Source organism: Hirundo rustica, chromosome 5, assembly GCF_015227805.2.
Source record: "Hirundo rustica isolate bHirRus1 chromosome 5, bHirRus1.pri.v3, whole genome shotgun sequence".
NCBI lineage: Eukaryota > Metazoa > Chordata > Aves > Passeriformes > Hirundinidae > Hirundo > Hirundo rustica.
Window position 1 is genome coordinate 42,220,470 of NC_053454.1, and position 72,089 is coordinate 42,292,558.

Consider the following 72,089-nt stretch of genomic DNA (forward strand, 5'->3'; position numbering starts at 1 on the left):
ATATGGGTACCCCTGGATATAAAAATGGGGGCGTATTTGACTGCTAACTGTCCAGTAGGCTTATGTTATTAAACCAGAAATGACTGAGGTCAGTATGAATCTATCCATCCTTGTTAAGAAATAAATAGACTTTTAAATAAAAAGAATTTCTTTCTCAGATCTACTGAATGGGAAGTATGTTTAGGAGGGAATTTCCTTTGAACCCTAGAAGACTATTGCTGGACTAGATGATGTCCATGCTCAAAGCCAAATTCCATATAAATCTGTCATTACACAGGATATTCATCATGGCAGTTCTTGATACCTTCCTTAGTGGGGACAACCTTCAAGGAAGAATTCTGATAAGGTGCTTTAGTGTACACAGAAAGCAACATGCTTGAGTCTCAGTGAAGTAAATAGGATTTAGGCACATATTTCAGATAATGATTCATGAAAGTGCTTTAAAATGTATTTGTGTTCAGACCTGTTCTACAAAACCCCCACAAGTCCATTTAGCTTTAAACATAATTTAAGAATTTAGGTCTCACTGAAGCTATTTCTCTGTTTAAATTCTTTTGCTAAATAAATATCTATTTAATAAGGGACAAATATTTTAATTGGTCTTTTCACTTAGATCTAAAATATTCCTTTCACCTTTTAACTCATCATTTAACTTAAACTGGAAAAAGAAGGAATCAGAAAGCTAATAAGCAAATTGTTGAGAAAAACAGAAGGCAATTTAACTAATACAATACTGGGACATTTTGGAATAAAATAATAGATCTGTTTTCAAGTTGATCTGTAGTATAGTGTATGACATTGTGGAAATTTTCAGAGACTATGCAATGCTCTTTATATGAATATAAAAAATATCTTAGTATTATGTCCAGAAACAGTTTTGTTATGTGTGAAATTTTATTAGTTCATGAAGATAATGTGTGGCTGATTCCTGTTCATGCTTACACTATATGATGGAAGATACATTTTTATCACTGCAGTTTCTTTGCCAAAGCAGTGTAAATGGCCCTTGAAATAAAAAGTAGGTCCTTTGAATCTTAACGCTGACATAGTTAAAGTGAAAGCTATACCAAAAGAATTCAATTAATTTTATTTCATTCAGGCCTGACCTGATAAGATTTCAGGGGGATGTTGGAAAAAAATTGCATTGCTGGTGTCAGAGGATGTGCAATTAGTGTGGAGCTTATCCTTTCTTTTTCTCTGAACTACTGTGCAAAACCACAGCAAAGGGAGTTGCAGAAACTGACAGAGCAGTGAAGCGCACAGATAATTGAGCCCCTGGGACAGATCTACTTCTTCCTGGGAAAACTTGTGAAGGCAGAATTCAGACCTTCCCCAAACCCGGTTTATTTCTCCCATCATTTTCTTTCGTAGTCTTTCCAGAAACACTTGCAATTAATAGCACTGGGGCAAAATCATTATTTCCAACTAAAGACCATCAGAATTAAAGGAATTGCTCTTGAATCTTGGCAAGGGGACCCTTTTTCAAACTCCACCCATCCTACAACCTAGCAGGCCACTCCAGCTGCTGACATTTTTGTTATGCCTGCCCATTGTTCTGCAAAAGCAGTGGGAGATTTGTTTCCTGCAACAGCAAGGACTTTTGTGGCTGTTTGCCATAGAGTGTACAAGGTACTGAGTTGCTTTCAAAGCTCTGTTCCAGTTTATCATAAGTTAGCTTGGCATGAACCAAATTTAACTTTCTGAAATGAGTCCTAGGACTTGCTTTCCTGCCTTCAAAGTCTGCAAGGTGTGTGCCACAACAGTCTTTTGGGACTTCTAAAGCCACCTCTGCTGGTGTGGCTGCTCACAACTGCATAGGAAGAAAATAATCAGATATAAGGTTTGTTTGGTTTTGTTTTTATTTTGAATTTTACAATCCCATTTGCATATGTTCACTGGCAGTCCTTTTCTGCAGAGCATGAAGGTAGAAAAGCCACTATCTTAGGTACTGAGCATTGTTCTGATACTGAAACACAAATAAAAGAAGAAAGATAATCAATGATTCTGAAACCTTTGCTACGTCCAGATGCAACAGTTTAAAGAGACAGACTCTCCAGAGCACAAGCAGTAGGATCTGAATGTTAAATATGCAGTTAGGGTGGAACATGAAGCTGGAAGGCCAGTCAAAGAAATAATAAACTGTGAAAGAATCTGAAACCAAGTAAACAACCTTATAAACTTGTGTTTCTCATCTCCTTCAGCAGACTTTTGATGCTGAAAGCAAAGTCAAGCCAGTAGTTTCCTAATATAAATGTAAATGAGAACATTGCTTTGCAGCCTCATTATAAGACGGCCTTTGAAGATCTGTGGTAAAATTGCTTCTCATTTTTTGAGCAGTACAATTTTTTGTGCCACCATGGCAAATGGATATCTTGCACACACAGCAGCACGTAGTGGGAAATAACCAAGAGAATACATGCAGTAGCATCCCAAGGATGTGAAAAGGGGTGGATTCAGACATAGAAACATTTTCACTCTCCTGCTTTTTCAGCACAAACAAAACCTGCCAAAGAAGTTTCAAGGGCAAAGGCATTCGCAGGGGCCTTTGGACTACAAGCATGTGAAAGTGAGCAGGAGTCTTTCCACTGATTGCAGATGATGTTGGGAAAAAAATTGTACACAATTAGTTTGTTCTGCATGGCTAAGATTCCATTCCTCTAAGAGGAGGATGCAATAGAGCTCTCAGTTTCTCAGATATACAATTTGCTGCATTACAGAACAGCATGGAAATACTGAGGGCTAGTTCATCATAGCCCATCAATACCAGGACTGAAAAATTAATGTAATGGTATAGGAGAACACTGTATAGTGGCATAGTAGAAATAATGAGTCTTGCTGAAGTGAACTTCAGAGTTTCTGCACCTGACAGATATTGTTATGACAATTCCAAATGTCAGGTCTCAGACCATAACTAGAAAATAGTTCAGTCCATGTAAGTAAAGCAACTCCATCTTCAGTAAGTGGAATCCAGCAATACCATACAAAGCAGTCTTTTTATTCAGGACTTCAGTAACAAAATAAACTGTAAAAGCAAAGTCCAAAGTAAAAAAAATGCAACTTATTAAAATACTTCCTTTGTTTTATAGTGCTTGTGCATTAACACAAACCATATTGAGCTGAATGCAGATGTTCTTGGCCAGCTAGCGGTTTTCCCTAAGTTACTGTCTCAGCAACTGCCCTTTCACACAACATAAAAGGATCCTATGCCACTTTTTCCTTTCATGAATCTCACCACGAATTGCCAGATGAAGTCAGCATCTCAAATCAGGAAGAAACATGTTAAAATAAAACATGTATAACATCTACCTAGTGCATGAGGGTCTCCAAATGGGAATATGATTGTGTGCTTTAGTGGAATCAGCTGCAGGCTTTATGGAAGTGCAGATACAGTACAGATGTTTGTGTGATGTGCATGCATAATGCATGTGGCCTGACAGTCCTGATATTGACATGGTTGGGCCTTGGAAACACACCTCAGTATTAACAGCTTAGTTTAACATTTATCTTACTGATTTTGAAGCTCTCCTTGAGATGAAAGAAAATCTTTTTGCCTAAGACTTCCAGACAGTCTTGATTGAGTAGGTATCTGGAATGAAGGCTTGTCCTTCTCAACAAATCACTCGGTTGAATTCTTTAATTCAGCATCTCCCAAACTTTTGAAAGGAGATGCTTTTTAAAAGACCCCTAAAAAACAAAATCAATCATTGCTTGCTTTAACTCTGACCATGCTGTTCTCACTTCACATTTTACAAATCTCACCTTGGCTAGAACTTTCATTTGTATTATAATGGGTGTAATCACAAGAACAGCCTGCAAATGCAACCTACCAAGCCTGAACCAAATCAGAAGAAAGGCAATTTCATACGTATCTAAGGCAATTTTGACCCTTGCAGATATCAGCACTTTCAAACAAGTGTCACTCAGGTACACAAAATCACCAGATAATCTACCTTCTGAAAACCATAACCAAAAATAATTTCATATAATCTCCCTAATACTTTATGAGCATGAGGGCTTCCTCCATATACAAAGTGGATTTCCCTGAAACCTGTGAAGAATGAGAATATATTTTTACATCTATGCTCAATACAGTCAACTTGTTTCCTGCCTGGGGCATGCTGCCACGAATTCCTTGACATTTGTATCCTCGAAACTGTTTAATAAGTGCTTGAAGGAAAAGACTAGCCACACTTGAGGGCAAAAGTCCCGGGTATTGTCTTTTCACTACCAGCAGTGATAGAGTGTGTTACTTCCGAACTGGCCTTGGCATATTGTCTCTGCTCAAAACCTCCTGTTGTAAGGGTCACACCTTACTTAGAGAACCCTCTAAGTATCCGTATTCAGTAGGTTAATGACACAACGCAGTGTTTATTCACACTGACGCTTGAGAAGGACTTAAAACCACACCAAAAAACCCCATTACTGAAAGCACTCATTATTATACTTTTAACTTCACGGGCCTTTGAGAAATGAATGCACAGGAGCAGAAATGTCTGCGATCACTTTGTCGCTCAGATTCTTCCCTTTTTTGGGGACATTTTTCTTCCTAAAAGCCTAAGCGGTTGCATTGGTACAAGAAACCGCTGAAGCATTCTTGCGAAGGCAAGCGCTGCACAGGGAACTGGCAGCAGGGCAAGCACGCGTTGCCCTACAGGTATCCCCCGAGCACTTCGAGCAGGACGGGCACGAGCAGGACCGTCCCGGACACCGGGACCAAGCCCGGCTCCTCGCCGGGCACCGGCAGCGGCCGCCCCTCAGCCCCGGGCGGCGCCGGCCCGCAGCCGTCGGCCGCCCGCAGCCCCGCCTCCGCCTCTGATTGGAGGAGAGTGCGGCGGCCGCGCCCGCCATTGGCCCCTCGGGCAGCGGTCGCGCTCGCCATTGGCTGCCGGCGGGTGCCACTCGGGGCGGCGGCGGCCGGGGGAGGTGGTGAGGCAGCCGGGCCCATCCTCTGCTGGCGGCGGCGGCGGCACCACCGGCACCATGGTGAGCTCCGCCGGGCCGCCCGCCCTGCCCGGGGCCGCGCCGCGTCCGCTCTGCCCGGCGCCGGGCCCGCGGTGGGAGGGAAGGGGCTGAATCCACTTGGGAAGCGGGAAGCCGGGCCCCGGCCCTTTGCTTCGGGGGGAGATGGACGATGTTTCGGTGGGGTCGCTTCCCGCCGGGGTGATGGGAAGGGTGGAGTGGGATGCTGCGGGGCGGGGGAAGGGGCTCCCTTGCCGCCCTGCTTGACCGTGCCACCGCCTCGTCCTGCCCTGCAGTACGGCTTCGTCAATCACGCCCTGGAGCTGCTCGTCATTCGCAACTACGGCCCCGCCGTCTGGGAGGACATCAAGTAAGTGTCTGCGCGTTTCGTGCGCGCCCGTCGGTGTGTCTGCGTGCGGATGTGTGTCTGTGTGCGCGCCTGTCCGCGGGGGCGCGCAGGGCCGGCGGCCGGGCCCGGCCGGGGTCCGGGGACCCGCGCCCCGTTTGCCGCCTGCCGGCTGCCCGGCGGGTCTGCGGGCCGGCAGGGGCCGGCGGCGGCACCGGCAGCGGCACCGGCAGCGGCACCCGCGGCTCTGCGGGCCGGCAGAGGCACCCAGGACGCGGCTCCCAGCCGTGACAAGACCGGCGCGGCTCCTGCCGCACCTCGTCCCACCCGCGGCCTCCCTTAACGCCTCCGAGACCCGCTTTGTTCCATCTTTCCCGGTGTCCAGGAGTCGCGGCGGGGATGGCGTTGTTCCCCGCTGTTCCCTCGGTTATATGGAGTATGTGGCAGAAATAATGTCCTTACATCAGGCCCCCGGGTGAACCGTGCAACAGTTGCATCCCTTTGCATCCCTGAGGGAACTAAGATACGGTGTTTATTTAATAAACACTGCCTTAAAAATACTGTTAGATTTTGGTAGTAACCTCAGCTTGAAAGCAAAAAAGTCACTGATTATTATAGAGAAATATATATAAGAATAGAAGTAGAAGAATGGTTTTTTGCTTCATTTCTTGAACCTGATTTCTTGTGCCCTTGCTTCTCTGGAGGTAAAGTATTCTTCTAAGGAGCTGACTGTCTTCCCTTTAAACCTTTGATCAATTGTGAGATTCCACTAAAAGTTTTAAATGAGTGTGCAAAGAAAATTCTGTTTACCTTAAAAAGAGTAGTGTGAATCACTGAGCAAAACGACAACAAAAGTTTCTAAAAGGATGTAAAAGCTTACAGAGTTGTAGGCTTACTTCATTGGGCTTTAGGCAACATGTGGTCAGAAGAAATGGCTTAATATGATCTCTTGATAAGGCAGAAGTAGATTATCCAGCTTGGAGAAAGTGGTCTTCTTTCAACAGGATGCCTTCTATATCCCTCTGTCACATTTGTTTTGGGCCAATTTTATATGTCAGCGTTGATGTTGATTTTATAATATATTGCTGTTGTCTTAATAAAATTTTTGGAGTCAAAGGCCAGTTTTGACTGTGAGATTTTTGTTACCATGACATATTTTTTTCATAAAGTCATTTGTTAAGAATGTTGTAACCTTGCTCAGTAACATGAAATCAGAGGATCATAGACATGTTCTCTGGAAGGGGCCTCTGGAGGTCATCTAGTCCAGTTTCTATTCCAGTCTGGATTGTTAGGGGCACTAGATCAGGGCTCAGCTATGACTTTTGTCTAGCTGAGTCTTTAAAATCACCAAAGGTGAGTCCACAGTTGTGGTTCAGCAGGCAGTCATTGTTCTGTTGATCCCTGACAGGTACTCTGTAAATTACTGTTTGCAAATACAGCTCTATGCGTACCACAGATGAACCTCTGGTGTATGCCACAGAGTTTTGTAAGTGGGGCATTTATTTTCCTTCCATACTAAACATTTCTAAACACAGTGATTTTTGATATTTTCAATATTTTCAGATATTTTGAATTCCTAGGCTTTGATTTTTTTTAATGAAATATGTAAATTAAGAGGTGATAAAACAGTGATGCATGTATCAATTTCCATGAAAATTAAAAAAATAAAAATATGTATAAAATATGATGTTCATTCCTTCTTGGCAAGGCATCCCTTTCCAAGATGCCCTAAAGTATCATGGACTACTTTTTTGTCCAGTTTATCCACTGAATATATATTTTTATTTAAGCTCAATCCATCAGAGAAGATACAGAGTGATCTTCTAGTGTAAGAGATCTTCTAGTGTAAGGCCATGCTGCAGACTGTCCATTATGGACACAGCCATAATTCCTGATGCATCCTATCTCTTTAGATTTTGGAAACAACTGATAGAATACTGAAGATTACTAAAGCCCATGAGGAATATTACTCATATAACATTTTTTAGAAATTTAATAGAAACATACAAAATACGTTTCTAAGGTCAGCTGTGAAAATTCAGGAAGCTGGTATGTTCTGTTTCTGCTTTTTGAATAAGAGACATTTATGTCTTGTGGCAGCCCAGCAGGTAGGCTCTGCTGTTAGCTCAAAAGGAAGATGGCTCTCTGGAAGGAAAGTAGCATGACACCACCCAGAAGATGATTGGAATGTGATCTCCAAGAAGTAGCCAATGCATTTGCAACAGCTGCCATAGTTCCTTACGTGAAATTGGTCACCATGGGGTATTTATTCAGCAGGATTTCTCAATTGTGTGTCCTAGAGTTTAGAAACCAGTAAACAAACCCTCACTGGAACATGTTATAGTGGTGCTGATTTAGGGAATGGTAGTGCCAACTGGTAGCCAAGTGATGTTGGGGAAAAGCTTGGATATTTTATATTTTATAAGCAAATACAAACTTCTGGCAAAGGCTTTTTTGTTAGAACTGTTCATTTAGGAAACAGCAAGAAAGTCTAGAAGAGTGTTGTGGCATGCTGGGTTGAATCAGTTGAATCACTGATGACTGGAGAAATAATTATTGAAGTCAACTGTCTTTGGCTGTTTCACAAAAACAAGAGGAACTTTGCCCTGTTAGAGAGGTTGAATTTGCAATAAAACTTCAGCATTTTTGTGAAGTGGAGAGGCCTCTGGGTAGTTCAGTACAAAATTTCTTATCTAAGCTTTTTTGGTTTTGTTTCTTTTCCGTGTTGAGCTGATCACATACTCCTATTTTGTTCTGTCTGAAGTCACCCAAAAGATGTGAATCAACATTGCAGAGTGGTGGATTATGATTGTTGAGTGATTCTCAAATGCCAGCTGGTGAATTTGCACTTAATATTGATAGAAGGGAAAAGAAAACATTGAACTAAATAAACTGGAGTAATGAAATCTGGTCATTCTTCAAAAAAAGGGCATTTCAAAAAGTTAAATACTGAATTGAAAGGATATTCTCCATCTGAGACATGGAAACTCTTCTGTAGCTTGTTCAGTCAAAAGTGGTGTTGAATGAAGATCTCACATAAATTTGGGTACACAAATAGTTGAATTTGATGCTCTTACAGGAATGGTGTTTCCAGTGCCCTCAATTACTGTTAACTAACTTAGAATGATGATTTCAAGTCTCTGTGTCTGTTATTTTGTTCATTTTTCAGCATTATTGTAAAACATACAAAAAAGATACATACTGGATTTTAATGACCCAGAGTGCAATTTTTGAGGTAGTTAGCCTCCATGTTATTTTCATCCACATTTAAAAAAAAAAAAAAAAAAAAAGGCATAACTAAACAAGAGACTAACAGACTTCTCTTATACATTATATAATAAGGCACTCAGTTAATGGAAAAATTACAGTATATACTTTGCTGTAGGACTTGGCTTTCCTAAACAGCTAGAATTAAAATGCTTGACACACAAAATGGTTCAAAGCGGCCTATTTCTGAACCAGCATTCTGAATCCCAAATAGGTTGAATTTAAAATAAGACTAAGAAAACTGGCATGTAAATGATGAAATTTAACCTTGATTTATGGCACCTTTACTTGTTTTCTCAACAGCAAAGTCTCAAAAATTTGCTTCTCCTTAGGGTTTCCTCTCACTGCCACTTGCAGAATTGAGAATTTGAATTAATGAACAGAGTTTTTGTGATGAAGCCCTAGAATCATTAGAGGGATTTAGCAAAGCTGGATGAGCCAGAGGGAGTGAGAGTGAAGTCCTTCTTGTAGTTGCTGAATTCTGCAGTTGCAGATTTTTCTTGGTGGAAAGTGAAGATGATTCGCCACAGTCCTTTCTTTTGCTTACTGGCGGTTGTAAGCTGCACGAACGCTGCTCGTTGTATTCACTATTTCAGTCCTTGGAAGGGGAGGCTTTGGACCTGCAGTGCAATGGAGACACTCCTTTGATCAGCACTTCACTAGCTTTGCAAAGGGTTGCTAGTAAACATAACCACACTTTTGCTGAGAAAACACATTTTGTTTGTTCCTGCCATACTTAGGAGAAAACCTCTTCTGAATCCTTTATTTTGTACTTGTTACATCCAGAGGGCTGGTTTAGATCATGTGGCCACAATTGCGGTGGCTGGTTCTCAGGGGTGGTTCTCAAGATTCCTTTGGCATTAGATATCTTCAAGTCCTCTGCAGCCAACATAAACTGAAAGTTGTCAGGCCTGGCCATTCCCACATACATGCAATTCTGTGCTCATGTCTGTTTAAGGTCATATTTGTACTGTTGGGTGATATGGTAGCTTGTGCACATGATTGTCAGTAGTGCACGTGGAATTACTGCCCATGTACCTGTCCAAAACAATGTAGAGGGATTACTCATATAGTCAAAATAAATAAAAATTTCCAGGTCTTAAGAAATTATATTCACTAGTATGTTTCTGTGGTGAGCATATTTTTATGGTGTGTGATAGTACATTTTTAAAAGACGTCTCTATCATAAAAGCTGAGCTTTTCTGCAACAGGTATCACTTATGGCTGAGCTGAACAGCCAATAAATGTGAAATTCTGATCACTCCATTCAGCAGTTCAGAGGGTTTAATTGTGTAACAAGCATTGACAGGGATGTCTTCTTGGAACAGCTCCAGGTCAATATGTGGGAGCTAGAGCAATGTTGTCAGCTGGGAATATGTACAGAGTCTTTTTTCCTGTGTTTCCCAACACTATTCCTCTGTTTGATTAAACGAATACAGGATTTTCCCACGGGCTCCTAAATCTGAATTGAGGCCAGGTTAGGTGCTCAAACTGACACTTTAAAACATACTGCCAGGAAAATTAATGAGATCTCAAAAATCTAATAATGCATTAAAATGCTTCATCACGAGCTCATAGAGTAAATTAGTATTTTCCCCACACAGGTATATAAAATACTTGAATTTGGGAAGTGAAATGGCACAGCTAGTCAGCCACAGTCTTCCTCTTCCTTCTGCTTTTATGGTAGAAGTACCCGCAAAAACATGTAGTGTGGAAAAACTAGGATGGAAGTTGAAACTCGACTGTCACTCGTCTCTCATGAAGCTATCGGCTCCGTTTTGCCCAGGCTAACTTGAGACAGGAAAACTCCCCTGGGCCCTAAAAACCCTGGGAGCGGCAAGGGGCCTTTCCCCTTATCACGAGAGAGAGACCGCGTCTGTGGTGGAGGAGAGGAGTCAGACTTGATCTGAGGGTGAATCCAAGGTCTTTATTCCAGTCTTTGACCCATCCTGTCTGGACATCTACCTCGGACCGCAGCTCAGACCAAATCATCCCTGAGGCCTCAGTTCTGGGTTTAAATGCAGGGGAGGGGCTAAAGGAGGGGACAAACCAACACCCAATGCGGAATAAGGTGGGAGTGGAACAGGGTTGGGGGGACATTTAAAGAAACCAATGGGAACATAAAGGGAGAAACCTCCTTGGCTCTTGCCCTATCATTCGATGTTCTTATCCAAACTCTCCAGAAGCTGGGAGGAACAGCCAAATGACAGACAGGGCATGCAGACAGACAGGGAGGAGTGTGGGAGGATTGACAGGGAAAAGGGCAGGGACAATCCTTGGGATATAACATTTTCCAGGAGAACATGGGAGTACAGAACAGACAATTACAAAACCCAGTATAAAAATGAAATACAGCATGAAAACGAGTAACACAAAGCAACTCTCAACATTTGGTAAAAGCAGCTACCTTGAGGTGAAAACACTTTCTATTTGATTCTGTAGAAGTGTTCAAACTTGCACAGTAGAAAAATAGGCACTTTTTGCCCTTTTGCTGTGTGTATGAAAACTAAACTGAACAGACACGGAACTTCTACATCCTATTGGTGAAGGTTAGCATTGATCAGACTATAGTGACTTGGTGTGGCTTTTGCAGTGAAATTTAGGTGATTTAAGAATACATATTATTGGGTAAATTTTCAAAGGCATTCCTAGCAGTTAGGTTTATTATTAGTGCTGTAGGTTGCCTACTTAAGTCAGGAAAGGTAGATGTTTTTGTTCATTTACGTATCTAAAAACAGTACTGCACTGATTTCACTAGCACTTAGATAATTAGGAACTCATTGACTGGATGTGCTATTCTGATTAATTATATTTGTGGTCACATTCTAAAATGGTAAATAATATAAAAAAATAATATAAAATAAATATTAAATGCCTTTAAGAAAATATTTAATACTTTATTTTACAGGACACGAACTTGGATTGCATTGTTTCCTGGGAATTTCTCACATCACAAAAATTGTCCATTTTTATGCTACTTAAACAAAGCAAATAATAAAAAACCTTTTTAGCTGCAAGAATGAAGGCACTAGCTTGTCTTACTGTGTTTGCATGCTGAGTTCAGAATGTCACTTAATCAGAGATGTTTTTTTCTTTTTACTGATACTTCAAAGACAAGGTATATTTGTTGATAAAATCCTGTGAGAATCAAGATTTTGGCCTAGTGCTATTGCTTAGCGCTAGTGTTTAGAGGTAGTAATAGCTGCTACTGTGGTGTAGTTTGCCTTTTCAGAAACCTAGGAAAATATGCACAACAGCACTAGTGAAAGACTGTTTTACGTTGCAATAGTAAGCTCTTAAAATTTGTGGGAATTTGGGGAATTTGTAGGTCTGATGCTGGTAGGCTGTAAAGTCCATGAAAGTTGTGTTTTGAGCATAAAAAGTGCTTAGTATCTTAAAAACCCAGAACCACTCATCACATACTGGGCACCCTGATGAATGAAACCTTTTTGATCTGTGGTATTCTTGCCTATTTTAAATGGAAATGATATAATTGGCCTCATGAGATTGTTGGAGAGCTAATTAATGTTTCTGCATGCAAGTAGTGGACATCAGTTCCACAGGAAGACTTATTAGAAAGGAGTAATTCTCTCTTCAGAACTGGATTTGAAAACTGCTGTAAATCAAGCCTGAGGTTATATATTGAGGAATGGGATAAAATAAAACATGAAACAGTTGTGCATTAGCGGAGTAGGATCTAGCCTCGGTTCTGAAGGAACTGGAAGCCTGGAGGAAAAGGAGCAGGTTCTGTGGGCTCATGGGTGTGGCTGGGATGTTGTGTCATCTGGGCTCAGGAACAGACAGGGAAATGTTGCTTGGAGCAAACTGCTCTATTGTTGCTGAGTGGACCTGAGTCCATCTTTCCTGCTTTCACTAAACTACCAAAAAAAAAATTTTAAAAAAAAAAAAAAAAAAAAAAAAAAAAAAAAAAAAAAAATCACCAGACACTTATGGCTCTTTATGAGACATGTTTTATTTCTTTGTAATTGTTCTGGACAGTGTTTTTCAAGTTTTCAGCTGGCTATAGTTTCTATATATAGGGCAGACCTTTAAAAAACATGTAAAACAGTATCATAGTCTGTAACAATCTGTCTGCAGTGGTAACAGCATCACTTCTGGTAGAAGTTGGATAATCATCAGCTTAGAATGTAAAGTTTTTTGAGAAAATCTGTTTGTGTGTGTAGGTACATATGCAAATAAATGTTGATGTGCATGCCTATGTGTATGTGCATATCATGTCTTTATAATCACCATGTGGCCTGGGCAATAAAAATGCAAACCAAACAGGAGATAAGAGTCAAATATCTGTACAAAATGTGAGGTGGGGCACTTCAGTTAGCAATCATCTGTAGTGGAAGCAAGTGAAAAGCCTTCCAGTTATTTCTGGTATTTCTTGCCAAGGGGTTGACTTGTAGGAGAACCTTGCTGCCAACCTCCTTGTAAATTTCTAAGTGTAGGTTTTGGTGTGTCTTGGACTTCAATTTTATTTTCTCCTGTTAAAGCCTTTGGGATTTCTCTCATCAAAATGCTGGCTTTCCTGTTCCTTTCTTCTGTACTTCTCCCCCCAGGAGCCGTAGAAGTCTGGGTGGTGAACAGGTGAGCTATGGAGTTTATAGACAAGCATACCTGTGTACTGCAGTGGTGGCAGTCAGTCCCCTGTGAATCTTCTTTCCTCCTTTGCTGAAATGCTGGGAGTTTGCTCAGTATTTCCCTGCCCACAACTAATTTTTGTAAAGAGTGATTGCTTTACAGTTTACTTGTAATTACTAATTCTTTCATGCTCAAAAGTGTTGCAGACCTACTCTGTTAATTAACTGTCTTGTTCCAATGAACACTGGTGAAAAAGATTGACTATTCACTAGAGTTTAGATTGTGAATCCATTCTTATTTTGGATCGTGTAGTTCTCAGTTGTAAATAATTGCAGTGATCTGTTAAAAAGCAAGAAAATTGAGATTTTGCTGCCCTTTTTAGCACCACGTGAGTTTAACCAGTGCTGAAGGCAGTGTTTTGTTCAAACAATCTCAACAATTTTGAGAAAAAATACAGATTGCCTACAAGTAGATATGAGACAGACACTTTGGAAAGCCATTAGTGGTGAAATGGCAATAGTTGATTTCTTTTTGATCCATACCCCTTTTAACATTAATGAGTTTTTATCCAGAAAACAACATTTATTTTTATTTATGTTTTTAAGTCCTTATTTCATACTATTCCAAAAGTCTAATCAGTATTTTGTAATTTTTTTTTTGAAGTGGTGCTGAATAGATGATTCCCCATGGGTAAGGAGGTTAATATTTACAAGCTTCATAGGGTCAGGACACCATGCTTCCTGCTCTTTCAGTTCCTCACAGCGGAAGGACCTGCTTGAAGGTCAGGAGTTAAACTGAGTGGATGCCAAATTCTTTCATTCCTCTGGGAAAAGGTTGGCTAAAAGGAAATACTGGCATGTTTATGAAACTTGGTGTAAGTGTTCTTGCAGTATCTCTCAGGTACTTTGCAGTTTTCCCAGATTTAAGTGCTTTTAGACCTGCCAGGATAACAGGTGTTATAAACACATCTTTCACTCTTGTTAATGAAAGAGTATTTTGTAAATACCATTCTTTTTATTCCACTTACGTAAAAGGAAGCAAAATAATGCTAGCTTTTTATTTTTAATAATATTTTTTAATATTTGTAGTAGCAGTAAGGAACTTGTACTTTTGTTAACTCTATCTCTTAGTATTATCTTGTTTTGAAAACCTACATTAAACACTTCTGTATCCAGCTTGTAAAACTGGGAAATAGCTCAGAACTGTGAAGTCTATAAATACACTTATTTACTTTACCCAGAACATCATTTTCCTGGACAGATTCCCATTTTTATTTAATCTTGTAACTTAATATAATTTATGTTCTTCCCAGCTGGGTATTTTAAAATACCTTTGGACCATCCAAAACATATACAAGTCTATTTTCTTTTTTTCCTTTTTGGAATAGTGGTTCAATATTTTTAATAACTTTTAGTAAAACATCTTTGTGAAATACATGAAAAAAAGATGGGAATCTTTTTGAAAAAAACCTGTCTGTGAAGTAGTATGAACAGTGAGTTTGCCATTTTAATGTAAATGAGATGCAAAGACAATGATTCTGGGTTCACAGATACCATCTTTAGTTCTGACCCATGTCATCCTGTTAAAGAGTGCTACACTTGGAACGGAGTTACACTTGACTTGCTCCTATCAGTGAGATCAGAGCCATGCTGTGTTTCTAAGTGCAGTAGAGTTATTTTGTCATTAAGATTGTTTTGACTGATCTCTTCAACTTAACGAGCACTTTTTCCATCCTTGGTACACCAAGAATAAGCACAATGGTGGCAAAAGTCCCAACAGAAACAATACGTATCATGGAAGAAGTCCTGGAGGTGGTCCTGGAACTAGCTGCTGTTTTTGGTGTGTTCAAGGTGACACACCCAGCATGCACACTTCGGGCTGAGTTTTGGTAGGAAGAGATCCAGTTGTGCTTTTGGGATACTGGATGATCTCTTAAAGTGACACCAGCAGCTTCTAAGCAATAATGTTATATTGCAGAGAAGCCTATGCATCTTGGGGACGCAAAGTAATTGTTCCATGCAGTCTTCTACCATTTTTTTCCTCAACATTTGCTGCAAATAGAAAGGGTTCTTTTTCTGTAAGAATTTCTTAAGATTTCAGCTTTTGACTGGCTACAGAGGCAGGATAGCAAGTATCACTTAACAGGAAAAAAGCTTGTGTCAGCAAATCTTCTTAATTATGCAAATTCAGTTTAAACACTACAGTCTGACTGCAAAATTCATTAAAACTCACCTTGTGCAGAATGGACTATGTAAATAAAACCAGCCAGATATGACGTCTTGTCCAGCTGTGTTGTTTGTAAAATCTCCAAAGATGGCAAAAGAAATCCTTTCTACATCAAACCTCTATGTCAAATAAAAATGCGTGCGTCCTGTGGTTAAAAATCTGAAGTGCAGGATCTGTTCTGATTTTAAGAATAGTTTTTCTTGGAATGCTTGTCTACATGCAGCATTTCAGCCATTTCTGTGAATTATTAACATTACCTTTGAACATTAGTAGTGTGTTTACAAATACTTAACTAGTTGCACAAAGGGAAAGATTTTCAAAGGAACCATTGTATACAGCTGTATCACATGTGATGCTGTTCTGTGCTGCTAAATCAACCGCAGTTTGGGGGGTGTTAGCATGACTGATGGAGGAAAGGCTGTTTTAAGACTTGATCCTGCTTTGATCTGTTCAATAGGATTTTTTCCACTGATTTGAAGGCTAAATCTTTACATGAAAAATATCTTCTGTATAGCTGTTTTTTTCCATGGTGCAATGGTTAAGGTTCTACTCTTACCAAAGTAAACTGCCTCACATTAACCTGGGTAATAGAAACATTCTGGAGGAAAACAAAAGCATTTTAGAAAAGTCTGTGCTGGAATCTTTGTTTCCCACAATTGAAATAAATCTCTATAATCAGTCAAAATTAGTTTAAAGTAAATAAAAAGGGCTGCCAGACTGTAGAAGTTAGGACAGGCATGTCATGGGATATATGTTTTGAACGATGAGATATCACATCTCCTGTGACTGGAGTCAGTTCGACCGAGAGCACTAAAATCCTGGGGTGTTTTAGTGTTTTGAACATAAATTTACAGGGGATGTCTCTATCGATGTAAACGAGACATTAATTGTAAATTCTGTTCTATTTGACTTGAAAGTTATTTTGAAAGAACAGCCATATAAAAGTGAAAAGTTTGCTACTGTAATACTGCGTCTTCACCAAAGAATTAAGCGGGGCTTGGGAATTTGCCAGAGCTTGTTGCTTTTGGCTCATTTCCAGTCAAGTTCTTAAGAAAGCTAGCAACATGTTATTGCTGTTAATGTCTTTGTGATCAAACACCACAATCTGCAGAAAACATTAGAACTATGCTAATTTCCTCTCATAATTTTATCTGGTCAAAAACTGTAACTTAAGATTGCAGCAAAACATTTCAAGGGAAATGCCACAGTTTTTTTGTAAAGCTGTGGATTATGAAGTTTTCTCTGAAATGTGGTCAGCCAAATACAAGTGTAAGGAATTACGGTTGATGGACAGATGACCACAGCAGCTCTGCAAAGCTGACAAAGCAGCCTCACTCTTAGCATTAATTATAACAGTTTTTGTGACACTATCATATATTTCTTCCTATCACCCTTGTTATAAAACCATTTCCTTAGTGTAAGTGCAGGCAGCTTTGAGAAATCAGGTAGGTCACGTAATTAGGCAGGAAAACTGCGGCCATGAGGAAACAATTTTAGGTATTCACCTGAATGACACTGTCCGGTTTCCTGAGCTGCTGGAGGTCAGTCATGGTCAGTCTCTCTGCTGCTGATAGCTGTGATGCTCTCTCAGACAAGGTCATTAGAGGCCCTGCTGTTCTGTAGACCTGCTGAAAGACCAGTGCCTCTGAAAAAATAGGATTGCTTTCACAAAATGTCAGTGGCCATTTTGGATATGCTCACAGCAGCATTTTCCTATCACATGTAGTCTTAAGACTAATACTTCAGAGAGAAAGACTTTTGGAAGCTCTCACTGCTGTTAGATTACTGAGGGAAGCAGAAGGGCTTTGGAAGCCTGTCCACAATCACTCTGGCTACATGTTGTCTGTATGCAGAGCAGCTTCTGTGAACAGGTGATGGAGCAGATAGGGAAATTCCTCTAGCAAAAAAATAACACAGAAAAAGAAATGTCTAACTGAATTTTATTTCGGCTCAACACCTATCTAAATTGTTGGGATGTACCAGCACAACAGATATTAAGTGTAATGGTGAAGAAATTGACTTGGAAAGGAAGAAGAAAGTTCTGAAATTTAATAATTTTCAAGCATGCATCTTAAAAAAGCAGTTTATCTTCTACATAGGCTTAGATTAGCCACTGTCATGGTATTTGCCATATTTTTAGAGCAAGCAAAGAAAATTTTGCCATCATGGTTTTAACTGTGAAGTGTAATCCCCTGCAGGAGTAAATGTTTACTTTGACAAATTTTCTAGAAAGTTTTGCTCAACTTTAAATATTTTTAATGGGAATTAATCAGTAAAGAGATGATGGCTGCTGAGTATCTAGAGTATCCAGAGGATCTAGATCTAAACTAGAAAAGGATCTAGTGTAAACGAGAAAAAAAAATTAGTTAAAATACTTAAATGGAGTAGACTGAAATAACCAGTGCTGATTTTAAAAAGTGGTTGCTCAGAGAAATTGCAGATATTGACAAAAACTTTGACAAAGTAAACTAAAGACAAATAAAGTAAAAAAAAAGAAACATGGTTTGGCACAGAGAAGTAAACAGGAAAAGTTCCAGTCAATGTCGCTGGAAAGAAATGCAAGTAGTTTTGAAAGAGATACCAACATCATCAAACTGAGTCAGTTTTTCATAGAGAAAATTCTCACACAGAAAAGCTGTGTCTACTGTGCAAGTAGGCAGTATTTTTGAGGATGTTCATTGCTTTTCCAGATGTGTATTTTATCCTTTGTGGTTTGGCTCAGATCAGAGAGACTAAAAGAAAGCACAGCATGTATCAGAGATGTGGGAAAGTTTGTTCACCCTTTGCAAACATCCCTCCAAACTGTAGCTGACTTGTAGTTACATACCATGTTATGAGAATCAAAGAATCAAGATGGTTTTCTTTTCTCATATTCATTTCAGTTCTGTTCTTAGGAAATATGAACTTTACTTTCTTGTCCCTGGCTGATCTCTTATATTTCAAGACATCATTTCCCACTGACAACTTCTCCTGCTTAAGACCCTGCTTAATTAAGATTATTATAATATTTTCCATGTCATTGGATAATGTTTCTTTTTTGTGGAATTATGAAGGATATTTAGTCGCACCTCTGCTCTAGCTTTCCTTTAGGAAAATTGCTGTTTGTTTGCAGTTCATCATTCTTAGAGTGGGTGTAAAAATGTTTATTTCAAGTAACAGTTACAGTACTTCAGTTAATAAATAATATGAATGTTTATTTATTTGAAATATAAAAACAATGTTGTGTAATTTTTGGACAGAGAGAAGAATGTGAGGAGCAAGATTAAAGGAAGATGAAGAGGAAAAAGAAAATAATGGGTTCTAGATACCCATTAAGTGAACAGATTATCAAAGACTGATGATTACAAACTGGAGAGTTAAAAAACAAGTCCTTTCACTTAGGTCAATAGAATACTGCCATATGAGGTTGGAATCAGACCTTCTCAGCAGTACCGTTTGCCATCTAGCAGTTTTAAGGTCAACAAGAGCACTTAATTCTCAGACCTCTCCCCTTTGAGTACCTCAGGAAACATTTCTGTTTCTATGGATGGATAATTCCACTACATCTGTAAATGTTTGAATTGATCTGCAGCCTTATTATTTTGTATTAATTAATTTTTTAAATCAATGACACCACTTTAGTAAATTAAACCAAGAGAAATTTAGAAGTTGGAAATATTGGCTCTGTGGGCTTCAGCTGTATCTCAAAGAGCATTTCTTTGTATTTACTCAGTTTACCAGTCATGCTCTGGTAAATGCTCTTCATTACCATGGTAGTAGTAAATAATTGATTACTCATTGTTCTCTTTTATTTGTACATTAGAAAAATAATTATACTACTACCAAGTTGATGAATGTCTTGATTTGCATCCCTTGTGCTTGGATTTTTTTAAAAACCTACCTCATAATCTGCCTTTTTAATAGTTTTTCTAATTCTAAGGGTTTTTTTTCTGAAGAGTGACATAATGTACGGATTTTTAATTTTTTTTTGGTGTGACGTAAGATGCAATTCAGTAATTCACTTCAAGGCTTTCCTATCTCTTTGCTTTTCTTTTGACTCCCTGAAATGAACTGCAGCATAGAGATACATTTAGATGAAAGGGTAATTTCTTTTTAATGAGGTAGCTGTGACCCTCCACCTGCAAATATACTAATGATGCCGTGATCAGATTAGTTTTGCTGAGCCAAAATATATTCTAAGTACATCAATTAGAGCATGAGTACTTAGAAATGTCTCCTCTTTAATCACTATTTCTGCAAAGCACACTGTGTCTATAGAGTCATTGTAGGCAGCACCACAGGAGGTGAACACCTCTTTTAAAAAACACACTGAGAAAGGAGGCTGTGCTTATTTTCCGGATGAGGACTTCAACAAAAAGGGCACGACTTCATCATAGAGCACAGCAGGCCCCTCTGCACATCTCATCTGCAGAAGGGAAATTTGCAAGGGAAATAAGAGCAAATACTGAATACTGCTTTACTTGAAACTGGGCAGAGGCAGGGCCATGTCCATTAGCATGCTCTGTGCACAGCAGGACCAACCACATGGGCAGCTGGCTCTTCAGTGTCCTGGGGTCTGCCTGCCCATGGAGATGCTCCCTGTCCCCCTCCCAAGAGCTGGGACTCGATCGCTCCTGCAGCACCAGTGGCCTGGCTCCTGTGCTGTGCAGAGCGGGTAAAACAGGGTGGAAGGCACTTGTGGGTCCTCCATAGTAACTCATTTGTGCCAAATGCAAAGCTTGGAAGGCACGACAGTTCATTCATTTTCAGGGGGATCAACTTGTTTTCCTCAGTAAAAAAAATACAGCCTACAGATTTGTGCTGCCTTTTGGACAAGCTGCTCAAATTGTTCAAGTTGAAGAGAATAGTAAATGACCCGAAAAACAAAGCAGTAATTTTGCTTTGGTTTTTTACTTCGTAGCAGTAGTAAGTGTGCAGAGGACATATATATGAGTCTTGTAATAAACCTGGGGTAGAGAGTTGTTTCCTTTATGAAAAGAAGAAGAAATGTGAAGAAATGTATATCTTTATTGTGCTTTAGCTAAGTAGTGACACTTTACACCTGCAAATTAATGTGCAATGTGAAAACAAGGCCTTGCAATCTAGCATCCTTTTTCTTTCTACCTTCTGGGTTTGTGCAGAATTATGAAAAAAGATATTTGATTTGATACTTGCATCTGTATTTTAAATGCCTCTTTGCACATATGTGCGAATGGTTGTTAGAGACATCCCACGCCTTTCGTAAATAAAGTGCAATTAAAATGTGATGAAATGAAAATGCTTTTAAAGTGTTTAAAGAGCCCACCATGGGCTGCATTATTGGATAGTCTCTTATTTTAAAATGCAAATTGTGTGTTTATTAGTACAGCAACTTTTTTTGAGGCTCTGTACTGAAAAATCATGTTTATTTTCTTGTTGCTAATTAATACTTTCAGAACACTTGTGGTCTGAAATAACTGTATTGTACACTAATGACTGAGATATGGAACAGATTTATTTCTAACTTTCTGTCTTGAATAACTCTGCAAACTTATTTTATTTAAAAGACTTTTATCCATGTGGTGCTTTTCCCTCAAGCAAAAAGATTTTATTCTATTTTCTTTTTTAGGAAGGAGGCGCAGCTGGATGAAGAGGGCCAGTTTCTGGTCAGAATAATTTATGATGATTCCAAAACCTATGACCTTGTTGCAGCTGCAAGCAAGGTCCTTAGTAAGTAATATAGATATATTCTTTGCCCATTCATCACAGAAATAATAATACCCTCCTGCCTCCCAAATCTGTGTAGCAGAGAGAAACAGGATTTAGCACAGAGGAAGTGAAAATGGAGCCTTGGTCAGAGAATTTTTTTTTAAATCTTAGGAGAAAAAATTGTCTTTCTCTTATTTCTGTAAGAAAAATTTACTTCTTTTATTGCTTGAAATTATTTTTATTATTTCCAAAGTATTCCATCTTAAACTGGAGAAATATACCTCACCCACACAGCATGGGCAGTGTAACAAGCAGTGGTGAAATAACAACATCCTGCTGCAACTGCCTTCCAGTACACCCAGGTTTCAACCACTGCTGCAAGAGCAGCGAATGAATGAATGAATGAATGAATGAATGAATGAATGAATGAATGAATCCTTGATCTCTGCTGAAGAACAGTGCTGAGTCACAGAAATGCTTGTGGCATGGACACATTTCATTTAAGTGCATATCAGCCATTGATTTGGGTTGCATTCATTCTCAATCATTGCAGCTCTGGTCTGGAATTTAAAAGGTAGAATTATGCACATCAGCATTATTTTATCTGCAGACCTAAGCACGGTATGAAATTGTTCTGCATCAGTAATTAGCCAAGAATCTATAAGACTGATGACTGTAGTAATGTTGAATTGGAGCAGCTGATGTGGTTTCATGCTGTTGTAAATTAGAATTAACTCTGCTGAGGCGAGCACTACTAGCAACCAAGTTCATTTATTTTCAAGAAGTGATTCATTTTCCTGCATCAAAGTCTAAATGCTGTATTTGTGTGAAACATACAATGCAATGAAGTAATAATGGTAATTGGTAATCCTAATGAAATTCATATATTTCTCATAGAATACTCAGGATTTATAGGATACTCAGTATTTGCCATATGAACCCTGAATCTTGCTTTATTCTTGACCTACTGCATCTGAGTAGTGTTTATGAATATAAGAGTAAAGAAATAAGCAAGTGCATGGAATACAGTGTTTGGACTGAATCATATTTTCCTGTTTTAACTAGATCTAAATGCTGGGGAAATTCTTCAAATGTTTGGGAAGATGTTTTTTGTGTTTTGTCAAGAATCTGGTTATGATACAATTCTACGTGTCTTGGGCTCAAATGTCAGAGAGTTTTTGCAGGTAAGATTTTTGTGCCAAATTGTTTCAGATACCAGACAGAATTATGGCCTAGTCAACAGAAATTTAATTTGAAATTCCAAAGAGAAATTTGGAACAGGAATATTCATAAGCAGCAAACAGAGGCAGGGGGGGGGGCATGTGTTAAGTGGAAAGACTAACCTTATTTATGGTAACAGAAAATGTGATTTTCAGGTTTTATGATATTTCTTCTATTATCTCTGACTAATTATTGGTACTGGATATTTCTAATAGTATGTTATGTACAGAGCTAGGGCTCATAACAGCTTATCTCTTAGGATGTTATTCTTCATCCATGAACTGAGGGTGGGATACTGCAGAACAGCATGATACTGTACTATAAACAAAAATGACATAAAAATGATTCTTTAATAGCATGGCAGAAATGTAGGGTCTTCTCTAAAGCATTAATTTCTGAGTGTAGAAAAATGGCCTTCCCTTCTTTGATTGTTCACTCCAGTAAGCATTTTGTATTTATGATTTGTGATCTATATCACTCTTGGAGAGAACTGTGTACTGTAATGAGATTAAAAGCATTGCACTGAAGATTGCCCAAAAGCTGATTGTCAAAACTGTTGATTTTCTCTGAAAATGTGGTAGCCTCTGGTCATCTGTACCCTTAAAATCTCTCCAGCATTAAGGGAAAAAGAATCATAGTTTGCTGGATTACTTGAATATTTAATTGTGTGTCTCACCACCCCAAAACCTGCATCATTCTAGAGCAGCCTAGATGCAGTCAACCCAGACTTCGTGTACAAACCCCACAAACTGTAGTTGCTGGGCAGACAGGGTATGTGTATGTTGCAACACGTGCATATCGTGAGTGATCTATAAACCACTGTCTGTCTACAGACAGTATCCTTTATATCTTCATTCACAGGCTGCTCTCAAAGCAAGCCTTCAGATAAAAGTAATTTCCGAGGATAACTCATGTGCTGAAGTTGTGGCTAAGGTTGGGCAAGAATCAGGGAGGAAAAACAAGGTGTAGCTGGCCCATTGCATCATCACTTTGGTTACTCATGTATGGGCCACAAATAGAGATGCTATTTGCTTTCCCTCATGCCCTTTTCCATACTTCTCTTTTCATTCCTTACCACATGAGCTGGTGGAAGGACAGGGCATGTTTGTTATACACACCAAACATCTGTAAAAACGGAAACAGCTTACATTTATATTCTTCTATTGACAGCATTTTGAGCTGCTTTTTTGAATTTCAGTGCTAACGGATGACATTGTCTATTACATATTTCTCTAAATCTTAACAAGACTAATGTATTAGCAGCTGTGTCAGAAGTGTACTTCTTAGCTTTTCATTACAATGGAAAATCAACATTATCTGTGATTTATTACTTCTGCATCTTCCAGCAGTCATATTAGGTCAGGAAACTACTTTATATACCTGTTACAAAAATAGGTGCAGGTTGGGTTTAATGTCCCAAACTTTTCTCTGGTTCTTAAAATACATAATTGAGTTCCAAAAGGTGCTTCTTGAAATGTGTACAGGATATATACAAAATAATTGAGAACTGCAGCTTTTTTAAATATATGAATATAAATCTCCCATTTATGTTCTGTTTCCTTTGACATCTCAAGAAAATGTTGTTTATTCAGAGTTGAAACAGTTACTTCAAGCTTCATGAGAGAAGAAAATAAAAAGGGCAACTAACTCAAATATTTATGTGAAAAACACAAGCATGGAAAATTTGCAAATCATGTTGAAAGACACTGTGCCAAAGAAAAGCAGTGTGAAAAGAGCTACCTCCTAAGAAACTTAAAGTGTGCATTTATGTTCAATTTAATAGATTTCTATTGAATGAAAATTAGTGGTTAGTTCTCTCATTTCAGGCATTGTTTACATGGCTATTTAGGTTTTCATGATTGCAGTGCAATACAATTCAGGGATTAACTCCTCTTTTAGGTAGGTCTCCAGGTACTGTGTACTGCATAGCACTGAACAGCCTATCTTTGTATTTCAGGTGCCAACCACAGCTCTCACTTTTAGACAGACTAGGATCAGCTCCATTTAGTATGACTGCTTGTTCTTGCTTGGAGATTCCCTTGTGTTTTCCCCTTGGAGCTGATCACTGTTCCTCATGGCTCTAGGATTGGTTCTTTGGTCCCAGCACAAGCTCTGCCATACATCTGAGCAGTCTAGGAGCTGAGAATTCAGGGAGAGAGCTTAGCCTATTATAGTCTGACCTCACCTCTGACTCACAGTACGTGAACATACAATAAAAAAGAAATTTATTCTTTCAGAAGCTGCAATATCAATTTAGAATGGATCGAACACAACAAAAAAATAGGAGTAACAATGACAGAGTCTACATCTAGGGGTGATTTCAACTCCATGATCTAGAAAAACATGTCTACTCCTTGACTATGTGTTAGAGTGAAGTTTTGAATACAGTGAGCTATAGGTCCCCCACTCTGGGAGATTGAGAGTAAAAACTGAAGGACATATTGCATGGACTTCACTTAAGACACTGCTTTGACAAAGTCAGCAGTAAAGGAGTCGAAGGATGGCAAAGTGGTTTTGCAGACGCCAGTTGTTAGTCAACATGTGCCAGACCCAAATATTGGTACTTAGACAACGATTTTACAGCAATTCTGTCCTTGACATTGGCTATACCCCGTTTGAAATTCACAGATGGTGACTGTGTAACTGAAAGATTATCGTCTTTTCCCGTGTATGTCCCTAAGAGTTTTTTTCCAATAGGTAATACATCCCGGCTGTTTCTGAGGTGTATGTACTGAAACTGCAGTTCTGCATGCAGTTAAGGAGATGGCAGGCCAGTCTTTCAGAGCCAGTCATCTCTTTTGCTCTTTTCTCATCCACACTCTTTCAAAGTAGTCTTTTCCAATTTCATTGTCTTAAACCCTGCAAAGTTCTTACAGAGTTTGCCTTCAAGCATTATGATTTTTTGTCAATGCCCACTAACAGCTGGAATGAATTGACACCCAGATTGTTGCCTCTTCATGTTCTAATTTGGAGATGTTGATATAGCAACAAAAACATGAATTTGAAACAAGCTAAAAAACCGAAGGAGGAAATTCCAGGCTAAGTGCATCCCACGGAATTCATTGCTAAGAGTGTCATTTTGTCTGAAGGTCTCCAGGAGAAGAGGCAGCTGTTCAAGCACTTCACAGCTCACATGAAAACAAGTTCAGTATGCTTCCACAAATTTGATGATCGACAGATGCTCATGAAAGGTGGAGAATTTCCCAGACAGCACATTGAAAATATTTTCACTTCACTTCCTATGTTGGCAGAAAACAATATGCAAAGCCTGGTGATAGCAGTCACTTGCAGGGCAGTGAGAGAACATTTAAAATATACAGTAGTGTTCTGGACTTAAGATTTAAAGAGTTATATGAATTATAAATAAATAAAAAATTGTGGATTGCAACTCTATCCTGCAAACTAGGTTGCCCTTTCTGTGTTAAATGTACAGTAAGTAGCAACTTGGAGCCTTGATAATTGCTTCACAATCCAAGTGGAATCTAGTGTTGTGTTTTAAGTGGGATTTTGATTTCACTTTTCTCTTTAATGTCCTTATTAGGTATGCCTATCTGTTTATAACTTAGCTTTCCTCTCCAGGTCACAATTTGTCTGGTTAAAATTTAAATACATGGTATGTCTGGGACAGTAGCAAGAAAATAACCCCAATCTCTTCCCTTTCCTGAGCAACTTTTTCTGATACATTGTTACAGCAGCTGTGATATTTCTGTTTATTCTGTGGAGGTTTTCAATTATTGTCAAAGAAAAGTTATATTTGAATTTGGCCTTTCAAGCATTTAAATCTTTACTTTAAAATTTGAACTTTGTCAGGCCCTGTAAATTTGATTGTTATAGTTTCAGAACTAGGCTTTTTCATTGATAATGAGAAAGATTTATGTTTATTCAGACATGCTTATTTCTGTTTGGCTCCTGAATTAATATTTGAAGAGATTATAGAGACTAGAATTGGAAAGAATGGAACTGGTTGAGGTACTAGACTGAGAAACACACAGAAGGTCTTTAACAATCTGAATGTTTGAAAATACAGCATAATCAAGCATGACTTCTTACTATCTGGAGTAACTAATAATAATCCTAATTTTTATGCCATTTGTTGTTCAAATGTTTCCACGGTAGATAAGACATTTTGGGCTACCTGAAAAGCCTGCTGTGATGGGAGTTCTACAGAGAATAAGGCGAATGTGTAGCAGTATGAGCTAGGAGTATGATTAGGAGAAAGGGGGTGCTCAGACTTTACAAAATATGTGCTTGCTTTCTTGATAAATAGTAAGTGAATGCCTTATAATCATGTTTTTAATTTCTTCTTCCAGAACCTGGATGCTTTGCATGACCACCTTGCTACTATTTACCCGGGTATGCGAGCCCCTTCCTTTAGATGCACTGATGCAGAGAAGGGGAAAGGACTCATCCTGCATTACTATTCAGAAAGGGAAGGTCTGCAGGATATTGTCATTGGAATCATCAAAACAGTAGCTCAACAGATCCATGGTACAGAAATAGATATGAAGGTAATGTCTGAAGTGATATACTCATTGAAAACTTATGACAATAGAAAAAAAACAAAATCAAAAGTGAAGTGATGACAAACTGTAGTTTTCACTCTTGCTGTCTTCTCTGAAGGAGTGGCATCAGTACTGACTTATTTGGGGTGCTTTTTTTCCCCCCTTTATTTTATGTTTGGCATGTATTTCTTACTGTCTGCTGTGTTCTCTGAGAACACAGACATTTCCTCTTTGTCCTAGATTCGTCATATGTGTGCAGACTGTGACGCTAATGTGCATTGATGAGGCCTGGGTAGCAAGCACTGTTTTCCTCCCAGCCAGCATTCCAGGTTCTTCCCAGAAAAAAGATATGTTTGTGGCTTTCTTGCTGTCATTGCCTGGAAGTGTGACTGGATATGCACCTAGAGCCCCAGAAGTGAAAAAATGTTCCTCAGTGACAGAGTTTATGTAATGACATGTTTGCTCAGTCACTTATGAAACAAGAAATGTTTCTGCTTTGTCCATATGGAGCAACAGAAAGATTTGATCAGGCCTTGCATATATGATAATATAAAATCAGAGTTTGGACCGAGATGTAGATATATGTGGAGGAAGAAACAAAAAATGAAAGCTTTTTTCTATTAAAAATATTGCAATTGATATAAATTGTTTTTCATCAAGTAGAAAATAATCTAAGCAGGTACACCAGTCATTCTTTGGGTTTTTTAAATATTCCTTTGCATTATACATTTCTAGCGCAGTTTCATTGTATGCTTGCTGAGAAAATCCTTTCATTATTTTATCACAAAATCATGACCTTGCTCGGATAAGAGACTTGCAAGCAATCCAATGACAATGATATTTGTACTGCTATATTGGAATATTTGCCTTCTAGGTTTCCTGTTCTTAGCTAGCTCAGGTTTATAGTAGATGTCTCATTGTGTATGGTGTGGTGATATACTTGTGTCCTTGTTTAGATTCTGTTTTGTAGAAAACCACAGTTCAAACTTTTGCAGCAGGTGTTAGTAATCAGATACAGAAGGATACAACAGAATCAAAACAATCCTCTTTTTAGATCCCTGTTTATTTGAAGTGTTGAGACAGGCAAGAAGGACCGTGTTGGAAAGTTGGCTGCAAAAGTAGTGAAGCCGTTGCTTGACAAGCATTTCTTTTGGTAGCACAGGCAGCTTAAGCAGTCTCTGTTCTCTCAGTGTTCAGGCTTGTCCTACAGCAGCTTCTTCAGCTGTGCCTTCCAGCTGGTGTCAAGTTGTAAAATAAACCATACTGAGGAAATGAGCATTTGTTCAAAACAACAGGAGGGTTTTTGAAGTTTTTTTTTTACTTTTGTGTGTTCCTTTACATGGTTCGGTGTTCTGTCTCTCACAGGGCCAGAGAGAGGCAAAAGTGATCCATGGGGTAGAGGAGAAATCTGGGCTGTCCAAAGCAGCTAGCAGCACAAACTTCTGATAAACTGTGCTCTCAGTCTGAAGGTTACTTTGCTGAAAAAATTGTATTAATATCCATCTAGAACGTCTCACAAATAATATATTATTTAAAGAGGTTTAAATATTTATTATGTATTTCCTTCTTATTTAATTTGACTTTTTTAGGCTTTTCTGGAAATTTTACTGTTGTGCTGTAAGTAAATAGATATTTAATAATATTAGTCAAAACAAATATTAGTCAGCTAGAAATGAATGCCATATCTAATTTAAATCTATATTATTCTTCTAGACTGAGATAAAAGCACATAGGTGCCTAAAAAATAATCTTAACCTCTAAACTGAAGAAACTATATTTTGTCTTATTTTGTCTGTTACCCCAGTTTTAACCTTCTCCTTGTTAGAAAGTCATGTACCCTTAACCCTGAACTTTTTCATGTCTCTCCTAAATAATATAGCCTATGTCTTGACATCTCTAAGATATTACACACTGCTGTATCCCCAGGTACTCAGAAACTTCAGTGGTAGATAAGCAGACAATTGATTCTCTAAGGTGAGAGTGCTGAAATTTGCAGCTCATCCACAGACAAGGAGAGTCATCCTCCATTACTCCACAGGTCAGGTATTAATCATGAATGGGATGAAGTGAAGGTGTTAAAGTCAAGTCTGGCACTGTAATAATTAGATAGTTTTACTGTTCAAAATATTGAGAATAGGAGAAAAAATAGACCAACTTCTTTCATCTTCATTCTTTGCCTCGTAATTTGGTAAATTAATGAATCTGTTAAAAATCCTCAGTGCCTAGCCCAAAGTTTGCAGTGTTGCTATGGGACTCGTCTTCTGTCTTCCAAAAAGAGATTCCCTAGTTGTCCTTTCAAATTTCTTTATCCAAACCATTTACATAACAGTCCAGCAGAGGACTGACTTAGTAAGATCTGCAGTTTGATGTTTAATACTTCATTATCCACTTTTCTTCTCCATCTGTTTTGAACAAATGCTTATATAAATCTGCTTGAGAGAGTACATGCTTCTAAATCTGTATTTTCATGAAACTTGGTTTGAATTTGCCTAATATATTACAAGTCTCTGTGAAAGTGTTAGCAGATCTTAATTGGTTTTGATTATGCTGGTTTTGTTTCATTAAGTGGTTAGATTTGGTTTCATGGGTTGCAGAATGTCTGAGGTTGGAAGGGGCCTCTGGAGGTCATTTTGTTGAACCTCACCTGCTCATGCCCAGCCACCTAGGGCCAGTTGTTCTGGGCCACCTTTCAGCGATCTCTAGGGATGGAGACTGCAAATTCTTTGGACAACACGTGCCAGTGCTCCATCTCTTTCCCAGTAGAAGAGTGTTTCCTGATGTTTCCTCTTGTCCTGGCACTGGACACCACTGAAGAGAGCCTGGCTCCATCCTCTCTTCACCCTTCCTTCAGGTATTTGTGTGCATGGGTGAGATCCTGCTGAGCTATCCGTTCTCCAGGCTGAACAGTGCCGGCTGTATCAGCCTTTCCTCTTCTGAGAGATGCTCCAGTGCTTTGATCATCTTAGAGGTCCTCCCTAGAGGGAGTGGACTCTGTCTCATAGCTCTGTATCTCTCTTGTATTGGGGAGTTCACAGCACTCCTGGTACAGCCTTTCCAGTGCTGAGAGGGGAAGGATCACTTTCCACAACCTGCAGAGAAAACCAGCTAATGTTTACAAGAGGGAACTAAATATTAAGAAAAATACTGTTCTTGTTTTGTCCCACATTGTTTCTTTGGGTGGAGAAACAGCTAAATAGAAAACAATTTTAATTTTATCACCTTTCTTCAGTCTCACACAGAACAATTTTGTGTATATAAAAATAAATAAATAAATAAATAAATAAATAAATAAATAAACCACACAACTTCTTCTGAAATCAAGTAGGGCTTCCTTTTTCCAGAATGGAGTCCTTCAGGAAATATGCATTCTCTTTTAACACCTAGAGTATATGTGTGCAGAAAGAAGCAGGGTGGGGAAGATGTAATTTTGTTTCTGTTAGATATTGTTAGCACGGAAAAGAAAGCAATTTGTTTTGAACTTTGATTCAAAATTCCAGCTGAATAGTTCAAGAAAGCCCAAGTTGACATTAATTGATTATTTAGTTCAAATCAAATTTTCCTTATCTTAACTGATATGGTAATCCATTTTCAGCAATTAGAGCTAAGACTGTACCATTTTTGCAGCAGGTATTGTCTCAAAACTTGTTGCTGACTTCGTGTATGCACTAGGAATATACATGTTCTGCCAGTCTCAGTATGAGAACTAAAAAATCATCACAGTGCTGGTTACAAACTTTGTCCTGAGATCTCTGTTTAACAGCCTACTGGCTATGCCTTCTCTTGTTTCACTTGTCAGAGGTTGTTTGTATATAAATGAGAGTGACCTGTGAAGGTGAAGTCAGGACAGGGATTCCCTCAAGGCTACTAATGGTATGGGTCAACAAAGAATGTTGTACATAATCCAGCAAAGCCCAGAAATCTGTTGGGAGAGCACACTTCTGCAGTTCTGTTATGTGAGAGCAGACTATCAAAATATTTTACATAGGAAAGGTGTTTTACAATGTAAAATGAGAAAAGAACAGGGGAGGTTCTTGACAAGATGGTAATTTCAGGCTTACTATTGGCAATGTAAAAAAACAAAGTGAAGATGTGACCAGCTGAAGAGCTGATCTAAAAACTACTTGGGTGCTTATCATGGAGGACAAGCAGTACTGGTCCCCACATTAAAATGCTAACTGTGTGTGAAGATAAGTCACTCATGGAGCATGATCAACCTCTAATTTTGGCACTGGGGCAGCTGTAAACTTCACTATCTCCAGGCACAGCGGTTTGGTGCAGTGAGACAGTCAGCACTGAAACCGGCTGCCAGGGGAAGATATCCCCATGGTTCTATCTTTGGGTATGCAAAACAAAAGTGGTGCCATTTCCACAGTGAACTCCTTTGTCTTGGAATCATTCTGAAACAGCTACAGTGAGCTTTATTAAGCAGCACTGCACAGTCAGTTCTGATCAGAAGAGATCGAATATTTCATCCTGTATTGACCTTTAAAAGGCAAAATCCCCCTGTTTTTGTATTAGTTTCCACAATCTCATCAAAAAAGATCCCTGTCCAAGGACTTTCTATCCTGCCATGCTGAGATATGAGTGTGTCCCGGGGATACGCTCAGATCTGCAGAACTGAGTCTTGTAGACCCATCACATTGACAGCTTAACAGATAGCATGTGCTCATAATATATTCTGTATCACAGCAATGCTTCATTTAATATGTTGTGTGAAGCTCCAAATATATTGAACCACATTCATTTTAAAATAACTTTTCTCTGAATTATCATTCCCTGAAATATTGGTGTGACTTTTCACTTGATTAGGCAAGGACAAACTGAAGGTAATCTCCTGGAAAGCACAGGCAGGTTAGCAGTTAGATGTTATATATTCTCTTTGAAACCAAGAGAGTGATTTCTCCCTTCGGTTTTAACTGCAGTTACTATGGTGATTGAGCTCTTAGACATTGTGAACTGATGTCACTTCACCAGCTAAGACTGCAGGGAGAGGAAGAATTGGACTTGATTGCTGGCTTTGTTGCTTTGTGACTGAACTTTGATTTGTCAAGCATTTATTAGAGGCTTCTTCACCGACATTTAAATGATACTGAAATTGTGTGGCTTGCAAACTTTGCTTGCAGAATGAAACAGTAGATAAGTTCTATTCTACTTAAGCTTAGCAGAGTATCTTATATCAGAAAAATATCTCACAAATTATGTTGGATCTATAGGTGCAAGGGTGAAGGACCAGAATTCAAAATCTTGTGTTAATGGTCAAGAGTGCTTATTTTAAATTTGCTGACAAGTTAGATGAAGTAATGAGATAGGAAGTTTAGATAGTTTGTAAGTTGCATGAGCAGAAAAGACATCATGAAATTGCATATCCATTGGGAAGTTAATTAGGGATGCATCAGTAGATTTCCTAGCCTGGAGAGGGGTATGATTAAAGCATCTGTTAATAAGTGTCTGTACATGAATGATCAGAATAAAATTGCATAAACCAGCCGTGTCCACAGCGTATCATGTTTACCAGGAGGTGCAGCTGGTGCTGTGTCTGTCTTGTAGGTCTGACACATGTCCGTGGGTTTGGCCTGGTGTTCATTTGCTGCACTAACATGTTGCACTAATACAACAAGCATTTCTAGATGCCCTGGAGTCTGATCAAAAATAGTTTTTCAAATGAACTTGAAGATGCTTGGGAAATTTGCAGCTTTGCACTGTTATTGGCACAGTTCTAGCACAGCATGTGCGACGACTGACTTTGTCACTGTGTGAGTTTGTAGGATCTGCAGAGGGTCATGGCTCAAACTAGCTAGACATCTTGAAGCATGTAGCAGTTCTATTTTTAGAGGTGATTTTTAAAATCTAACCCTGAGTTTTGTTTACTGATGCATCATTCATTTCTAATAAATGAAATAAAATGGGAAGTTATTAAAAACAACCTGTTAGGTGCTGCATGATAGCAGAAAAAAAGTCTGTAAGTACAGGTTGGTAACAGAATACTAATGTGAGTAAGATGGCTATAAGGAGATAATACCTCTGGAAGGTGATGTGCTGTTAATATGAACATTTCCTTGAAAATTATTAGCTTCTTTAAAATCAGCTTTGATGGATTAAGGTTTTCATTTTAAGAAGGGGTTTTTTCCATTTGTGGCAAGAGCAGCACTTTGAAGATCCAAGACTAGAAATGATCTGGAAGCATAGACCAGTTCTAGAGATAAATCTTCACAATTTGAAAAAGGTTTCTCTATGTAATCTCAGCTATCTCTGGCCACAATAACAGTGCTATTAAAATAAAACCCGTGGGAGTGTGCATGAGTGATAGAAAGTGAGAACTACGACTCTTAATTGCATTCTGATAATCTTCAATATGACCACAGTCTCACATAATTTCAGGGATAATGATTTAAAGGAAGACCTGGAAAACCTTTAAACACTGAATTCAGAGGAAAACTACGTGTCCATCTATGTTTCACTCTCCTAGAGAAACCCACTTAATATGTTTTCCTCAAACCTGAGGCTTACTCCTTATTAGGTCATAATTTCCCACTTCTCTTTGTCACACAGTGGGGTATGGATTACCAATACAGTTTCTTAAAGCACTTACGTTTTATCATCATCAGCATTTGAATTTATTTGTACATCCAGCTTTGGTTATCTACATTTGCTGGTAAATTTAGTAGGTTGATCTTTATCTAAGTTACTTACATAAGTAATAGAAAGAGAAGAGAAGAATAATGCAGCACACAGCTATAGAGCACCTAAACTGGGCTCTTGCTCTAAATGGTCCTTCAGAAAAGCCTCTCTTTCCTCCAAATGAGTAGTCAATTTGTAGATCTAAGAACACTTCCACCTTAAATTAAACATCATTTAACAATAAAATACTGGTTTTTTGTTTTACACTCCTTTATTTGTATAGGAACAATAAAGGTATTAGCATTCCGCAACCCATCAACTAGTATTTTTGGCAATTTTGGAGAACCAGTATTTTATAAACTTAACGTCTTAGGGATAACTTGCAGTGTTCATGCATATCTGTTCTGTTTTCAAATTGTAACTGTTAATCTCTGTGATTAAGACTATGTGTAAAAGGCAAAATCAGGATGCCTTAGAGATTTTAAGAATTTTTTTTTTTTTTGCTCTAGTGACTTTAGGATCAGACTCAGCATGAAAGTAGAATCGGGTGGAATGTGTTCCAGAAAAATGCTGCTAAACAATACCATGTAAATAGAATTGTTCTTTTCCAGTCATTAAGTCTAATTAAATTTGAAAAGAGGTGAATTTGGCTTTTCAGGGTAAATGATTATTCTACTAGTTATTCTGTGGTTATTCTGCTAGTTATTCGCTTAAATTATATTGCCATGCATGACTCTCACTGCAAACAAAATCATCCCTACAAATTTCATATTTTTTACTAACTTTGAGTAAAGTTACTGAAGAGTGTAATGCTGTGTTAAGGACACCTTTCTTATATACACTGATGGAGATGATTCTAGTTTTGCTGTAATTTCCTTTAATATGGAATACAGCCCAGAGAAGACTGTAATTGCTTTTAGTTTTGTCTTTTGGCTCTGATCTTGAAGTCTGCTGGAATGTGTACGGACTGTATATCCTAACATCTACTCCATCCACTTTCCTTTTTGCTGTCAGTGACTTACCCAGCCTCTTAGCACTATTTAGTCATCACTATACAGTCAGCACTATTTGCTGTTGTGTTATAGACCCTGCAAACAGCTTTGGTCAAAATAGGGATTTGAGACTCACCCAGGTTCATTTCAGGCGAAGGGGCCACCCTGTTTTCTGGCAAGTACCAGTAAAAGCAAGCGCAACCTGAGCCTTGATCCCTCACTTCAGGATTTTCATTTCACTCAGGCTTAATAAATTGTATTTGAGTGATCTTCAATATGTTGCTCTTGCAGAGAGCCAACTGTGGTTAAGCAAAGGCATAATTATTCACTTGCAATTAGAAAGACTATGAAATCAGAAATTCTTACTAGAATACAGTTTTTTCAAGATGTGAATATAATTCTTGAATATCTTTCTCCTGTATATGCGTTCCTGTCTCCATAGTAGCATTCCAGTTACTAATGAGTAGCAGACTTTTCAGTTTTCCATTTTTTTCTTCATTTCTCTAGGTTATTCAACAGAGAAATGAAGAGTGTGACCACATTCAATTTTTAATTGAAGAAAAAGAGTCTAAAGAAGAGGACTACTATGAGGACCTCGACAGATTTGAAGAAAATGGTACCCAAGAGTCTCGCATCAGTCCCTATACTTTCTGCAAGGCATTTCCTTTCCACATCATATTTGACAGAGATCTGGTGGTCACACAATGTGGCAATGCTATATACAGAGTCCTTCCACAGGTTAGATGATTCTTATGCATGGATTACCATGGAAAATTCATAGTGATAGATGCTTTACAGGTTAATTATAAAGATGAATAAAATAGATTTTTAGGATTCTCTGTCTAACCAACGTTCCAATGTAAGTGTATAATATTTACTAAATTGTGTTTCTCTAGAAAAAGGACTTGAAAATAGCTGAATTCTACAACAGCTTTATTCCTTATGGTCATGTCCATATGCAGTAAGAGAATACCTTAAAAACCTTGTGATTCAATGGAGAAATGCATAAAGTGTATATTCTCTTCCCTTCAGGATTGTGATCTAAGAAAATGGAATGTAATTTTTCTATGTATATTTTTATTATGAAGCATAACAGTCTGGGGTTTTTTTTTTTGTTTTTTTGTTTTTTGGTTTTTTTCTGTTTTTTTAATATTCTAGCTGCAGCCAGGAAATTGCAGTCTGTTGTCCGTTTTCTCCTTGGTCCGGCCTCATATTGATATCAGCTTCCATGGGATCCTCTCCCATATCAATACAGTCTTCGTACTGAGGACTAAGGTAACTAGAGAATATTTTCCTAGTTTTTCTTTAAGGAAATGTGCTTTGGAGAGATAAGAAGTGCAGAAAGCTCAGAAGTCTTCAGAGAAAATTCTCTGTAGTATGCTCAGACCTTTTCGAGTCTTGAGCCAAGAGAGAGTCAGCAGTATGAATTTGTGAGAAGCTATTAAGCAGAATGTTTTATAGGAATGCTGAAGTAAATATACTTCATGTCTGATGCTTTCTCTGCAAGGGGCCAATTTAGTTTTTGGTGTTCTATCATAGCAAATGTAGAAAGGTAATTACATTTACTTTTGCTCATAAGAATGTTGGAGACAAATATGAAATGTGTTCTTGCAAAGGTCTGTGTCCTGTTTTCTAAAGAGGGCAGGAGACAAGGTGGGTGATAGGAACAGATGCAGTGTGTAGAGCAACATTACATCTTATTTAAAGAAAACTGTACCTGAGAGAAACCAGGGTGATTTCCTAGAGATGGTCCCAAGCACAGCGAGAACTTCATAGAACAGGCAATACTATTGTCAAAACTATTGTTAAGAAATTATGTGGAAGGAAACAAGGAGTTGCAAACATGAATGTAAAGAAAGATACTATGGTTTGTGTCTTCAAGGTAGCAAATCATAGTATTAAAATGCAGGTAGTGCATGGTGTTCAAATGAGAAATTAATCAGGGTTTAATGTAAACTGTAAGTGTTCCAAATATTTGACTGCCTTCATAGTGAATGCACTTACATACTAGGCCTGGTGCACAACACACCACTGCCCTTACACAATTGTGGCTTTTCATCACCAGGAGGGGCTGTTGGATGTGGAAAAGTTGGAGTGTGAAGATGAACTGACTGGCACAGAAATCAGCTGCTTACGCCTGAAAGGGCAAATGATCTACTTGCCTGAAGCAGACAGCATTCTCTTTCTTTGTTCACCAAGGTACTTTAAAGCTAGAGAGTTCTATAATACTGATTTTCATTTTAAAATTACTAATTTTAAGAACACTTATGAGAGTAGTACTACAGAGACTAATTGGTTCGAGTATTGTTTTAGTTGGTTTTGATGTGTTTATACTAAAAGAGGTAGGAGCATTTAAACATTGGAATTCGACTTATTATTAAATACTCAATATAAATATTGGCTTGCTCTGGCCCAGTTTGTACAAATGGTTGTTCCTCATAGTCTTTTTTTTTTTTTTTTTTTTGCAAATTTTATCCTTTGTTTTTTATGCAGAGGATGCTAATAAATGTGACAATGATTTGGTTTTCTATGTGGATTCATGGATTTTTCCAGTAGTTCTAATGCAATAGATTGATGATAAAGAAGTGTTTAGAATGGAAGATCGAATGGAAAGATTCTTTATGTAATCTCACTTCGTGTGCTGAAGTACATACATTTGATATGTTCATGGAGCTCTTTGTGAGAATTCTGTATTTAAACGCAGAAGTCGAGAGCTGTGGGTTAAAATGAATGATCACAAATAAGGTATTTTGTAGAAGCGATATGTTGTACAGCTCATCTGATCAAGCTCAGAAGCTTCATCTCTCTACTGTTATTCAGCAGACTGCTGTTTATTTGAGTTTTACATGCTCCTTTGGCAGATTAATTTTACCCATATTGTATATTTCTCTGCTTTGCAGTGTGATGAACTTGGATGATTTAACCAGAAGAGGTTTATATCTGAGTGATATCCCATTGCATGATGCTACCCGTGATCTGGTTCTTTTAGGAGAGCAGTTTCGAGAGGAATATAAACTGACCCAGGAGCTTGAGATCCTCACTGACAGACTGCAGCACACTCTGCGTGCACTGGAAGATGAAAAGAAAAAGACAGACACGTAAGAACCAAATCCCAATTTTGAGCTGAAATACTCAAAGCAATGTATTATTTATAGCTACCTTCTTTAAAGAATAACAGAATCTTGTAAGGAATATCTGAGATAATCAGGACTGGTAATTTTGGAGTCAAGAAAGAACATTTAATAGGGTATTTCTTTATTTAGATTGTCAAATGTCACCCACAGTCTAGGCCATTATATGCCTAGATGTTTTGATGGCTCCCTCCTTGACAAGAAAAGTTATAAAAAATGAGCTGACAATTCATTTTTACTTGTGGATTACCTAAAATTTTGGAAACTTACATGCAGTCACTGTAGCGAAGATGAATTTGAAGAATACCCAAGTGCTATTATTTGACAGGGTTCAGTAAACTAACTTTTGTGTTTCTGGCACAGGATAATAGAACAGAAGAACATATCTTATAAACCCTGAAAACAGTTTGTATAAAGCTGAAATTTTGCAATAGCCTAATGCTATGAAGCTGATTTAACAGTTATTTGTAGAAATGAATTTGTGTTTTTCTAGATATAAGTACATAAAAATAACACATAACAGTAAGTGTGCATTGGGTCCCAGATCCAGTTCTACAGATAACTATAAAGTCAAATTCAAATGTCATTAGTCTATGGCATTTCAGCTTGACAGTGACTGGCAAATTAAACAAAAGCTTGTGTGAAAAGTAGCATGGAGTTCATGATTGACTCATTTATTAAACACAGTCCCATCTCTGTATTAATTCTGTTGACAGATAAGTTTTTTCTGTAATGGAGTAATGGAAATTATTTTAAAAATACTTGAAAGGGATGGACAGGAGAACCAGAGAAAACAAAACCTAATAAGTATTTTTCCTCTTCATTCCTGTTAGCTAGCTTTATAAAGGCATTTTGTCTTCAGGAATTCTAGCCTTCATGGCAGCTGCTGGAACAGATAGTGTCAGTTTCTGTATGATGTGCCAAAAGTATTCACTAATTATAACTCAAGTAGTGAACTTGCCAAAAATGCAACTAATGAGGGTTTCTGCAGGAAGCTGTGTTAAAAATGGCGTTCAAGATTTGTGAAATAGTCAGAGATCTTCAGCTTGTCCACTTAGCTGTGTTGGGAGGGAAATGGACCTTAAGATAGCAGTCAAAGGAATAATACACGTGAATAGGGTGAATTTTTATGTGTGTGATTGGATTTTATTTGCATAATTTATAACATGGACAAGTGTTGGTATATCATATAGACTGTTAATTAAAAAATGACACTCAAGACCCTAAAAGCAGCATGCTCAACAGAGAGGAAGCATTTAGAAATCCATAAATCGATCAGAGATGGAAAACTGTTTGATCTCTTCATGGTCCTTTTTGCACTTTTTATGTTTCTGTGAGCAAAACCATATTATATGAGCCAAGGATGTGGAAGAAAGAAGTAAAAATGATCCATGTCAGAAGAATTAGTAATACATGTCTCATTTTGTTGATAATCTAGATGTATTAATGCACTTGAAATGGTATGCTGATGTAGATCAGTTCCTGTTTTCTGCATAACATATTCTTCAATAAACACCTTTTCTATTGCTTGTTGGTGGTAGGAGTAGGTTATAAACCCTGTGAGGAGCTGGAAGTTAGTGTATGAAGAGTGCTGCTGTAAACATCTTTCTCCACATTCTTTTCCTTTTACTTTTCTTTCCTTACCTGTGCAGGTTACTGTACTCTGTTCTGCCACCATCAGTGGCAAATGAGCTGAGACACAAGCGTCCTGTTCCAGCCAAGCGCTACGACAATGTCACCATTCTTTTCAGTGGCATTGTGGGATTCAATGCCTTTTGTAGTAAACATGCCTCTGGAGAGGGAGCCATGAAAATTGTCAATCTTTTAAATGATCTTTACACCAGATTTGATATTCTGACTGATTCACGAAGGAATCCGTTTGTTTATAAGGTAAGCATAAGATTCTTTAATCTGTTTCTTTCCCATAATTTGCTGTGGTGTCAGTCCTTTCCAGTCTTTTCTTGGATTTTAGGCTTTTAAGAAAAAAAAACTTACATTCTCAGTCGCAACTGTGTTACCTGGTATTAGATGGCTACAGAAGAGTATGTTGGTTATCTCTAATGTCTGAAGGAATATAAAGTGCTAAGTTCTCATCATGATTTCTGCAGTCATCCATTAGGTGGACATAAAAATGTACTTCCTCATTTAGCAGATGTGAACTTATACGAGCCATTTGTGGGTCTTCTGACCTTGTCATTAAAGTTTTTCAGTTCTGTTCCTGAGTCTTCTAGTTGTAAAATAAAGCTTATTATTCAGTTACTCAGTGTGAATTTCATTCCTTCATAAGGAGTGAGGTGTAGTTGCAAATGTGGCTGGTAACAGGAAGGTAGAGAGATAGATACATATGCATCCCATAAATATGTACATGTGTTTGTTTGTGTGTTTGTATCTATGGAAGTTCATTCCAAGGTTTTGCTAAAACTGAATTTTATGCCCTGTACCATGTGAATCAAGGGTATGAGTCAGAACAAAAATAGAGCTCAGTTTCATTCAGAGGACACCAGAAGAGAGACTCAGGTTTACACAATCACAGTGTCACTGTAAGTTGTTACATTGTGGGTTTGCAATAAATTCTCTTCAATAACAAGCAGAGATGACACTAGTTAGGGTGATTTGAATGAAAGGGAACTATTGTAAAGGAGAAGCAGTCTTGAAGGAAGCACTACATCCATTTTAGTACTCTAAAAGCCATATTAATGACGTAATTGAAAAATATCTGTCTTGATAGGTGGAAACAGTTGGAGACAAGTATATGACAGTGAGTGGTCTACCAGAGCCTTGCATGCATCATGCACGATCTATCTGCCACCTGGCTTTGGATATGATGGAAATAGCAGGCCAAGTTCAAGTAGATGGTGAGCCTGTACAGGTTAGTAAATGTGGGCCTGAATGAAAAACCCAGTCTTTGATAGGATGATAATGATTTGAAATAAGATAATACTCTAGTCCCAGTCCATACAATCTTTGTTATTGTTAGATTTTGAGACTGATATATACAAATAGTATGAAAAGTCTGATGAAGCTGTGACATGTGCAGTTCCCAGACCTTAAAATGCGTATTATACTTCAAAAGGTAAAGGACTAATTTAGGTCCACATTATTTATGTCTGTTTTCTGATAATTTCAATATAATCAATGAATTCTTACTGTGCATCAAGTACAATCTGTTGAGTCTTCTTCAACTCAAGGAGCAGAACAATAATATTCCCTCCCTGATATTTTTGATCACGCCTCAGATCCTCATGGCAGAATGAGAGATTATTGCAATTAAAAGAGGATTACAGTTCCATGGACAGTTACAGCAATGATTACTGACACCAGTGTATATTAGTGGAATTTCACTCATTGTGGGACTTTCTGGAGATGCAGCACTGATTGTCCTCATCAGAAGGCTGTGAGCAGAAAGTGATTAATGAGTGTGATGCATATTTCTATTTACATGAATGCTGCTGTTCTGCCACCTAGCTTAGAGCTGTGTACTTCACTTTATCATGGAGCAAAGCAGTGAGAAGGTTTGGTTTGGGGCTTTACAGTAACTGTGACATGCTACAACAATCAGCTTCTCCAAACCTCTGTCCTATCTCTTGACCTTCTGAATACAAAATACCATGATTTTTCCTTAGAGAAACATCTTTTTTCTTGACCTGTGCCATCCTTTTCTTCACCTTCTGAGCACTCATTAAACACAGACCTGCAGAGTATGTCTCTCTGCCCATCTTTTTTTTTTATTTTTATTTTATTTTTATTATTTTTTTTATTATTTTATTTTTTAAATTTTATTTATATAATTACAGAGTTTGATTGTTCATGTGGATAGCAGAGGCACAACCCGGTACTAAAGTTAAAAAACAAAGAAGTGGCAAAACCCACAAAATACAAGGCTTTGAAGAAGCAGGAGTAGCACTTTGGAAAAATAAACTCTAGTAGATATAAGTCACATGTTGCCTATATTTAATCAGAAGCATCAGATTAGTTACATTAATTTTGAATATTCAAACTTAATTTTTTTTCTCTAAAGATAACCATAGGAATCCATACTGGTGAGGTAGTCACAGGTGTCATAGGTCAAAGGATGCCACGGTACTGTCTCTTTGGAAATACTGTCAATCTAACAAGCAGAACAGAAACTACTGGAGAAAAGGGGAAGATCAATGTCTCTGAATATACTTACAGGTGAGTGATGTATTATTTTTATTCATGTTGACATCTTAAGATAAATCACTCTGTCAGCATACCATAAGAGTTTCTTTGGAGTTGAAAGTGACAGTCCTCCTGCAACCATTATTTAAGTATCTGAGTTCTCATGAAACTATATTATGATATACAGTTATTGGTATGCAAATATAATAATGATAGATTTGAATCTTTTGATAATTTGCTCATGTACATGTAGCTTGTTTAATATTTTACGTAGGGTGTGGCATGCATCTGAAGTGCATTCATTTACATGTTTTCTCTTTCAATTTCAGGTGTCTTATGACACCAGAAAATTCAGATCCTCAGTTCCACCTGGAGTACAGAGGTCCAGTTTCTATGAAGGGCAAAAAAGAGCCAATGCAGGTTTGGTTTTTGTCCAGAAAGAGTACAGAGACAGAGGTATGAGTAACTAGAGTGTAATTTTGTTTTTTTTTTTTTCAAACATAAACATTTAAAATTTAATCTAAACCATGGAGATCCATTTACATTTGCAAAACTAAATGTTCCATAGAAAAAAAAATTAAGAGTTTTGTGCAACACTCTTTCATTAACACGTTTATTATCTTGACAGTACTTGAAAATCCTTGATTATTTGTCTTTGCAGTTTATGCAGTTCCTGAAAGAATACTTTTGATTTCAAAAAGTCCTTGAGGGAATGCCAAGTGTTTAAATATTTATATCTCCCTCTTACAGATTTCTGCACTGTACTAGATTTTGCAATATAATTTCGGTTTCTGTTTAGCTGACATGTCTGCTTATCAGCACTTCAAAATTTGCCATTTGCTTTCTTGCAGTGAGTGAAAAAATGTGCCTTCAAATATTTAGGCAACAGTCAAGCAAGTATTTGCAAGCAATTTCACAGTTGATGTGTCTCTTGTTCAGAGACTTGCATGGCAGAGGTCCTGCTTTAGAAATACACAGGGTGAAAACTGCTTCTTGTAAATGATGTATCAGCCTAAGTCCTCTTCTCAAAATCAGGTAGGGTAAAGCTCTTCAAGCACTGAGGGACCTTTAAGCTTATGCCTCAGTTTCAGAATTCTGGGCATGTATTATCCACAATTTCAGTAAAATCCAATGAACAAGAGACCCAAAGTGTGCTACAGAGTTAGACAATGAGGTTACAGTATGCCAGCTGCTTTGTCATAGCTGAGCAGGTGCATACATTCCATCCGTTGTCAACAGGAAGGAAAAAAAAAGATAAAAGTAATTTACATAGCTTGAATTTTGCCCTGAAGTAATACAAAAAGAATGAGTTTTCAGCTAATGCATTTAATTTTAAAAACACACTTGATTAAAATAATGAAAGTCATCAGTTACCTTGGCTGGAATAATTCTTGTAAGTCAGAGGAGATTAATTAGGTATCTGAATGCTCGTGTACTTCTGAAAATGTAATTTGGGCTGTTAAACTGTTCAGACTTTTTAGGAGATCTAATCCAGATTTATTACCACTGGTACCCAAGTATATGAATACTGACTTTTTAATGGTAACTCCCAGTATTAACCCCCTGTACTTTAACTCTGCATTTTAATTCTGTATTTTAATATATATTATTTACAAGTGGGTTCTGGGTGCACCTTTTGAGAATACTTTTTAATTCTTATTCTACAGTAAGATAACTATAATTTCACATGGCTACCATTATTTCAAATCTGTTGTTGTATTTAAAATATATTTTAATTAAATACCTTTCACTTTTTTTCTGCATTGTAAATGTCCTATCATTTGTAGCAAGGCACATTATAATTTTAAATGCAAATTTCAGAGAGGTACTGAGTCAGGTGGGTATTTTCCTTGTTTCAGCCTAACACATGTTTAATAAGAATATAAGGTTCAAGTAGTTTAAGACTTTAAATATTGCAGTTGCTTTTCAGAGATCTTGTACAACAGCTGGCTTTGTTAATCCTCGCAGCAGTCCTGAGAGACACTTGCTGATAATATTATCCAGTAAATTGAGCTTTGTGGAGGGAGACGTGGGGGCAGGAACAAACCTGACTGAGAAATACTCTGAGCCTGATTTTCAGGAGCATTTAAGACTCACAGTTTGAGCACATTCAAACAGTCTTCCTAATTTTGTTAGTTTTTGTTAATTCTGAAATTCAGATATAGATGTAATTCTTAAACTGAAGAACTTTTCGTAAGACAAGTGTCTCTTCTAAATTGTACTAAATTTGGGAACATTGGAGAATAGAGGAGTACACTGATGTGATGATGTGAACTGATCAGAGGTGATTTTGAAAAGTAAAAGAATATATTCCTCTAACCTTTTGATTCTTCATCACTCCCTGCACAATTTCATCTGCCCATGCACAAAAAATGCACTGAACTGTTCACAGTTTCTGCTGTTAAGGTACTCTTCATGTATTTTTCTGGCACTTTTTCTAGCTGTTTTAATCTAAAAGCAGAAATCAGATAACCAACTTTTTTATATTTGATCACTTTAAAATAATCACTTTGCTTTATGAACATATGTCTTGGTTTTCTTTCCAGAAGATTTTCAGAATGATAATGTATTATTGTGTGCAGTGCCATTTATTTCAGGGGGACTGTACAAAGCAGTAAATGTTAACATATATTCAGAAACTATATGATAAACTTCCTGAAATGTCACCCCAGAATACTGCAAGAAGTGGCATATAGAAATAAGCATGAAAATATTTCTTAAATCATTCTGAAGATACTTCTGCTCATCATGCTTTTACTGCAAAGTTTTCTACCTCCAATATCTTCAATCTAGGATTGATGCATATTACTGATGTATTTTTCTTTTCAATATATCCATCGGTTATTAGCTCAGCATTTGCAAATCTATCAGCATGGTATTTTACTCTGAAGATCAGTAATAAGGGCATGGTGAGGAAAAAGGACAAAATATTTGCAGATGCCATAAGAGATGTGAAACCAAGTCTTAAAATACGCTTTTGCTCTACTAGGCTGGTAGAAAATGATAGAGGGCTGAAGCAGCTCAGCATGCCTCAAACTTGATTCCTGGGTTGACATCTCTAATATCAGAACCCATGAGCAGCAGTTACTTCTGAGAAAGACATAATTTACAAGAATAAGTGTTGGTTTGGAGTGCTGCTCCTTCACCTTTTTTCTTTGATAGCTCTTCCATGATACCAGTACAGTAATAAGTAGAATTGCATGAGAAATACACGTAGAACAAAGCAACTGTGACCAACTATTCATTTTGCATCTGCTTGTTTGCATGTTGTAAGATTAATTATTACTGTTTTCATTATTTTAACAGAAGTTCAGCTGAAGTTTCTCTCTCGAGAAACAGATTTGTTGTAAAAAATAAATCTTTCTGAGAGCCTCAGATGTATGACTGCAATTTTACTCCCTCTCCAGTTTTTAATATCTTTCTCTTCTGCCCTGTTTCCACATTATTAGTGGGAACAAAATGAAATATCTCAGGCAGAGCTGATAGTTCTCCAGAGCATGTAGGAATTGTTTCATTCCTACATACAATACATAGGAAAGAAATACATGCACTATCTATGCTTTTTGGTTTTAAAAATTTTTATCATTTACTGATCCTGGTTGCAACTTGTAAAATGTATTTTGTCACTGCATTAACCCACCATGTTGTTGCTTCAAAGAAAAATCCTTACTTCTCAAATTCTGCTTGCATGCTCTCAAGGAAACAAAGCAAGATGCTTTCTGAGCTGAGGGAAGAGGAAGAGGACGCTGAATAGGGTGCAATACTGTCTCCAAATAGATGCCAGGCAGTAAGGTTATGTTATGGATGTTCTTTCACATTATATCTCCTACTGCTATGTGCAATACCATTGTCTTTTGCCCTACTCCTGAAGTCATACTTACCATTTTTCTCCTGGCTGGCTTGCTAATTTTTTGTCCTTATTGTTTGGTACAGTTGTATCTCTGCTATCAGCATGTATTTCAAGCTATCCTTTTTTTTGATATGCATTTTTGCATGTCAGTCATGTGAGCATTCCTACCACCAGATAGTATTGAATGAAGCCATGTAGTATGCACGCCACAACTAGCCACTTCGGTCTGATGCCTCACATCTTCATCTTCATCTCTGAAGTACTGTGGTTATGTGAATTGATAACATTTCTGGAAAGATAGTTGTTTCAGTTGATAGGCAGAACAATGAACCTAAGGAACTATATTAAAAAAAACCCCAAACCTAAAGCAGCACTATGAAAATTGTTGTATAAATGGTATCAGATTTAGTTCTGCTATTACCGTGCTTCTCATTCAGTTTGTGAATAACACTTGATGCTCTGTAAATTCCTGGTTAGAAATGGTTTCTCATTTGATATCATCTTGCATTTTCCCTTTGTGGACACTGTAAACATCTGTATTGGAAGGGGGCAGCTGTTCTTCTGATACTGCCATTTGAAGCATGTGCCAATGTACTCCTACTGAAATGCTGTTAACTTGCGGTGTATTCCTCATTGATTTATATAAACTAAATTTAATTGTCATATTGATAATAGATTGCTGGACAATTTTAGACCACTTGTAGTGCATTGATTCTCATCTGATGTAGCCCCTGGAGTTGAAAGGCATGCTGCTGGGACATGGTTGCCTTTTGGTTCGGTCTCTCCAATTTCAGAAATGATCTTATTTTATTCCTTCAGAGGACCTGGTAATATTCTAGGCATCATGACATAATTAAGGGATGTAAAGCTTGGAAAGGGACACAGAGTGTTTCATCAGCTGATACAGTTAGTAAAAGTGGACAAATTTTCAGAGGCATAGAACTTTCATAACTTTAATATATAGTGCATTTTTATGTGAATAGTAATCTGTTCTTATCTGACTGATGATTTCTGCATATTTGCATTATAAAACAGAATACTGCAATTACTTTGTGTATAAAAATTGTCTATATCTAGTATACCTTATTAGCACAGAATATATATGTATAAATGTTTCATGTTAATGTGCAAAAGAAATTGCAATAAATTATTTTTTCCACTGACTTCTAGAAATCCTGTGATTTTCTTTTGGTAGAAAACTTTATTTCATTGTTTGATGCAAAACAAGTATTTTCTCCATTAAATAATTTGCATTTCAAATTTAAATAAATTGTTGAGTCATTGTTCCAATGTTTGCAAATGTCCAAGTGCCTCACACATTCAGGTTAATGGATCACATCCTCACATTAAAGTAGTGTTCAAAATGAACAAATGAATTGAGGTTAATGCTTCAAAAATAGTAGATAAGGTGACAAAAATGCATAAAACCTTCCTGTGAAACTCTTGGGCAATATTCAACAATCAAAAATTATTAGCTGTACACTTTGAGCAGGATGTGCATTAGCAGCCAAAGCTTTAGGAATGGGAAATTAAGAGAGGAAACTGCATACTTTCTTCCCCATCATCTCACTGCCAGACAGCAGCACATCCCAACACATCATCAGAGGCTGCCCTCTCTCAGCACACAACAGCAGTTTGGATTGATCAAATTGTTCAAGCTTACAAAAACTTCATGGTGACTCTGAAAAACTTGGAATTTGGGACAGCTGTGGTTGTGTACTGATATAATTCATATCCAAATGGTGAAACTGAAGTTCTGTATCACACTTCAAGCTGATGGAAGATGGTGTGCCAGAAAACTTAAATAATCATCTGGGTTTATATTGTACCTTCTTAATAATTTCAAAATATTAAAGCTCCCATTAAGCTACTTTGTAACCTAACAGTTTCTTAAAGTGTAGAATAATGGCTCATACTGTGTTCATGCAAGAGGTTTTTTTATCTCAGTACAATTTAGGCACCTAACCACTTCTGTTACTAAAACTGGTCTTCACTTAAATGCTGCATTCAACTACTAAATTTATAGTTTGGTTAAATAGTGCTCGCAGCTACCAGTTAAACACAGGTATTTAGTTCTTTTATGTGTGTTACTGCCTCTTGTATTTAACTGCAGTGGTTTGCTTTTTCAATAGAAGCTCTCTAGCTGAAACATGAGACGGAGTAATTACCAAAGTCTCTTTCAAAAGTCTTTATAAATGAATGTATTTTATTCTTGTATTTTTTGTAAAAAAAAAAAAAAAAGAAAAAAAACAACCCACAACACCAAGGAAAAGAAAGGGGGGATCAGCCATGAAACTACAAATTAAGGAATGCTTAGTTGTTTGCAATCTCCTGGATCTTAGGCATTTGTTTGAATTCAGACAGGCAAGGGAAATTGATTTTTGGTGGTGTTTATGCTTTAGCTGTGTGTGGGACTCTGTGACCTTGCTATCTTAAAGTGGGCGCTGCAGTTGGCTTCCAAACTGCTGGTTCAGTCCTTGATAGGAACAACCTCTGGGAACATAACTTCATGTCTGAAGTTTGGGTTTTTTTAAACAGAATGATAAACAGTGGATGAGATGCTCATTTGGTTATGTGTTTACAGGATTATCACAAAAATATCTTCACTGAAAGGGTAGTCAGGCACTGGACAGGCTGCCCAGGGACATGGTGGAGTCATGATCCCTGGAAGTGTTCAAAAGGCAGATAGATGCAGCGCTTGGGAATGTGGTTTAGCAGTGAACACAGCAGTGCTAAGTTAACACTTAGACTTGATGGTCTTAAGAGTTGTTTTCCAAACTGTGATTCTCTGTAGAGGACATCCTCCAGGAGGGACACATGAAGACAAAACCAATAAGGTTATGTGAGATACTTCTTTTATGACTTGTTTCCGGTGTTTAAGGTAGTAGTGCAAGTCATATCTGATTGGTTCCAAGCTCACGTTTGAAAGACAGTCACATGCACAATAAGGAAAAAGGGAGGGATGTGCTAGCATCTGATATAAGTAAAAACTGTGGTGCTGGAGGTCCAAAACCCTTTGCTTTGAACAAACATCTAGTAAAATTTAAAGCTAATAAATGAGTGTGCTGCAGGCAGTTGTGCACTACAATATCAACTTTTGTACTCTGAAATTTCGATTGTCTTGTCAATAACACCTGTCTCCATGGAACCAAAGCAAGGCCTGAGGCATCTGTATTCTAAAATGTGTTTTTCATTCACCATGTAGATGGTCAACACTTTACTGTATTGTTACAAACTGTAAAATGGTTATTCCATGCATTTCTATAGCCATCAAATATTAAGAGAGAGAGAGAGAGAGAAGCCGGTTCATCAGGTTCTAACACTATGAGAACTTGAAGAGAATTGAATTTAGTATTCATGTTCTCCAGGCAGTCAGCATACTGGTTCAATTGGGAGCTTTTGGGCACTTGTAAATTAATTCTGCCAGTCACTATGTTGGTTTATCACCTCCAAGTAAAGGGAAGTTACTGGACTTACAGTCCTGTTTTATTTTAACAAGGCTTTATTTTTCATTATAATAAGATCCTTTCTTTCCTGGAGGAGAGTCTGAAACTCTTGTCATTGCATGCACTGACCTGACCATGAGGGGGGGAGCAAGTAATAAACCAGTTAACAGAACTGGGCTAATGTAACTAAAAAAAAACCCAAAAAGATATTCCATTCCCCAATCTATAGCTGCACATACAAGGCACTGGGGTTTTTCCTACTGTTCTTTAGATGTCTGTCTGACTTTGGGTGACAGTTTGGAAAAACTGCACAGCACATGCTCTCTCCACCAACTCATTCTTTGTTATTAAAACGGAAAGGCTAATGTTCACTTTCATCATAATCAACAGGTCTTTTTGCCAATATAAGTGTTTTGATGATAATGACAACAGTGGAATGTGAAAACAATATTATTATTATGGGATGAAGATGTGTTATAAAGGTTTTGTTCCAGACTATTCCCCATATCCAGCAGTCAGATTGGCATTGTCTTTGTTACTGTTTTTTTCCAGAGATGACTATGCACCTGGTACAGGTTCAACACCACAGGACAACCGTGCTTTCAAGGGCAGCAGTTTTGTGTGCTGAGGGTCTATCTGTTTATATGCTAGACACCTGTGACAGGAAACCTGTATGCCTTTTAATATTGTGGGTTCTCAGGGTCATCTAGCCTTTCAAAAGAGATTATATGCTTTGATAAATGTGCTGTCCAGTCTAGGGCTCAAACAACTGACTTGTGATTAAAACGACAGAACTTTGCTAAGTCCCAACAAAAGGCTGAAAATGTCCATGTTCCTAGCTGCTGTTAATCATAATCCTGAACCTGGAGACCAATTGAGCCAATAGTCCTTGAGCTTTTTCCCCCTGCAAAACATGGCCATAGCATTCAGATGAGAATTAAAACTCTGAGTTAGGTATTGCTGCCTTCAGCACCTATGCCATTATGAGCATAGTGCCTAATGAAGTGTATGAAAAATAAACCACCTTCAGAAATCACAATGAAGTATGCAGTGTATTAAGTGTGAAGAAATGCACATTATTTATTGCAAATCCTAAAGAGTGTGTGTAAGGTTCCTGGAAAGAAAAGGCAGCCTGTTATGCCTTGTTATTTTCAGATATTTTGTGCAAGTCAACTTAAAAAAATGTAAGCTTTCCTACGCAAAGTGTTCAGAAGCAATCCAATTTCAAAAAAAAAACCCCATATAAGCAGGTTGAAGAGTAAGTATCCTTTTCCCACAGAGGGCGTAGTGAAGCATTCACAGCTTCAACTACCTGTACCGGAAATCAAAGCCTTCTTTTCTGTCACATTATAGATGTGTTCCTAGGCAATTTTGTAATGATCTAGCGGATGAAAAACTTGCCCACAAAATAAGGATACATGCCTTTTCACCCAGCCTTTTCCACATCACCCTACCCTTCAGGTTTTGTAGATGCATGTATATATGTGTATACAGACTATACACACACACATTTGCGTGCTACACACTCTTGCACAGAGTAGCATGAGTGATGTACAGACTGCTAAATCTAAAGTCAGCAGCTGTTGGAAGAACTTAATTTCCTGTGGTGCTCAATTCTCCAAAAGACGACCATGGAAATAGCCACTATTTTGCTTTTGTCATTGGAAGAAAAGAAAGATCAACGTTGTTTATAAAGATAAATATTTAGTTTTGAAAGCAATTGCTTCCTTCCATTGCTCATTTTTTAAGTCTGAAAGGAGAGACTAGCTGGGCAAAAGTGCTGGGTTAATGATAACATCTTTATAAGAGACTCAATCTCAATTTTCACTTGGACTTTCTTTTCCAAACCATGCTGTACAGCTGTTGAGGAACACTGTTCATCCTTATGGTTTATTGGTTTTGTTTTTACTAAGTGTTAAATTTTCACCTTACCCTTGACTGCCCCTGGCACCCTGAAGAAAATCAAAAGCCTTTTCCTTCTTGACTGTTAACTCTGCCTTGGACTTCAGATGTCAGTGCAGTATTTGCGGTTGTTTCATCTGTTACTGGTGCTGTTGATGCTATCCAAAACCCATACAACATGTAGCTCATTACATTTTAGTTCAGGAATACACAGATCAGGTGTTTTGTCTCTGGTGTTTCAGTGCTTTGTAATGTAACATCTCTCCTGTAAAAGTATGTAACATAAGCTTCCATTTTAAATGAAGATACAACATTCCAACATCTAAGGTAAGACATGGTTACCATGGCATGGATCTTTGGTAACATTTTAGTAAGGATTATGCAACAACCGTGTTGTTACTTCAGTTCAAGAAAAGGAGTTCAACTTTGCCTAAGCAGCGCTTAACATTGCTATAGCTACATTTACAGGAGGCTCTTAGAAGGAAAGAATCCTAGAAGTAACTAAAGGTTGTTTCAATGTAGGTCATATTTGAAGAGGTAGTTTGTTTCAACCATTTAAGAATTACAAGCCAAAGATACTACACTGACAGGTCTCTCTAAACATTCAAATTTATCATTCATCTAGAGTTTCTCATACAAAGATTTTTTTGGGTCATTTCTGCTTGCATATCAGTTGATTTTATTGCCCCCATGAATGTGAAGGTCCATGGCAAGTGTAACACTGCTGCAAAAAATTTTATCTGGTCTGTTAATTAATTGCTTGAATGAGCTTGGCAGCACTTCAGGAGTGGCTTCTGTTTTAGAGTGCTCACTTTTCTGTTAGGAAAGAGATGAATTCCACTTTTCTGCTAGGAGTTTTTTGCTGACCAACAGTACTCCTCTGCATCTCCTGATGCAGAGTAGTCAGTTTTACACATCACTTTCTGTACCTTATGTTCATTTTCTCTACAGCTCTCTGATAAATACACAAGAATAGTTCTATTGAGATAAGTGCTACTGAAAGTTTCTGAATTGAAGACAGGAATTAAAATACTTGCAAATCAGGAAAAACTAATATATTATTTCCAGGCTGTTGCTCATACCTGGAGTATGCCAAAAGTCCTTGCACCTGCTTCTATTCTGTTCTGCAGTTCTGCAGCCTTCAAACTACATCTACTGTTAATTGTGAGGATGTGGATGAACTGGAGGGACTGATGTTAAGGGAATCTTTGCTTCTTTCCCTCATCTTTTTCTGTAACAATTTCCTTTCCCTTCTATGCATCTCAGTAATGCAGATTTGAACTTTGGGTTGCATTTATGAGAGCTGTTTTACTTGCTCAGTCTGCTTGAAAACATCCACAGGTCATTAGTTACTAACTGCAGTCACTAGATCAGGTTGGAACATCTCCTACTCCTAAACAAAAACAAACAAACAAACAAAACCAAAACAAAACAACATGCTGGAAAGCTCCTTGCTTGTGGAAAAAACAAAAAGCAGCTTTATTCTGCTTGATGTGCAAGTGGGTGAATTCTATCAGTGCTCAGATTTGTGTGTATATATATATATGTATATATATATATATATATATAAAAAAAAAATCAGTGGAACTGGATTGAGTGGGAAATTAGGCTGTGAAAGGAGTAGTCCTCACCCACCAGCACACAGCTTAGTTGGGCAATAACTTTAAGCACTGCTTTTTCAACAATGCTTCTTTCCTTCCTGCATGGTCAGGTCAAACAGATAATCAGGAGGGTGAAGAAAAAGAGACTTGCTGCTTCCTGAGCACCAGGCCTGATTTGGGATTCTCTAATTGTCTGGACACTTACACAGACAGCAGCACTTGGGATGCACCTGCAGAGATAGCCCTGTAGCAGAGGCAGTGTGGCTCTATGGATGCAGGGGACCTGGGCAAGGTGCTGGAGGCCCGGGTCCTTGCTGAGGACTTTATCTTCCATCAGCATCCAAAGCAACAACAGTACCAAGTTGCTGCTTTTCCACTTTTAACAAGAAAAAGAGGGACAGAATTTGAGCACTAAACGATTCTGTAAGCATGGCCAAAAGGATTCTTTTGGTTTACAGATCTGAGAGCTGCCTGGCATTTGTTTTCTGTTCTGCTGTCCTTCAGCCCCTTAGAGCAAATACTCATCTATTAATGCATGTGAACTATGCCTTCATTTTAATTATCAAGTCCTGTAAATACTTTATTTAATTAATCTGTTCTTAGTATTACAAAACCAAATGCATGCATTCAGAATACGTGATAAAAATCAATTCCGCTTGTAGCTTTCTCAGCAGGAGAGCCATTCTGCTCAGCTGATTGCTGAACAATCTCAAAAAATTAACCCTCAACCTCTTTCTGCTGATTATTTGAAGGTAGAAAGCTTTCAAGTAACATAGTATTTATAAATCAAGACAGGGAGACTGAAAAGAAAAATGGTCAAACTTTGTCCTTGATGTAACCCTCCAGAATTTTGCTAGCTTTAATCACTGTTGCATAGAGTTTGTTGTTAATGACATTCATATTGATAAGAAGCTGTTGCATATTTTCCTTACAGGTCATCCTAGGTCTGGTCTTTATATCATGTAAGTTACTGATCAGTTTATGGACTTGTTTGTTGTCTTAAATAAGGCAAAAACATCAGAATTATGCAGTTGAATTCAGGACTATATTTGTTGACTTTACACTATGAGAATGTGATGAGTGTTTTATGTAAGGGTTAATTAATGGAGCTGAAGAGCTGAATTCCATTGCTGGGTGCAAACTCAGTAGATGATTATACCTTTAGAAGGTTTATTTCCTGTTTGGCATCATGAAAGATACAGAGGTTAATAAAGCAGAAGTCTAGTGTTTCCCTTAGCACAGACACTGATCCTCAGCCCTCCTGATCTTCCTCAGAGATATGAACTATACCATCATGAGAAATACTCTCTTCTTCAACTGGAAAATACCTCTTCCCCAAAGAGGTGGTTTTTACCCTTGGGTGTACCTTTGGAATTGAATACTGTTACTAATTTGCTAATAATGTTCTCGATTTTCAGGCAGAGTTTTCTGGCAGAAGTTTCTTATTGGCTTGTTGTACTGAAAACCTCCCATGGAGTCTGCAGAAACTGGCAATGCCAGCCAGTGAGAATTCAGTCATGTGTCAGCAATAAGGAATAAATAGATTGTCTCCAAATATACATGTAAACCTCATAATGCAGTATTTGCTAGTGTCACCAGCAGAGCTTATGTGGGTGATTATTTGCTGGAGCAAACCCAAAGATGTCATCAAAAAAACTGGGTGACAGGAAGTTGTGCTGTCCACATAATTCAAAACCCTTGTTTCTCCACCCTTCTTCATACACCAGGTGCAAAACATGTTTGCCTTCACAAGAGATGCTCCAGAAGAGTCACATCTGTCACTTGACAGTGCTGTTGCTGTTCTGTGCTTACTATTAAGGGTATTTGTTTTGAGACATCTAAGCTTTCTGTGCAAGCCGTGAGAAGGAGAGAAAAGGTAGTTGCTAATGCCTACCTAACGACACTTTCTCATCTGACCATGTAAAGTGGCATCCCAAACACACAGGTGCTTCGAATTGAGGAGAAAACCAGGTGCCTTACAGTTTTTTAAAGCTGAAGGACCTTTTGATTAGGGTCTGCATTTTGTGAAGTACTTCACACAGCAGAGTCTTTGTCTGAACTGGAATACTGGAAAATAAAGAACAAGGAGCAACTTATGCTTCAGGACAAATGAATTATCTAAAATCTGGTGCTGTGCTGCACTCTATGACTTCACTTCCCTCAGGTATTTTTTTAGAATTATGTATGTCTCTTTGTAACAATATTGCATTTTTTAATTTTTTTTTCTCCTACTTGCTACTGTTTGCTTGACTTCCATGTTTAAACAGTGAGCAGCTTCTTATAATTAGTTTTAAAACAGACTTCTGTGATGTTTCTCCAGTCAAATAGGGCTTTTTTTTTCTCATACCTGGTTTGTTTCATGTGGGGCACTGTTTGCTGTTTTTATTTATACGTTGCTTAGCTGTTTGGACTAAAATAACCCTAGAAAATTCCATTTATTCAGACTGCAGGAGTAGATTAAGATGTGATACAGCACTTCCAGACTAGAGCACATGCAATCTATAAGTGAACTGTATATTTAAGTGGGCATGGTCTGAAGTTGTTTGGCATTTTAAGGTTGGAGAATTTCTGCTCAACTCTGGATCAAAGTGTGCAACAAGTAATATGAGTCCTGTGCAGTGGGGCTAGAAACATTTAGGTGTAATTCAGGATTACAAATGTAGTGGGCCAGGTGACCAACAGGAAAATATCCCTGGGCTAGTCCTATTAGCCAGGATTCACTGTAGGCCTTTTAAGTATATTTTCTTTGCAGCTACTGTACACAGAGACCTGTTGGTTACCCCAGGAAAAAGGGTTATATTAAAATTCTTAGCTAAAGTTGTTAGGAGTATCAGTTATGGAAACTGCATAAGAATTGAGTCATTGTTGTGGGAGGCATATGGGTTGAGTTGAGAAACACCAGAAGAAAATTTTCATTTTTAATGAACTGTTTTTGCATGTTCTGTGGTATGTGTGCAGCCCTGACAAACCCACGTTTTTTACAGCTTATGCATGAAAGCATTCCTTGTTGTAACTGTTCCTATTTCTTATCTTCAGCTGATTCACAGTATGTGAGGGATACATCAGCAATGGTCAAGTGTGTAGTCATCAATCCTGCCTTGCACACCTATTTTCCAAGTCTTAAACAGGTAGAAGTAGATAAAGGAAATCAATGCTGTGCTCAGATTGAGACACACAAGGGACACAACATGTTTATTTAGTGTTCATCTCTAACTCAAAATGGCTAAGGTGAGTGTGGCTTTGAAAGTGTCACAAAGTAGGCAGAAATACTAACAATTATAATATGGACTATCATTCTTTCCATTGCAGACCTTGAAGTGTACTGGAAATGTTAGTAAATTTTCTAAGGCTCAGGGTTATTTCTTTGAAAGTAACCCTCAAGAATTAGTAAGGCAAAACAAGATACGCACTTAACCTGGCTTCCAGCTGCAAAATGGCAGGCTTCTCTGGAGATAGAAGCATTTTAGTATTCACTCGGGAAAGAATAGCTACATGTGTGAACCTCTCTCTCCTAGTTGTGTGGAAGTAGTCCTGATCCCAAAAGATGCTAAAAAATAACCAAACCAAAAAACAGAAAAAACCCACCACCTTGGGTATTTCTGTCCTAAGATGAGATAGGTGGGGATTCCCTGTTTATACATCAATTGTATGTGTAGTGGGAGGAGCCATTTAGAAATGTTTGTGTTCTAAAGAAGCTTTCCTCCTTGTGGTGACTGCTTTTAGTGAGGAGTCAGCAGAGGTGAGAATTTCCTAGTGGATAAAGGGACAGAGTGCAAGAGGGTTAACAGTGCAGGCTGGCCATGAACAAGATGTGATGCTACTCCTGGATCTGCAGCAGTATCCTCACCGTACAGAACTTATCATTTTTAACCCTGTTATAATTGTTATCATTTATAACATTTTGACATTGTACTAGGTAATTAATACAGTATGAAGTTGGAGATATTTCCTGTATCCTGAGTTTATTAAGCACACCAACTGCCAACACAATAATGTGTTTAACTCTGGAGACAGTTAGTATGACAAGGTGTACTAATGTTTATAGCCTAAAAAGGGACATTCACTTCTGTGTACAGAAGTATGAAGTTCTGGAAACACTTCATACTTTGGGAGACAGTGTGAGTGAAATGCTATAGTTTATGTTGGTCTGGGAGTTTTTAGAATTGCATGATGTTTGGATTTCCAAAATACTAAGAAACTGCAAGGCAATGTTTATTTGTAAGAAACTTGGCTGTTTCATGCTGCCATGAGGTACTGCTTAGGTGAGGAAAAGTTCTTAAGTTTTGCCAGCACCAGATTCACACACAGTGCAAACACTTGTATTTGGTCTAGGGTGTAGGCACAGCTAACTACCTTCAAACTTGACTGATCATATAGGGAAATAATTTCTTCCCTCCCTGTGTAGTTTCATCTTAGAGTTGGTGAGGATAATTATTTTACCTTAACCAGCACTTTCTTAAGCACCTTTAGATCAGCTGGCTTGTGTAAGTTCCTTAAGAAATGCTTTGATCAGCTTATTTTGATGCAGAGTGGGGATGGCTGTATACTTTGTTTGTTTTCTCAGAAATCAATCTAAACATAGTGCTGCAAAGATGATGTCTCTTAGTTCAGTCTAAATAATGGCAGGGTTGCCAGCAGTTCCTTTGAAATATTTCCCCAGCTGATACATCATTAACCGGCGGGAAACAATCTGACTTCAGTTACACTGAGAAATTCTATAATAGGTGCTGAGAAATCAACTGTGCAAGAGAAACCTCGTGAACAGCAGCCTAAGGTAAGTGGGGCATCTACTGGTGAAAAGTTGCAGTGAATTAATCTACTCCATGAAAGTGTGCTCCAAATCCTTCTGTACAGGCCATTCTGTGCATTCTACATTTTGCTTTGCTGAATAAGCAAGTGCCAGACCTGTTTCCTGGACTGTTTGGAAAAGAAAATGCAATTTCTTCTTGAATAGTTCTTTACTTTCTGGCACTCCTTTAGAAATGTCTGCCATGTATATTGCAATAGTAGTCTTGTGAGACAGTTAGAAGAAGGGAAATGAGCTAAAGAAACTTGTCAAAAGGTGTGATTCATGTCTTTAGCTATCTCCAACCTTCCCCACCCCAGTCTCTCATGGCCAGTTTTCTGATAGTTTATTAAGTCTGTGTTCATTGTACCAGGAGCTCTGACACTGACCAGCTGCCCAGGGGTTGAAAATGAACACTCTGTATAAGGTAATTGAACAATACTCTATGAAAAATACTTAGAAAATTCATAAGGGACTGCAACTCTATAAAATCCAGAGCCCCCAGACACAGGTCTGTTCCTATAACTAAATTGCCTCCCTCTGTTCTTCAGAAAATGTATGCAGCAGTGTGAGATTCTCTACAGCATTAAATAAAGTTCAATGACTTCTGCAGGATGCATTTAAAAATGGTGGTTTTTTTGTTGTGTGGGGTTTTTTTTTGTTTTGTTTTTGTTTTGGTTTGGTTTTTTTTTCAAAATTCTATGTTGCATCTCTTTTTGCACATTAGACAAGGACTTGGGAGGAGCCCAGGGGGGCTTTCCCAATCATATAAAACTAATTGTTAGGACTACCATTTTAGAATCAATTACTATGAGAAAAGCTTGCCAGTATGTTTACTTGGAGCATGGATGTGCACTTGTGAAAAGGAGAACTGAATAAATAAATGGCAAAATAATGGTAAACTAGGAGGTGATCTGTTCAAACTTAAAATACCTTGCTTCTGCTGTCCTTATAAATACGACATTGTCACACATCCAGTAAAACCAGACATTTCCTTAACACTTTTTAAGATTCTATTGCCATAATAGAGGAGTCGTCACACATCAAAATACAGAAGCACCCTTACTTCTGCTCTGCTGCACAGCCTACTTGCTAAATTTAGCTGTGCTGGGGAATCAATTGCATTATATAATCTTATCACAGACCATTGCTGAAAAAACCCATCCAAGTCTGTCACTTGACCTTGGGCAAAAACAAGCCTTTGTGCTTTCTTCAGAGATCCTTCTGCCACATATGTTAAAAGAATATGTAACCAAGCCGTGATTTCAGCTGCCCTTGTCCAAAGTCAGTGGAGTAAGCAAAAGTCATTTTAGTCTTGTTAAACAAAGCATACATTTCAGTACCTTCCCTTTCTGTGGATTGGTGCTTTTTTTGGCTGATTTTTTAGCATGTACTGTGCTTCATTTCACTTGAACCTTTGGACAGAAACAATACCAGTTCTGTTTTATTTAGTCCTTACAATACTAATGTTACTTTATTTAGTTCTTAGTAGAAGCAGAAAACCCCAAATGATTGTGATTGATAGCTGCTTTGATCTCTGAAATACAAGGTGTGTTAGATTACTATGTTTAAACTTGACCAGGCTTTTCTTTTTATCCAGAAGTCAGATAATATCTGGTTCCTACTTCCAAACCTGTAATTTCTTTTGGCTTAAGAATTCTATAGTTAGAAACTGTTTGAGGCTGGGAGAAGTCTTTAGAGAAATACAGGAAAACATGCAGTATGTTTGCTCTGTTCTTTCCATTCTTCCTCTATGTTGTCTAGTACACTCCTTGGACAGTGGGGTTAGAATGACATTTTTATAGGGCTGCTGAGCCAAATGTGCCTGTCCGTGGTAATAGCAAGGGGGAAAAGTCCCAGCAGAAGTGGAGTGACCAGTAAAAAAGAACTGAGAAAAAAATCTTTGAGTTATGCTTAAGGTTACAGGAAAAAATCAAGGCATCTCTTTCTAGGCAGCAAAAACATTTCCTGTGTCTCCTGAATTGCAGGTCCTAGGGCTTATGTTGAAGGGAAGCTGTTGCCAATGATAGCCAAAGGGTAGCATTTTCATTACTTTATATCTGACCTTGGCTATTCAGTAAATGCATTTATTACTTTATTTAATCGCTGTAGTCTTCTTGAAAAAAAAAAAAAAAAAAAAAAAAAAAAAAAAAAAAGACTAAACCACTACTGCTCGATAGGCCCAAATAGATGTGGGCAGTAACAGAAGTTTTTCTAAACACTTTTAAAGAAATAAATGTTCAGGAAACCTGAATCAGCACCAAAGCTACAAAATTCTTACACTGACTCATATTTAGTAAGACTTAGATGAAGCTTTCAGCCTTTATTTTCATTTTTCGTGGCATTAAACATTGAACTTGACCCATGTTTGCCCACTTGCCATCCACTTGGATGCCCTGTGGTTCTCTACAGTAGCTGACAGACTGAGATTTTTTTTTTAATGTGTTTCAGAGAGATAGTACTGTAAATTTCATTGCTATTAGGCACATTCCTAATTGTTCTAGGTGAAGCTACCATATTCTTTACTGGAATATGTTACAGTGATAACCTACTAGAAGAGTTGTTAATAAGGAACCTGCATTTTAAAAATAGCAATGCTCCGTATTTATGGTAGTCGAGAAACTTCTGGGAAATAATTTGGTATGTTTATTATTTCTCATCACTCAAAATACAGAAGATAAAAACTGAGTCATGAATGCTAAATTGTATCATTTGTCAGCATCACTTGCTATGCTAGTTAAAAATAATATTAAAAGTTAAAGATTGCATTTTACTTTATATGAGAAGGAAAGTGAGACTGTGAAATGCACTTTTTAAAGTTATTTAGCACAGTTAAATAGTTTTAGGGAATAAAAGGGAGAATAAGGAGCGCAGAGAAGGGAGCTGTGTAAAATATTACTGTATCCTTTTTATCTTAAGAAGAAAGGGAATTTGCAAAACCAATTAGTTCTGGACTTCTACAAGCCACTAACATTCTTGTATTCCCCGCTCTTTTTCCTTGTGTGTTGATTGGTTCTGGGATGGATTGTTCCATTGAGGCATTTCAGGGGCTTTCAAAAGAAGAAAGATGCACATCCAACAGAAGTTAGTAAAAATGTACTCTAGCAGTTCTATGATTGTAATCATACTGGCACCACAAAACAATCCAAGCTGGCCACCTACGTCGGCTGTAATAGAAGGAAATAAACATGTGTCATCTGAAGCATCTGGTTTAGTCTAGCAAGCAAACAAAATCCTGCCAGTCTCAAGTGTTAAATAAATTCAGTATATGTAATCCATCACTTTAAGAAAACAGAATTAATATTCTTAAGAATGTTTACTGAAGAAGACTAATGTGGTTTTGAAAACTCTAAATAAAGCAAGTACAACACAAGACATCCTACTGTGAAACAGGTACTGAAAATATTTACTACATCTATGCCTTTTTAGATGTTCCCTTGCTCCTCATCCCCATGTTCTCCCTCTCCTCTCCAAATCCCCAAAACATCACTATTCTTACAGTCCTGCCTGTGATAGGCAATAAACTAGTGCCAAGCTTAATTATTACTCTCAGCTGCTGTCCATACTAAAGCTTCTTTATTGGAATGACAGGAGACAGTAGCAAAAATGACCATGAGACAGATGTGATTATTACTATTATAGTATAAAGATTATGGATTCTTGTTCAGAAGCCCACGTATTTTTTTTAATCAGGAAGTGAGAGAATTAGGAAAATAGGTATTTTTTGTTGTCTGTTTTTTTTTTAATTATTATTATTAGATTAATTATTAATCAATAATAAATATTAAGCATTCACTTACCAAGCAAGTCAGAGATAGTCAAGGCCTTCTGTTGCTGTGTTATTTTGTAGCTCAGATCATGGTATTTAATCTCAATCTGCACAAGATTTTGCCTAATGATGAATACATTGTGACAGTTAGGAATGCTGTTCATTTTTGCCAACATCTGACAGCATGGTCTGAGTTCAGGGTGGGTGATGGTGTCTTTAATAAAATATTAGATGAGTGTTATCAGAATCAGTTACACAAGGGAAGTAAAAAACCCAAAGTCCTAATAACAACAGCACTTTATCAGGAGTAGATCTTCCTGCTGTGTTGAAAAGGTAGCTCTAGATCTGTACTGTGGGATAGGCTCATACTTTTTAAGGGTCACTGAGAGAAACTTGATTGGAAATGTCAAGCAAAGTGTAGCCTGCCTCTCTTAATTATGTGCAACTGCATATTTAATTGTGCTTATTTCAATCTGCACATTTGTGCAGAGCAGTGCTTGTCCTAAACTTGGATGTTCAGTTCTACCCTCTGGTAGTAGCCTCACTTACCTAATTATGTTCCTGCCTGCTGCAAAAGTGGAAGAGCAGGCAAATAGCAATTGGAGCAAGACCTGTGTTGTTACTGAGTGAAGAGCTCCTCTTTGTGGTATCTTGTCTACAGAAGGACACTGCCAAGTCTTAAATTGAATATAAAAATAATGGGTTTGGAAGAAAACAGACACAAAAACTGATTGCACACATCATGTCAATGGCTCGGTGTCCAAGTAGAGTCTTTGGACCAGCGCTGTTTAACATCTTTTTCAATGACATGGACAGTGGCACTGAGGGCTCCTTCAGCAGGTTTGTCGATGACGCCAAGCCGTGTGGTGTGACTCACATGCTGGGGGGCAGGGATGCCATGGCTTCAGAGGTGAGCCTGTGTGAACCTCATGTAGTTCAGCAAGGCCAGGTGCAAGGTACTGAACCTGGGTCAGGGCAAGCGCAAGTACAGGTTGAACAGAGAACAGAATGAGAGCAGCCCTAAGTGGAGGGACTGGGGGTGTTCATTGAGGAGAAGCCCAACGTGAACCAGCAATGTGCAGTTGCAGCCCACAAAGCCCAGACTGCATTGAATGAAGAGTGACCAGAAGGTTGAGGAAAGATGGAGTAGGGGGACAGAATGGAGCTCCTGGAGTGTTTTGTTGAGCCCTGGGGCTCCTGTCATAAAAAGGATGCAGGGAAAGTCCAGAGGAGGCCATTAAGATGATCAGAGGGCTGGAGCACCTCACCTATGAGGATAAGCTGAGAGACTTGTGGCTGTTCAGCCTGGAGAAGAGGAGCTTCTGGAGAGGAATTATAGCAGCCTTCTAGTACCTAAAGGGGGCCTACAAAAAAACATGGAGAGGGACTTTTTACAAGGACATGTAGGGATAGGACAAGGGGAAATGGCTTTAAATTGAAACAGGGTAGATTTAGATTAGATATGAGGAGAAAATAATCCACTTTGAGGATGGTGAGGCACTGAAACGAGTTATCCAGAGAAGTGGTGGATGCCCCATCCCTGGCAATGTTCAAGGCTAGGTTGGATGGGGCTTTAAGCTGCCTGATGTACAGGGTTGTATCCCTGCCCACAGGGGTTGAAACCAGATGAACATTAAGGTCCCAACTCAAACCATTCTATGGTTCTTCAGAAGTGTTGACAGCTACAAGTTTTTGGATTGACAGTGACGATGAGATCATTAACAATATCCATGAAAATAAAGTATTTTCTATACAAAATCATCCCTTCTAGCTCTTTGGGTGATAATTCTGAAACTCAGGTAGCACTAGTGTATAAAAACAATCTTATTCCCTTAGATTCTGTTAGTAAGGCTCCTACCCTTGTAATGGATTTGCTAGCAGAACTATCCAATAAATATTTAACTTTTTCTTCCTTACATTTGCAGAAATAAATACATCTCTATGTTTTATAGTTTGAAATGTATACTCATTAATGTGCTAGCAAGATTCCTATTGGTTAAGGCCTAGTAACAGGAGAATTTCCTGTATGTTCCCTTGCTTAACTGAATAATTACTGAGTTGCACATGATGTTTAAGGACAATAAAATAATCAACAAAGATAAAATGTCCTCAAGGAATTAATATTGTTTGCATATAACAGCAGGTTTAATTTTCATAATGTTCATTGGGAATAAACTTTTTACTAGGGCCTGTAGATATAGGACAAGAGATAAGAATTGTAAACTAAGAGAAGGTAGATTCAGACTAGGTATAAGGAAGGCATTTTTTACAACAACGGTGGTGAAACATTGGAACGGGTTGCCCCGAGAGGTGGTGAATGACCCGTGCCTGGAAACATTCAAGGTTAGGTTGGACTGGGCTCTGAGCAAAGCGATGTAGATGAAGATGTCCCTACTCTTTGCGGGGGAGTTGGACTAGCTGACCGCTAAAGGTGCCATCCAACCCAAGCGTTTTATGTTTTGGGTAGTTCCTGTGCAGGTATAAGCAATGCAAGCATTTGCAGACTGGTGACTTCAAAAATGAGAAAGCTAAAGTCATGGAGACAATGAAACTCATAGATATTTCACAAATCAAATTTTCTACAGTTGTTTATAAACATACTTTCATGTTGTATTTACTGTGAGTTGATGTAGCACCTGCCTTAGTACTTATTTGTACTGCTGACATCTCTGGGTATAAGAGGCAATTCAGTGTATGAAACTATTAAATTTTCTTTGACAACTAGATCATATCTTTCTAGCCAAAAAAATAAATCTGTGAATAATTAATTTTTTATACATAATGCTTGTGTTTGCAGGGAAGTCTGGTGTCAATTCATTATATTGTAACAGTAAAGCACATATGGTCTATTGAAGCATAAGGGCACATGGCATCTCTGAATTTAAAAGTATGCAGATTAAGTCAGTGCAGTCTGCATGCTGAGCAACACAGCTCTATGCATAAGTCCTGTCACCTTTTCCTGCATGAAAGATGTAGTCAATACTGTTCAGATGTTTTCCCACTGGGAGGTATCTTCTGTTGAGTGGAGACCTCCTTTTTCTGCATGGTGCTTTCAATCACACAACCATCCTGTTTCACTCTTCTGCTACCTCGCGAGAATTAATGTGATACCAAAGTTTTCATAAATAACTTTTATAATATAAATGGTATTAAGAAATTCTTCTAACAATAGAAAATCTTATTAAACCTGTGGCATTGCTACTGCAATAAAACCCAGGTCTTCGGTGCTTAAAAAGCTTCCTTTGGGAAATGGGCTGAAAGGACAAAAACTTTATATAGCATCTGTTTGTGTTTTTCCATTGCCTTAATTTGTGGAACTGTGAAGGTTTATCTTTTCTACTGAATTGTTTGTGAATAGGTTTGATAAACCTGCTTTTTTTTTTATTCCTAATTGAAACAGTGATCAAAAAAATTTGTTAGATTAGCTACAGGGAAGGTAATTGAGACCTTTACTTTGTAACTGCATTATCCATTTTTTATATTGCTTTGTTATCCAGTCTTAGGTGTATCTAAATATATACAAATATATATGTATCTATGTGTATAATCCACATATACATCAATATGGATAAGAATTTGTATAAATTGTAGCCAGTTTTGTCCAAGAGATTATGTTATCTCACAGGCAGTGATAATAATACCACATATGAAATATCTTTTTTAAGGTCATATTTGCATCATATGCTCTGCTAGCATGGTTAAAAGGAATCATGAATTTCTTTGCTCAGCAAGGTGTTCAGCAGGATTACCTGATGTATTCTGGGCTTTTCTTCAATTTTGTAGAAAAATATTTTATGGCTTTTTCTCCTCCAAAGTTTGAATAGGTGACAGTGGTAGGATAATCTGTTTCTTCACATGGGGCAGGACAAGTGGAATTATGCGTTCCTACTGTACATAATCCTTTTATCTCTATATCATCTGAAATTTCAGAAGAAATAATGTATATAATATTTCTAAAAACCCACAAAGTTTAAAAACTTTAAAAAAAACTTACTAAATTACTTTTAATTGTCTTTGAGAAAATACAGATTAATTATCCCAAGAAAAATGAATACTTACCAGTTTTGAAGGACCAAATAAGTATTTGCAACTGTCATTTGGGAAACTGATGCACAGAAACAAGGGCTGAGATATTTTTCTCACTTTTTTCCAAAGAAATACACCTCTATAAGTATTTCTGTCTTCATTGGGGCATTATGTGCTTATTATTTCTCACTCACAGTTAAACAAAAAGACAACAGAAGACTTTCCATGTTCTCTGCCAGAATTCTAATTAAGTACTTAGGTACGTATCCTTGGTCTTGATGCCTTAATGCCTGCCCAGCTCATTTCAGTGCACAAAAACAGCTGTTTATGGTTATCAGATGATAGCAAACTACAATTCCAATTGTAGTTTGCTATTATCTGATAACTATAAAGACCTTGGTAAGTTAAGTTCACTTTTCATTAACCCCTGCCTGCCATTTGATAATTGGGCTTACAACAGCTAAGAAGGCTTAGGGAAAGCTTTATCTCTTCAAATACCAAAAAGTCATAAAATTCTGCAGGTCTTGCTGTTCGTGAAGGTGGGAGGCCATTCATCTAACAAGGAATTACAGAAAATAATCATTACAGAAATCTGGGAAAGCTAGAGAAAAACACTGTGGATGAAAAATTGTAAGGCATAAATGTTTCCTAAATCATAAGCCATCACTGTGAGGTGAATACTGTAATCTGCTTGGGATGCTCTATTTGTCATGTTTGTGGGGTGGCAGAGGTTGTGTCTGTTCACTCTGCTTGTGTGCTTCTCACTTTTGCAAAGCACAGAGGAGGAGATATCTCTGCCTCTTAACTGATGAATTGAAATAGTCTCCAGGGATGCTGGGGTTGTAGATTTTATTCTGGAGAAGCAGCCTTTAGAGTTCTTAAAATAACTCTCTTAGTAGGTCCTGCAGATACTGGACAAGTGTGCTGTTACCTGAAATTTTGTTATCAGATGTCTTTTCTCTCCTACACTGTCAAACGAGAATATACCCCTAAAATGAGATACTGGGGACCATATATCTATAAACCTTCTGGGATCCACCTCTGAATCCTGTCAATCCTTCAGAGGAATTTGGGGTCATTTTTGCTTATTGCTCTGTGGTTTCTTTGAAATCTGGTCACTGAATATCCATTAAGTAAAATAATACACATCTTTCCTCATGACAGGCTTTTAAAGATCATGGTTATATAAGAATGTGAACTTAGTGGAATCCATTTCAAAATAGCTGCAGGAAAAGAAGTAATTGTTCACAGTAGTAGATCTGGCCTGTGTGTTGCACGCGCCTTATCAAAACAGTTCCCCCCACCAACTTCTGAGTTTACTAATCACTCAGAGAGAGTCACATTACATAAAGGAGACCAAAGCAATTAAAAAAGAAAGTTTTCTGAAGTTAATGAAAAGTTCCTTCTCAGATTACCATTTTAAGTATTTTCCAGTCTGTTGTAGTGATTTATAAATTTTATACCCAATGTGTGCAGATTATTTGTTCATGGAAAAGGATTGCATTTGGAGCGATTTCAAAATTTATCATTTACTTTTAAAAAGATAAAACCTTGAAGTCCAGTGATTTATGTTTTTACCAGTTAACAAACCTGTTATTACTGTGCTGATCACTCTTCTTGCACAAAGAATACAACATTGGATCTAGAAGGATACCATGAAGATGTGAAAATGCTAGCCAGAGGCTTGCTAATTGAAAACAGATTATTTGGATATTCTTCCATTTTAAACCATTTAGATTGCTAAAATAATTCTTCTATAAGGTTTATATAGATACATATGTATACACCCCTTTTTTTTGTTGTTGTTGGTTTGTTTTTTAATGGGCATATATTTCATACTCTGTCTGGTCTCTGTTTTCAGAATATTAAATGAATTGGGATGTACTCCATTTCAGATTACTTTCAGTATTTTGGTTTAATTGATAGAAATTGTCTACTATTTGGAATTTGCTTGGAAAACATGAATATGAAGTTGTTACTTACAGACTGCTGGATAAACACATTTGTAAAACTTCAGCAAGTCACATTCGGTTCCATTTCCTAAAAATAAATAAAAATATATAGGAACTTCAATTAATCATCTAACCCTTAGCTCTATTTGTACTAAAAAAATGTAATGTCATCAAAGTCTGCTCACCACTTCATGTTAATGATTACACAGCTGAGAAATCAATTCAGTTGGGCACAGTGCAGTTGCCAACAGCAGGAGGGGTACAGAGTGAAGAGACACAACAGACCAAGCCAGGAGGCTGCTGTTGGAGCAAACACCTTCATTATGTGTACCTGTCTGAACTGCCTTTAAGCTTGTGGCTCACTCTGTGTTAGCTTTCTAAAGACAGGATTTTCTGCTTTCCCTAGTGGAAGGAAAAAAAAAAAAAAAGGCAGATTTATATGTGATTACATCCCATGTGTTTCTGCAGGACTAAGGGGTGAGATAGTATGCTAAGCTACAGCAAAATTTTCAGATTTCAGATGGCCTCAGCTTCACCCCATTTTTAATTTTTTTTTTCCCTCACATGGGAATGTTGTGTAGCAGTTTAGCACACAGTTGCAGAAGGCATTCCTCTCCTTTTTGTAACTGTCCTTGTATAAAGCTGGATAAAGCTGTCCCCTCGGGCATGGGAGACCCAGACTTAATGTCCTGGGCAACCCCTTTTCCATGACACTTTGCAGAAGACCACCAACCTCCTTTCCCAGGGATTCTCAAACAAACAGGCTAGAGATTACACATTAATGGGTCTGCTTTAGTAAGAGCATTCTGCCTTGCTTGAGCATATTTAGAAAATACAAGTCAGAAAGTGCAAGCTTTCTTGCGGCTTTTCTTGTCATCTGGTGGCTTTCTTGCCCACCAGTAGTGAAATAAGAGGTGCAAGAGCAGAGATTTGGGGTCCAACTATTGCTTTAGGTGACAGTATTGTTGTTACATTTAATGCTGAAAAGGTGTGATTGTGCAGTGTTACTGCTTTACATTTCTAGAGTGATTAAGAAGCCTGGATACTGTAGGGGAGTATTACAGCATGCACCTGGTGCTCCACATTTGAGGCTGATTAGAGGGCTCCATACAGCTTTTTGGCTTTTGTAGCGCCTTTGCTGCTGCCAGGCTCTTTCCATGACTCAGGTTCTGTCTTCAAGCAAGCTCTTCTGCTGTGGTTGCTGAACACCTGCCTGCAAAGTAAGTTGTCTGGATTACGTGTGAAAATATGCGCCTTCTTATGGATTTAGTTCCAGCTCCTTGGGAAGTCAGGTTGAAGACTACAGACTCATTTCACACTCCTGAGGCATAATTGTTTCTATTTTTTGGCCTGTATCCTAAGAATAGACAATGACCCTGATGCTAGGTCTAGGCTTGACCAAGTATCTTGCTTGTGTCCTTGGAATTTTAATTGATCTCAGATGAAGCTTTCACTCAGATATGCGCTCTATCTCCTTGGCTATTCAATAATATGTGAGGTGTTCCGAGAAGATGATCAGTGTGTGGTATGATTATAGTCCTGAGAAATACCTGGAAGAATGAATGGCAAACAGCCACACCAGTCCTGTATGTACCGGGCTTTGCATTCCAGCAAACATCCATTAGTACTATAAATCTTGTGGTACTGAAGCTTTATGTCAGGCTTGCACTCTCCCCATGGGTATTCTTGGATAATTGACTGTAGGGTAATAACAAAAGGTACAGTTTTTGTGGGTCTGTTTTGAACGTAGGTATTGCTTTTTCACGTTTTCAAGTGCTGCAGGAAGCCTGTTGAAGACATAAGCTGTAACACTGTGATTTAATTAGAAGCAATTACAGTTCATGCTCTTGGGATTCAAATTCATCTCCCCTCTCTTACAGCAAAAGTAGGGCCTGATCAGACAGCTTAGTGCAAAACGGTACTCCGCTCTGCTTGCGTTCTGCTAGGAATGTGAAACTCCTTTAATGGTAGAATGTGTTGCTAGGGAAATTCTGTGGTTTATCGTTATCTGTCAATGAGGCTGTAAATTTACAGGAAAGAAAGGCTGACTTTGATAGGGACAAATTAGGAAAACCAGTCATATCCTCCCCCAAACAGCAGTAATTCCATTTGTGTCTGGAGGAAATGTTATTGTTTTGGAGTCATAATAAATATTTTACATTCCAAAATGTCTAATTCCTTGTCAGTGCTTCAGAAGAGAATTAGAGACAGTAAAAAGCGCTACTTCCAGTTACCTTCAGCTGGCGGATTGCAACCTGTGCGTGCATCCCCACTGGTGTCAGTAAACCTAAACCATCAAAACGTGGAAGCTCTTGGGGTGAATGGATAACAAAAGTTATTCCAACATCAGTGTAACCAAGAGCAGGTTCATCCGTGAATTTGTCCTAAAACAAAAAAAATTGTTTAAAGTAGTTTTGGCTTTGCTTACCATCTGAACTTTTAGCTATATTTATTAAGGCACTATGCTACTTAGTAACATTTTTGGAAATTTACAGGAAAGTATAGAAAGAAACTGACTTGAATTTCCTTTGTTCATTATCTCCTTGGGTTTCCTTCCAATTGCTATAAACTTTTAAAGTTTTTATTCCTTTTGGCATCCCCCAATTTTAACTATGAGAAGTCATAGATGAGCATTTACTCATAACTTGGAGATTTGTTCCTTTTACTTGCAACTACCCACCACATTTTAGCAAACTTTCCATTATTTTCTTCAGAACCTTTCACTCCTGACTCATAATTCCTAGAGAACAAAAGCCAATGTCTAAGTCATTTATCAATCTGTTAGTTTTCTTCCCTGTTTTCACAAGGTGATATTCCCTGTTTTCTGCTTTTTGTTGGTCAAAGACCATTCTAATGTCAGAAACAATTTACAGCTCAAAGACCAGGTCTTGGATGGCACTGGGCTGCTGCAGCTGCTGTAACTAAAATTTGGTGCTACTTAGAAACTGGCACCAGGTGACCTTCCCTCCTGGGCCTTTTATTAAAATGTATAAACTGCTTGTATAAAATTAAATTTCTCTTCTGATGATGTGTTTCAGTTGTGGGTGAACAGTGCATGTACAAGCTCACTCACAACCTTCTTCCCCTTAGCTGAGGACAGAGTCAATAATAATTCTGTCCTTTTAAATCTCTATTTGGGTCTTTCCTTTAAAATACCCTCTCACTTGGAAAAAGTCTTTATTCTGAATTTTGTGCATGAAACTCTGGAGGTCTGTGTAAACGCAATCAAATAAAAGTTCCAAACCAAAAAAACCCCCTCCATTAATTTAAAATTTAGTACATGATTCATTGCTTATAACACTTAGGACAGCTGTACCTGCTGGACATCAAAAAGCAAATGTAAGCCTCTTCCAGACAAACTCACTCTTCTTGCTGGAAGATCATTGTGATTAAAAGTAAAGCAGTTTCCATATTCAGTGAAAACATGTTCAAAATCCTTCAATAAAGGAAAAGAGGGAAGAGTGAAATGAAAGAAAGAACACTTGCAGTTCCCTTAGTTAATTACAATGCAAGAGAGGGACTACCGGGGTTGTCTTTTTCCTCCAAAATCCTTAATATTACAATCAGAAAAGTAGTAATTGATGAAATATTCAAAAGTATTTCATCGCTTTCTACAGAATATGAACTTTGAAGGAGAAACTTCACAATGTTTATTAATACTTATGAGCTGCTCAGAATAACTTAATGAGGTACTATGTTATTTCTATACCTGTTACATTATATAGAAATTATATACTAAAAAATAAATTTTTAATTTTTTCCATTAGTTGCTTAGTGAAGCCTGTTTAAAAACTAGATGTCATGTTACATATGAAAGTACAATATTTGAATTTTTTCCCAAAGCCGCCTCATAATTTAATATGACTGCCTCTCATTGCTTTAGTTTTAGTTCTTAGCACTATGTCTTCCAGTTAAGAGAAGTCTCTAATGCCTGATTTTAGAAACTACAGCATATCAAAAGGTTTGATTTAACTGAAAGGATATAGACTTTACTTCTTTGTTCACATTTGCTGTTTAAATTTGGGAATTCCTTTACAGAAGAATTGACCTAAACATGGGATGATCATTTTTTTTTGGCTGTTGTCCCAAATTCCCAAAGATAGGCTATTTTCATTTCAATATTTAAAATTCCTGTGGACTCTGCATATAGTTACCCTGGCTGTCTAAATTCTTAACCTCAAGAACAAAACTGCAGAATCACGTCATGCAAAAAGCTTCATTCAAATTGTCCTTCATTATAGGCCACTGCTGGAAAAGGTTGTTAGATCCAGCCTGGAGGTATGAGAGCTTTCAAAGGCTGCTGTCTGTGCAGAAGTGGCATTAGGCAGAGGGCAATTTAAGCTGAAATCCCATCTTACTGCTCAGAGAGTCCAGCAGGCTGCCTCTGCAGTCAGTGGGAGAATCAAGGCCCTCGGGGTAATTTAGAGCAGGGCTTTTGTTCCCTATTGTTTGACTATGAAGGAACATAGGACAGCAGCTGGCAAAGCTAGATGTCTTAGGTTGAGTATAAGAATATATCCTCTTCCTCTGCATGCTACTGTTTTAATAAAATAAACATACCTGCGGATAACATGGCTTTCCAAAAAAATCACATTCTAGCAGTGTGCTGCTGTTCAGATAAAACCCATTTTTCCTTGTGAAGTCTTTGATGCTGAAGTTTTGGTTCCTGAGAAGGAAATAACTTAACTCCTGGAAATATTTATCTTCTATAGAAAATTTTTTGAGAATTGCAGACACAATGTTCCAAATAAAAAAAATTTCTTTCAGGTTGCTCACTGCATGAGCTTGAAACCTGTCAGTGAGAAAGAGAAAGAATTGCTTGGGATTCTGTAGTTACAGGACTGATCTCAGGGCTGCTCAGAACTGTGACACAATTTGCTGTCTGCTCACAAACTATAAATGATTCTTGCCCACTGGGTTGCAGTTTGAGCTCTACAGCATGAATAAACAATATAGTCTCTATCTCTAGGAATGTATCTTCCCTATCTGGAAACAGAAAATAGACACCTTTGCATGGCTCTGGTCAGTCATATGGGAAACATTTCTGTTGTGTGTGGTTGTTTATTTAAATTAAAAGCCAAATCCCCTGAGTAGATTA

At 37.9% G+C, this 72,089-nt stretch overlaps 2 protein-coding genes and 1 long non-coding RNA gene across 3 annotated transcripts in view; 2 read left to right on the forward strand and 1 right to left on the reverse strand.

Annotated features, from left to right (window-relative positions):
• Positions 1-4,913: 4,913 nt before the first annotated feature.
• Positions 4,914-46,672, forward strand: GUCY1B1 (guanylate cyclase 1 soluble subunit beta 1). The gene is made up of 14 exons (XM_040065744.2): positions 4,914-4,983; positions 5,256-5,329; positions 20,976-21,076; positions 22,121-22,239; positions 26,587-26,784; positions 34,896-35,126; positions 35,547-35,663; positions 36,454-36,587; positions 37,289-37,486; positions 39,172-39,409; positions 40,248-40,388; positions 41,538-41,692; positions 41,989-42,115; positions 45,359-46,672. Exons 1-14 carry the CDS (start codon positions 4,981-4,983, stop codon positions 45,380-45,382), a joined length of 1,860 nt encoding a protein of 619 aa, XP_039921678.1. The 5' UTR covers positions 4,914-4,980; the 3' UTR covers positions 45,383-46,672.
• A 7,814-nt stretch (positions 46,673-54,486) lies between these two features.
• Positions 54,487-72,089, forward strand: part of LOC120752972 (uncharacterized) — a 22,388-nt gene continuing 4,785 nt past the window's right edge. The window contains exons 1-2 of the long non-coding RNA XR_009207855.1: positions 54,487-54,622; positions 57,119-57,232. This is a non-coding gene — a long non-coding RNA (uncharacterized LOC120752972). The remainder of the gene's footprint in view (positions 54,623-57,118; positions 57,233-72,089) is intronic.
• The window catches only part of ASIC5 (acid sensing ion channel subunit family member 5), a 16,030-nt gene continuing 4,152 nt past the window's right edge, over positions 60,212-72,089 (reverse strand). Inside the window, exons 3-10 of the mRNA XM_040064818.1 lie at positions 71,552-71,783; positions 70,308-70,427; positions 69,226-69,375; positions 68,542-68,689; positions 67,023-67,079; positions 64,763-64,931; positions 61,045-61,136; positions 60,212-60,411 (exon numbers count right to left, since the gene is read on the reverse strand). Of these exons, the coding sequence (XP_039920752.1) occupies positions 60,212-60,411; positions 61,045-61,136; positions 64,763-64,931; positions 67,023-67,079; positions 68,542-68,689; positions 69,226-69,375; positions 70,308-70,427; positions 71,552-71,783 (1,168 nt within the window). The remainder of the gene's footprint in view (positions 60,412-61,044; positions 61,137-64,762; positions 64,932-67,022; positions 67,080-68,541; positions 68,690-69,225; positions 69,376-70,307; positions 70,428-71,551; positions 71,784-72,089) is intronic.

Excerpts from the sequence above, each read along its gene's own strand:
- GUCY1B1 (XM_040065744.2), top strand. Across the intron at positions 21,077-22,120 it reads AGCTGCAAGCAAGGTCCTTA|ATCTAAATGCTGGGGAAATT; the intron begins GTAAGTAATATA and ends TGTTTTAACTAG. Across the intron at positions 36,588-37,288 it reads CTCTTTCTTTGTTCACCAAG|TGTGATGAACTTGGATGATT; the intron begins GTACTTTAAAGC and ends TCTGCTTTGCAG.